Here is a 72,089-nt window from a genome sequence, read left to right as displayed (position 1 = left end):
ACCATCTGTAATGGGATCCGATGCCCTCTTCTGGTGTGTCTGAAGACAGCTACATGTATATAACAAATAAATAAATCTTAAAAAAACACACACACACACACACACACACACATTTAAAAAAAAAGAAAAAAGAAAAAAGAAATAATGCTGTCTTTGCACAAGGACAGACTCTTGTGAGATGATCAACCTCAAACTTCTTTTATAACTTTGAACAATCTTATACACTCGGGGTAGTATTTAGGAAAATCTCTCCCCCACACAGTGCACCAATTAGACCAGCAAAGGTCTTCACTTTTCTCATTTTCATTTAAATTCTTAACATTTGCATCAACTGAGGCTCCAGTTAAAACCCAGCTCTTCTGGAAAATATCACAGGACTTTTTAAAAAAAAATATATATATATATATGGCTACAAAGAACAAGAGAAGATTTGTGTCTCAAGAGAAAGATCTGCAGACTGAACATTGCAGAGAAAACCACTTACTCACTTTGTAAAGATGAAAAGGTAGAAAGGCCCTAATGGGTAATAAAACATCTGTTGACAGGGGACTCTGGGGGCTGTCATGTCAGACCGCATAGTTGGAAAAGTACCTACAATCTAAAACAGAATGCTAAGTATTTTTCAAGGAGCGTGTTTAAATATATCTTAGAATGACATTGGCTTTTTATAATTACTATTTTTTATGTTCAGAGAAAGTACCCATCTATACCATTTTACTAAAGAGAAACCCATTCAAAATTAAATAAATAAATTTATATATATGCATATAGGTGCGTATATATGATATATATATATATATCAGACTTTGTTACTATAATCTTATAACTTATCTTAAAAACTGATTACAGTGTAACTATAATGTACTGAAATAATGAAGGAAGATGGCATTATACCCTGAGGAAAGGAGTGTATCTGGTTAGTCTAAGCACTACAGTTTGCTTCTGGAAGCCTCTCCCACTGAGCGATGCTAAGTATTAAAGGGTCTGGTCATTGCACCCATTTAACATCATGAGATGGAACTAGTCTATGAACATTTAAATGCTAAAGAAAATCACATGCCAGCCATTAGGAGAAGAAGGAGAAAATATAGGTGTTGAAGAAACATCATGGGTAAAAACCATGAGGAACAGAAACAGATTTTTTAACTGAAAAATGTGAAAAATCCATCTCTAATATCATAAAATTCAAGCTATTTTACACTGGATAAAATTGTTCTTATCATGCTTGTTCAAATCCCCGAGAACAAAGTGGGGAGTCCAAGGGAAGGGACTGATGGCCCAGACAGCCATTTGCTTACTTCAAGGTCCACATCAATTGTGAGGGTATGTCGCAGACTGAACGGAAACCCGAATATAAATGGTATTCTGACGAGAAGTCTTTCGGCACTTCAAAACGTTGGCTATGGCAGGAATACTCACCTGTCCATGTATTAGTCGTCATGAAATGATGTGACTTTGGGGAACTTAGCATTAAATACTTGAGGTCTTTATGGCTTAATATCATATCCATTTAGGTATTATGAAAAGCATATATTCACACAGAGCACTGATATGGCAATGCTTTGTTTGTAGGCAGAGTTATAATCAGATTGTTACAACAATCATCAGTTGATATCAGCAATTAGGGGACGTGAATGATCACGGTGCATGAGGGCACTGGAGGCAGAGGGTAAATGGCTGAACACAAGGTACAAAGGCTATTCTGTAGGACACACAACTACGTAGACACTTTCCGTCTGTGGAGAATATGTATTTATGTAAGCAAGTGTAGGCACCAGTGGGAATGATAATGACACAATAGCCTACAACACACAAATACTGTAGAAAAGAAGGGAATTCCCCACAAACCCGTTTGCCAAGTCTTCCTGTCCACTGACTTCATTAACATTATGGAAACATTGCTACTGAAGAATGCAATCTGTGGGAGCCAAGGGAGCCAAACAGAGATATGTTCACACACACACACACACACACACACACACACACACACATCTGCACATGCAATCACACGCACGTACACACATGCACACATACATGTGCATATGCGTATGCAAAATGAAGCATTACATCAAGAATCTACCTTAACAGAACACATCACACTACACACCTCAGCCCCAGAGTTGCCAGTGTGAAATCTAAGGATTTCGGCAGCACGGCCAGTGTTTCCACGGTAAGTGGCCCTCTACTGCCGCTGTGCATAAACATAGCAGCATCAAAAGAAACACAGTTTATTCGCTGGAGCTTGGAACTAAGCATTGACATTTACAGAACTCCACCACCATCAAGTTGAGAATCACAAATGTGAAAATGTTTGTGGGAATGCATTCTGTGACAATGACAATCAGTCCCACAGGCTGCACTTTGGCCTTTTGTAAAAGGTGTTTGTAATTGATGGCAGCCTCGAAATCCATTCATTCAATGCTAGCTCACCATCGGCCTCGCTTTCTTCCCCCTAATCTGTTCTGCTTTGCTTTAATATGTTAGCCCTCCTGTTATGCGCTCTCCTCTGGGTTCCTGCCCCGCCCCACATGCACGCCTGCCATACAGCAAGGAGTACCAGCACTGCCTCCCTCTCCTTGCTGTCAGGAATCACTCACAGATGAGAGCAGCTTCAGTGGTCATGCAGCTGAGGATAATTGGATTTGATGCCACCAACCATCTAAATGCATAGAGGCCAGTAAGAGCTGCTTCCTTCTTGGATACATCACAGGACAGAAATAGCAATTATCACAGCGTGAATTTCATTCTGCTGCACGTAGAGCAAGCAGCCGTCCCCGCTCCACTGTGCCCCCCAACTCCCAAAGCATGCAACTCTCCTGCATGGGTGACTTGCTTCCATTCTGACTAAAAATTAGATAGGTATGTAGATAGTCAATAGATGTTAGAAAATAAATAAAATATGTTAGATAAATAGGTAGGTAGGTAGGTAGGTAAATAGATAGCTATGATAGATGACAGAGATAGGGATGACAGATAATAGATAATGGATAGATAGATAGATAGTGATAGAGAGATAGATAGATACAGGTGATAGATAGTAGACAGATAGATAGAGATACATAGATAGATAATATTGATAGATGATAGACAGATACATAATAGATAGATAGATAGATAGATACATGCATTCATACATACATGCATAATACATACATACATACATACATACATGCGTGGATGGGTGGGTGGGCAGACAGACAGACAGACAGACAGAAGGTGTCCCGCTAAGTCTACGTGTACAAAACACATAAACTATGAAGAAAAGCTAATCTCTTTCATTGCTCAGTGAAAGGGAGCACTGAGAGACATGGGCAAAGTGAGGGCAGGGGGAAGAGCAGAACATGGGGAGGGAGTGTTACAGATAAAGCCCACTTGCATTTACCTGGAATCCTGTTAGTAAATAACTTTACAAGTGCTCTCTTTTTACCTTGTAAGTGCTTCTTCATGTATGAAGCTTAGAGCCAGATAATTTTGCTTAAATCCAAATAAAGTGATTTATTTAAAAATGCTTCTTTCCTGCAAATCCACAAAATGGAGACAAGTGGTCCTCTCTGCACTCCCTCCATCAATTTCCGTTATCTATATCAACAAGTGGGTGATGTTTATGCTGCTCCCCTTCTATTTCTGCTATGGAAGGAAGGAGTCTGGTTTTTGTCAAGTTCACTGATTTAATACAATAGGAAAAATATCTAAATAAACTGATACAGAATCTTTACATAAAACCATCTCTCTATATGATAATTACCTTGACATAATTAAACAAGCCCCTAGATCTTAGGAGTTCCAAGAATACAATTGCCTGTTCTAGAACCTCTGAAAGAATACTTAGATTAGCTGATGTATTTCAGAACTGACTCTGTGTCACTTACGTAACTTAGAACCAGCCTCTGAGCCAACAGACAGAGCTCATAATGGTTTTTGCTATGATTTGAGTGTGATAAGTCATATCCAAAGGTTATATGTGGTAAACACTGACTCTCTAGTTGGTGGAGCAAAAAAAAAAAAAAAAGATGAAAGGCTCATTCCTGAGGGTGCTAACCTTGTCAAAGGATTCTTTTGGATGGTAGTGTATCTTAATGGGCTATGAAGATGTCTTGAATAAAAGAAAGACATTAATTACTGAGGTTGTGCATTTGAAGTGCTCTCTCTCTCTTTCTCTCTCTCTCCCTTCCTCCTCTCTCCCTTCCTCCCTCCCTCCATCTATCCTTCTTCCTTCCATTTTTCGATGGCTGCTATGGGATGTGTAGGTTTATCCCATGTTGTGATTCCCACTCTGATTCTCAACTTCACAACAGGCCAAAAGCCATGAGACCAAATAAACATGGACTTAAAGGCCCTGAAACCACAAGATCAAATAAACTCTTCCCCACATGCACTGAATTTCCTCAGATATTTTCTCAGTATCAGGAAGGTGATACAATTGTATACACTTCTTTCACTACCAAATGTCCCCTTTCATATATTCATAACATGGCATAACTGTGCTCTAGATCATTCCCCTACCCTTACCTCTAATTTCAATTATCAAGTAAACCCATTCCATCTGTCTGAGTAAGAAAGTAAAGCTCCAAGAGCATGGTATTATTACCAACAAAATAAGAAGTTGTTCTGAAATGAGTCTGGATTTCTAAGAAACGTAGAAAAGAAGCCGTTCTAGTGAAAGAGATCGAAGTTAGTGCTCAGCAGCCCTGGAAAGAACAACTGTCTTAAATACACAGATTAGATCCTTTTCTCTCTCTCTCAGCCATCGATAATGGAAAGGAATGCCTTAGAGCAATAGTGACATTTGAGAGTCAGGAACAGGTTATATCCAACAGACTTAGAAAAACCTGATCCAGCCAGATGCAGGAGGGCAAAGGCATCTGGCACCTGGAGACTGAAGAAAGAGGCATCCAGATGCAGGGATACACAAGGAGCTATTTATTGAAGGCTGGTGGAACAAAACTGTACCTTGGGAGGTAACATGGAGAATAGATTGAAGGAGTTGAAGGGGCTTGCAACCTCATAAATACAACAATACCAACCAACCAGAACTCCCAGGGACTAAACCACCATCCAAACAGTACACAGGGACAGACCCATGGCTCCAGCTATGTATGTAGCAGAGGATGGGCTTATTGGGCATCAAAGAGAAGAGAAGCCCTGGGTCCTGCCAAGAGTAGACGTCCCCGTGTAGGGGAATGTCAGGGCAGGGAGGCGGGAAGGGGTAGGTGGTTGGGTGGGGGAAAGGGGATAACATCTGAGATGTAAATAAAAAATCCAATTAAAAGAGAAGAAATATGAGCATGCAGGAAACAGTACTTACATGCTGACTTAGACAAAAGAAATGGAGCACAAACAGAGTGGCCCTGCACTACTTCTGAAACTTAAGGCGCTTCCAACATCAGTAAAAATAGTTTGCGATAGATTTCTGTGTAAAGATGGAGTTGAATGTATCCTTCCCAGCCCCTGACTGTTGGAGACTCACTGAAGCAGACGGTGAGTACGGAAGCCACTGAAGCAGACGGTGAGCCGGAAGCCACAGAAGTAGCTACTGGTGCTCTGGGTGAAGAGTGGAAGGGCTACGTTGTTGAAATCAGTGGTGGGAGGAAGAAACGTAAGACGGCCCAGGGCAGAGGGCACCTGCTGTTGAAGAAGGGGGCACTTTTGTTGTAGAGCAGGAAGAACTAAAGAGAGAGTGCAAGTTCTCTCAGGGATGCCACGTGAATGCTCAGGGTTGCCACGTGAATGCTCAGGGATGCCACGTGAATGCTCAGGGATGCCACGTGAATGCTCAGGGATGCCACGTGAATGCTCAGGGATGCCACGTGAATGCAGGGATGCCACGTGAATGCTCAGGGTTGCCACGTGAATGCTCAGGGATGCCACGTGAATGCCCAGGGTTGCCACGTGAATGCTCAGGGATGCCACGTGAATGCTCAGGGATGCCACGTGAATGCTCAGGGTTGCCACGTGAATGCTCAGGGTTGCCACGTGAATGCCCAGGGATGCCACGTGAATGCCCAGGGATGCCACGTGAATGCTCAGGGATGCCACGTGAATGCTCAGGGATGCCACGTGAATGCTCAGGGTGGCCACGTGAATGCTCAGGGTGGCCACGTGAATGCTCAGGGTGGCCACGTGAATGCTCAGGGATGCCACGTGAATGCTCAGGGATGCCACGTGAATGCCCAGGGATGCCACGTGAATGCCCAGGGTTGCCACGTGAATGCCCAGGGTTGCCACATGAATGCCAAGTTGAGTGTTCTCAACGTGGTTATTATAAAAACAGGGAGGAGAGGTTATTTATTCATGGACTGACAGATTCTATTTTCTACCTTAGATGATCAGGCCCCAAAGAACTAGCAAGATCTGAAATCTTTTAAATTTCTCTATAAAGGTGTTGTCCACCCAAATGTTGATAGAAAACCCTTAATCAAAGGTTAAGAAGCCCAGGACCAAATCACCCCATGTATCCTGCCATACGAACACCAGTGGATCATTCTGCTGAGACCATGCTGTATGGAAAACAACGAGATGGCTGCAGAATATGCTAGACTTTGACCAAGGAAATGAAGGAAGCCAAAGAAACAGATAAGTACAAGACACAAGGCTGTCCTTGTTGACAGCTTCTATTTCTTAGTCTAAGTCCAGTCAAAATTGTCTTCAAGAGCTTGAAATAAACTATCAGATCTTAAAAGAAAGAAAAGAAGATAGGAAAGCAATGACCTGTGAAGCACGCTCTCTAAATAGTCTGATGACTATTGGCCAAATACTAGCATCATCTGGCAGGCAAAATGGTAGCTGCGGCCAAGATAGTTGTGGTCCCATTAAGCTGGTTCATCAGAGAAACCTCGGCACGATTTTGATTCTGGTCATACCTTGACTTAGACCTCCCCTGTCTTTTATTGAATATATTTCCCTTGTGATTTCTCATAACAAATACAGAACACAGTAGAAGTCCCCATTCTTTCCCCCTCCCATCTCATTTCCCTTCACTGTGTGGTAAGGAATTCTGTAACTGCAGGGTTTCATCCACCACTGCTGTTACACTGGGAGAGCTAGCTATGAAAGGAATAGCATAACCATTTGTCTGCTAAATTCCAATTTTTCATAGCTTAGAGCCTGTGGTTGCATATGTCAAATGAAGTCCTACCATGTCTTATTTTTCTAGCCTCTGCTTTAGGTCTCCATGTCCAAATATTGTGGTCTAGCCTTCACTATACCTACCTTGTTTAGATTTCATGCACTACAACCAAAGAAGGTAACTGCTGCTCACAGTAAGGCAAGTCTTAAAATGTGGAGCATATGATCACCTTACTGTCTAGAGGGTGTGTGGCTGGAATATAAACACACAGACACCAAAATACAAAAAAAAATGCTCTTGAACAAGAAATTTTAAAAGGTGGTGTTTTGGGGTAAATAACTTAGGAATCAGGTTTAAATTATAATGAAATGTGAAGAGAATGGTACGAGAGACAGAAAAGGTAGAATTTTGCTATTATATGTATAGATGAAATTCCAAAATGGAGATGAGAAGACAGAAGTGACTAGACAAATTGGGATGATCTTTAAGAGAGAAATTACTGTGAAAAATTAAGCTGACTATATTTGAAAAATATAGTCAGGCATTCCAAAAATTCGCAGCAAGAAAAATGTCTCTGAGATGCAGAGAATTTTGTTACTAGAATTAAAGATGTTTGAAAGGACAGTCAGCTTTCTGGGAACATTATTTTGATTGCGGACACAATGCATTTTAAGAAAAGGCAAGATGTTAAAATAGAGGAATTTTAATGGGAGTCCAGTGATTCCGAGTGCCCTGACATGGGTAAGAAGTCAGGACTAGAGCAGGAGAGGACAGAGGCAACATGTAAAGGTGGTTTATGAAGCCATGGGCTGGTGAACATTCCCAGAGGTGATTGCTGAGGGACTCATAAAGTAGAAATGCCAGTGAAGAAACGAATCTACGTTGCAGTGGAAGATGAGGATAGAGATTTAACTAAGTCAGAGACCCACAGGCAGAAGCAGCATGAGCATGGGGAAGCACCAGGAAGATGGGGGCAGAATCTGTATTTTGATTCTGGGTCTAATAATTCTAGTAAATCTTCTTAAATGCAATGTTTTATATGTTAAATAGTGTTTAGAAGGAGATCTGCGTTTACCACAAGTTGTTCCATATAGGACTAAAATTGTACTCAATGCAAACAATATGGTCTGTGTTCAAATATACTTAGGAAATGTTTGCTTAGACACAGTTAAGCAGATTTCTGTTTATTTCAGAACTTACCATTTTTATAACATTGTTGTGTATCATGAATCTCCAACTAGGGAGAAATAGTTCCCAGTGTTTTCTAAGTTATTTGCCAAAGGGATACTGTGTATTTGTCCCTCTGAGTTTGTTTATATGTGTATCTGCATGTGTTCCTGTGATGTGTTTTTCTGTGTATGTGTGTCTATTTGTGTCTGTATGTTTATGTAAATGTATGTATATATTCCTGTTTTCTGTTTGTGTCTATTGGTATATGTATGTCACATATATGCGTTTACATAGTTATGCCTGATATATGTGCTTATGTGTCTCTGTGTGTTCTTGTATATGTGTGTGAACATGTAATTTCATGTGTCTATGAGTGTATACCATAGGCCAGTGGACCAGACCCATGTTTATCACTAATATATATTGTCAAAATGGCATATTAATATAGTCCCTAAATGAGTTGTGTTCTTATGCAACTTCGTTACATTATTTCCACCAAATGTAAGATTGTTGCACATTTTTGCAAAAATTGTACGTGTTTTTACTTTCTGAAATTTACAGAAGTCCAGAACTATATGTTACTACTACTTACAACAAAGGGGAAATGTGCCTTTACTTCTAGCTCTAAATATGAAGGTGGTCACTCTTGCTTGGCCCACATTTGGGGAAAGTTTGTTTCCTCTGTCTGCTACAGTAAATGACCAGTGTCTCTTCTTTTTCCAACGCATCCCTATTTCTTTCTTTTTTTCCCCTTTTTTCTTTATTAAATTGAGTATTTCTTATTTACATTTCAAATGATATCCCCTTTCCCGGTTTCCGGGCCAACATCCCCCTAACCCCTCCCCGTCCCCTTGTATATGGGTGTTCCCCTCCCCATCCTCCCCCCATTACCGCCCTCCCCCCAAAAATCACGTTCACTGAAGGTTCAGTCTTAGCAGGACCAAGGGCTTCCCCTTCCACTGGTGCCCCAACAAGGCTATTCTCTGCTACATATGCAGTTGGAGCCCAGGGTCAGTCCATGTATAGTCTTTGGGTAGTGGCTTAGTCCCTGGAAGCTCTGGTTGGTTGGCATTGATGTTCATATGGGGTCACGAGCCCCTTCAAGCTCTTCCAGTCCTTTCTCTGATTCCTTCAACGGAGGTCCTGTTCTCAGTTCAGTGGTTTGCTGCTGGCATTCGCCTATGTATTTGCTATATTCTGGCTGTGTCTCTCAGGAGCAATCTACATCCGATTCCTGTGGGCCGGCACTTCTTTGCTTCATCCATCTTGTCTAATTAGGTGGCTGTATATGTATGGGCCACATGTGGGGCAGGCTCTGAATGGGTGTTCCTTCTGCCTCTGTTTTAATCTTTGCCTCCCTATTCCCTGCCAAAGGTATTCTTGTTCCCCCTTTTAAAGAAGGAGTGAAGCATTCACATTTCGATCATCCGTCTTGAGTTTCATTTGCTCTAGGCATCTAGGGTAATTAAAGCATTTGGGCTAATAGCCACTTATCAATGAGTACATACCATGTATGTCTTTCTGTGATTGGGTTAGCTCACTCAGGATGATATTTTCCAGTTCCAACCATTTGTCTATGAATTTCATAAAGGCATGGTTTTGATAGCTGAGTAATATTCCATTGTGTAGATGTACCACATTTTCTGTATCCATTCCTCTGTTGAAGGGCATCTGGGTTCTTTCCAGCTTCTGGCTATTATAAATAAGGCTGCGATGAACATAGTGGAGCACGTGTCTCTTTTATATGTTGGGGCATCTTTTGGGTATATGCCCAAGAGAGGTATAGCTGGGTCCTCAGGTAGTTCAATGTCCAATTTTCTGAGGAACCTCCAGACTGATTTCCAGAATGGTTGTACCAGTCTGCAATCCCACCAACAATGGAGGAGTGTTCCTCTTTCTCCTCATCCTCACCAGCATTTGCTGTCACCTGAGTTTTTGATCTTAGCATTCTCACTGGTGTGAGGTGAAATCTCAGGGTTGTTTTGATTTGCATTTCCCTTATGACTAAAGATGTTGAACATTTCTTTAGGTGTTTCTCAGCCATTTGGTATTCCTCAGCTGTGAATTCTTTGTTTAGCTCTGAACCCCATTTTTAATAGGATTATTTGTTTCCCTTGAGTTTAACTTCTTGAGTTCTTTGTATATTTTGGATATAAGCCCTCTATCTGTTTTAGGATTGGTAAAGATCTTTTCCCAATCTGTTGGTTACCGTTTTGTCCTAACCACACTGTCCTTTGCCTTACAGAAGCTTTGCAGTTTTATGAGATCCCATTTGTCGATTCTTGGTCTTAGAGCATGAGCCATTGGTGTTTTGTTCAGGAAATTTTCTCCAGTGCCCATATGTTCGAGTTGCTTCCCCACTTTTTCTTCTATTAGTTTGAGTGTATCTGGTTTGATGTGGAGGTCCTTGATCCACTTGGACTTAAGCTTTGTACAGGGTGATAAGCATGGATCGATCTGCATTCTTCTACATGTTGCCCTCCAGTTGAACCAGCACCATTTGTTAAAAATGCTATCTTTTTTCCACTGGATGGTTTTGGCTCCTTTGTCAAAAATCAAGTGACCATAGGTGTGTGGGTTCATTTCTGGGTCTTCAATTCTATTCCATTGGTCTATCTGTCTGTCTCTGTACCAATACCATGCAGTTTTTATGACTATTGCTCTGTAATACTGCTTGAGTACAGGGATAGTGATTTCCCCTGAAGTCCTTTTATTGTTGAGGATAGTTTTAGCTATCCTGTGTTTTTGTTATTCCAGATGAATTTGCAAATTGTTCTGTCTAACTCTTTGAAGAATTGGATTGGTATTTGGGGATTGCATTGAATCTGTAGATTGCTTTTGGTAAAATGGCCATTTTTACTATATTAATCCTGCCAATCCATGAGCATGGGAGATCTTTCCATCTTCTGAGGTCTTCTTCAATTTCTTTCTTCAGGGCTTGAAGTTCTTATTGTACAGATCTTTTACTTGCTTGGTTAAAATCTCACCGAGGTACTTTATATTATTTGGGTTTATTATGAAGCGTGTCGCTTCCCTAATTTCTTTCTCAGCTTGTTTCTCTTTTGTGTAGAGGGAGGCTACTGATTTATTTGAGTTCATTTTATACCCAGACACTTTGCTGAAGTTGTTTATCAGCTTTAGTAGTTCTCTGGTGGAACTTTTGGGATCATTTAAATATACTATCATGTCATCTGCAAATAGTGATATTTTGACTTCTTTTCCAATCTATATCCCCTTGATCTCCTTTTGTTGTCTGATTGCTCTGGCTAGAACTTCAAGAACTATATTGAATAAGTAGGGAGAGAGTGGGCAACCTTGTCTAGTACCTGATGTTAGTGGGATTGCTTCAAGTTTCTCTCCATTTAGTTTAATGTTAGTGACTGGTTTGCTGTATATGGCTTTTACTATGTTTAGGTATGGGCCTTGAATTCCTGATCTTTCCAGGACTTTTATCATGAAGGGGTGTTGAATTTTGTCAAGTGTTTTCTCAGCATCTAATGAAATGATCATGCGGTTTTGTTCTTTCAGTTTGTTTATATAATGGATCATGTTGATGGTTTTCCGTATATTAAACCATCCCTGCATGCCTGGGATGAAGCCTACTTGATCATGGTGGATGATTGTTTTGATGTGCTCTTGGATTCGGTTAGCCAGAATTTTATTGAGTATTTTTGTGTCGATATTCATAAGGGAAATTGGTCTGAAGTTCTCTTTCTTTGTTGTGTCTTTGTGTGGTTTAGGTATAAGAGTAATTGTGGCTTCGTAGAAGGTATTCGGTAGTGATCCATCTGTTTCAATTTTGTGGAATAGTTTGGATAATATTGGTACGAGGTCTTCTATGAAGGTTTGATAGAATTCTGCACTAAACCCGTCTGGACCTGGGCTCTTTTTGGTTGGGAGACCTTTAATGACTGCTTCTATTTCCTTAGGAGTTATGGGGTTGTTTAACTGGTTTATCTGTTCCTGATTTAACTTCGGTACCTGGTATCTGTCTAGGAAATTGTCCATTTCCTGCAACTTTTCAAGTTTTGTTGAATACAGGTTTTTGTAGTAGGATCTGATGATTTTTTGAATTTCCTCTAATTCTGTAGTTATGTCTCCCTTTCTAAGCGAGATTAAAGGGGCCCTATTAGGGGCCCTGCTCAGGTTACATACCAGTTCCAAATCTCTGACAACTTCCCCCAGCAACCAAGTAGCAGGTTTCCAGAAACAATTCTTTCAAACTTCAAATATTTTTTAAATCAGGTTAGTTAATTAGGTATTAGTGATTTAGTCGGTTAAATTTTTTAGATAGGATTAGACTTTGTAGTCCAGGAATTTAGGATCCTTTTGTTCTCCCAGTATGGAGGTAAGAGGCTTGTGCTATCACCCATGTATACTTGGGCTATTTTTTAAAACAAATTATATATGTTCTGTCAGAAAAAAAAGGCCATCAAAGACTGGAGGTTTAGCTTAGTGGAAGAATGCCTGACTATTATATATGCGATCCTACTTTGATTCCACATTTATGGGAAGCAGAAACGTTCAATGTTTTCTATATCTCTATCATTTCTATTGTGAAAATTAATTATTCTATAATTGTAAGAAAAATTAATGCTTTGGGAGAGGGCTTATCACCATTTAAACTATAATATAAGCTAGACTACATATCTGGATGGAGGAATTGACATTTAGAAGCAGTTAGTTAACCAGCAAGGCAGTGACATAGGCAAGCTGGCATCTTCCTTGATGAGAAGGGAGTGCGTTAAGTGCTAACTTTCTTGTTGATGTGCATGTATGTACACGCATGGGTTTATGTGAACCAGGCGGGTAAATGTGCCTGTTGAAGCCAGACAATGAGACACCCTGGAACTGGAATTATGGCAGTTGTGAGCCACCCACTGTGGTTTCTAGGTACTGGGTCATCATGAAGACAGTAAGAACTCCTGAGGGTTGAGCCCTCTCTCCAGACCAGAAAGGCACATATAGACCCTAAAAGGACACACTGAGGCCTCTGAATACCTTTACTCCAAGCAAGGAATATGAGTCCTCAAGAAAAAGACCAACTAAAGAGATGTAGCCAGAATGTTGGATGACACAGATATGCATAGCATATTTTAGGAAAGTTTGATCTATGATGATAAAAATAAACACATGAAATGGTTTGGTACACAAGAGGGTGAGCTGCGGGTATTTGGAAATTGTCAGAGCCCACTATTAGAGTTCTGTTAACGTGTACTAAGCTGTATAGCATATGACCAAGTACTTTCTATTGTTTAGTTTTCACAACACACACACACACACACACACACACACACACACACGTTGTCAAAAATTGATCAATTTTGGCTGCCTAAGAAGAAAATGGTAAGAACGTATTTTTCTAAATGTTTGACTGGTGTTTTCTAATCAGCGAAAATGATGACCTTTTCCGCCACGGTCCAGAACCTGTGACCACAGGGCAAGCCACCTGGCTGTCTTCTGAGAGGCCTCATCTCTAGTGGCCTGTCCTTGCTGTAGGGTTCCTTCCATCTTTCCTACAAAGAAGTAGAGGATAATTCAAATAGGAAACCTGTAATCGAGGTTTTTTTTTTTAATTCAAAACAATCTTTTAAGCAGAGGCATTAAATCGGAGAGACACCTGAACTTTCCTTGTGGTCAGAACACACAGTGTTTTGAAGTCTAGGAGTGACAGCTGCCGTGAGCACACAATCACAGATCCCCAGGAATCCTTACCGTGTGTACTGCACAGGTCTCAGCTTACCAAGCAAAATCCTAGCCACATTCTCTCAAGCTTAGAAAAGAATGAAAACAAAGACCCTTTCAATTGTCTCATAAATATATGCTTTATGCTTTTTGATGGAGACAAAGATGTGTACCAAGTGCCACTTAGAGGCAATTCGTGGACAGCGGTCATTCTTCACCTTAATCTACCCCATGCTACCTGGTGACCATCCTTAAACTGTGAGATGATTGGATGATGCTACTCCGGTTTGGATAGTAGCTGTCACTCTAAGCAAGGAACACCTTCCTGTCTATACTGGGCTGCCCCTGAAAGGAAAGCCCTCTTGTTATGCCTTTTAGAACACAGAACAACCAGCCAGACATCTTTAATAGTAGAGAAAAGATGTATTTATGGTGAGAAGTTACCCCTGTCATCTCAAAGAGCAGTTAGGAAATGGTATTTAAGAAAAGTGCACTACGGTTTCTGAGGCTCCGCTAATGCTTAAATCCAAATAAAACTTTTGCATCTAATCCAAGAGATGGAAATACCCTATGTTTAAAAGCTTTTAATGTAGTGGTGCCTTCCCAGTTGGTTTTCTGAAATTTTGAGCTGAGCTTTGTCCTCTATTTTCTTCCTACAAACATGTTAAAGCCTCCCTAATCTCTCCCAAGGCCCACCATTCTCCATGAGGTGCACTTTTTGTGCTTAAACAAGCATTCCTCTTTGCTATCTGGAGATGGGCTTTGAGCACGAGTGACCTACTCTATTGGCAGACTAAGCTCTCCACTTCATTCAGGGGAAAGTTACACAGCAATCAAGAACTAACTGAGTGGAAACTGCTTGTACACTCTGTTCTTCACAATAAACACATAAAATCTTCATTGTGAATAGAGAAGAAAAACAATCTTATTTCTGAAACCTCATTTTCCTACAAGGTGATAAAGAAATATTATGCTCAACTGACTTCTTCTAAGGAATTTGGATATTTGGAAAATTGTAAGTATGTACATTTTGTGACAGCCAGAAAAAATATTCCAACATTTAAGTGAAGAATTACGCTGTATTAATTTAACCATGCCTTACACAAATAAAGTAAAGGAAACCATTCTAGCAAATATTATGCAGAGAATAGACTTGTAAATTAGGCCCCTTAAGTATGGCTTTCTCTGCAACAGAATCTAATCCTACTGGTATACCACGGTGGTGGGTCACACCAATGAGCCTTTACTTTCTAATAAGATGGAGGAGAAAATTGCCCATTGGATTGATTGAGTGGGGCTTCTATGTGTTGTTAAAACAGCTTCCCTTTGTGCCACACTGTTCCATTTTTCCCATTACAGTGATCTGTCCCATTATCCCTTCAAGTCCTACCACCAGCCATATAGTCCGATATGTGAATTGCTTTTTCCTGTTTCTGTATTTCTATTGCTACTCAATTGCACAAGCCTGATATCCCTAAATACTTTTTACAATTAATTTGTCAATATAAGTTAATTGAGTGAACTGAGGCCAGAATAGTAAAGTAGATAAAGGAATTAATAGTGATTAAGGACTTAAACCAAGTCACATGCCTGGTTTTGTATTCCAGTTTCAGAGCTCATTTTACAGGGTCAAGAATGTGATGCCCTTGTCCATGGGGGTAATTTGGAGATGAAGTACATGAAATTTACATGGAGTACTTGACACTTTGCTTGGCAGTGTTCAATACATCCTATGAATACAGCGAACATACAAGGTTGTAGAGAAGAGTGAAGCCAGTGTGAGCTGCTGTCAGGCAAGTGTTGCAACTCCTTACATCTTGCAACTCTGCCTAACATTACGAGTCAGCATTTCTATAGAGTTTCTTTTCAATTGAACAACACAAAAGCTCTGAGACTTTACTATTCACTCTGTGCTGGATACTAGAAAATAAGCAATGCAAAGAAGAAAAGAAGAAGAATCTTCACTGAATATCACAAAGGGGTCAAGCTCAGTGGTTTAAACCTTGTGAAGACAAGGCACTAAGAAGACTTGAACTTGAGTCCTTCTGACTCGGACTTCTGTACTTCGAGAAGAAAAACTAGACACGAGGCTATAGAGAGAGAATTAAATATGGTGGGAGAGAAGAAAGATGAATTCTAATTTGATAAAATTAGATCGTGCAGAATAGAAAGGTAGTAAGAAGCTCTGAGTTGCTCAGCTCTAAATGGGACATCTAATCACACACATCCTCGTGCTCAGGGCTCTCTTCAGAAGAGAGAGCAGAAAGTGTTTAAGACTCAGAGGTAGTAGATGACATCAAAGAAAATGTATTTTCCGGTCACAGCAAGCCAGATGAGCATATGCGCTCACAGTGATTGTGATAGCATGGACAAGACCTGTACATGATCAGGCCAGGCAAAATTATGAGTATAGAGGAAGGAAGATCAGCAAGAAGTGCAACCCATAACTGAGGCCCTACTACAGTGTGGTTGGTGTCAGGAGAGAGAGAATCAGCTTTCTTAAAAAAACAGACTCTTTATTTATCAACCACACTTCAGGCAAGTTCAATGTACAAAGTTAGTCAGTCAACAAACCAACACAACTTGGCTGGGGGTGAGGAACATGAAATTGGGTAAGGAGGAAGGTAGAATAGGATTTGGGAGGAGTTGGGAGAGTGAGGTAAAAATAATGAAAAGACATTCTTAAATTCTTAAAGAATTAAAAATCCATTATTCAAAAGTTGACATTGGATTTGAATACCTAATTATAATAAGGATAGTAGTTAACAACAAATTAATAATGCAGCATACACAGAAAGGGAATAAAAACGCATTGTGGCAGCAAAGTCAGGCTAAATCCAGAACTAGGATATCGGAAGGAGGGAGCTCTTCCCTGTCCTGCATCCCCAGTATGTTCGTAAGTACCCAAAAGATAGCGTCAAGGCCGTGAGTACAGGCTAAGACCATCCTTTGAGAACTTTCGAGACAGTAAGAAATGTGGATGTTATCATTGAGTTAGAAACAGATTCCCTTGTGATCATTCAGCAACATGATGTGATCATGTTAGAGCCTCTGGGAGAAGCCAAACACAGGATGAAGTGTGTGTTTCTGAAGCAAGTTTCAAAACTCGTGAATGACTCAAACTCTTCAATTTAGAAACAAAAGGAAACCCCAAAGGGCATTTCTCATGCCTGGCACTTGGGAGGGGGAGCATGATCACCCCAAGTAGCACAATTTCATTTGAACAACATACATACATACTTACATTATTAGATAAAATTTTAGGTAAATAAAATCAATGATTCTTTGTAGATATTTCAAGCATCCTTAGTGCTTTCATCCCTCCTTCCTTTCTCTCAGTTTGACATCTCCCTTTCCCAACCTACTCACCAATGTTTCCCATTTCCTCTTTCTTATCACCTCACTAGCACTCCTTTTCCTATCCCCTACGCTGCTGCCTTTTTACTTTCCTGGTCTCTATGGTTACTCCAGGGCACCTACTCAACGCTAAAGATTTGGAGCTAGGAACCACGAAAGACAGTGAGCATGTAGTTTTCCTTTCTGGGACTGGGTTACCTCGGTCAATACACTATTCTCTAGTCCCACCCCTTTACCTGCAAATTTCATGATTTGATTTGCCTTTAAAGTTAAATAATATTTCATTACGTCCATACCCACTTGCATTATCCAGTCATGAGTTTAAGAACATTTAGGTGTTTGGTTTGTTTGTTTTTTGTTTGTTTGTTTGTTTAACTATTGGGAACAAAGTGCCAATTAACATTGTTAAACAGGTGTCTGTCAGGCAAGTGCAGAAGACTTCGTTGTCTCTCAAGGGCTGATGGTAAGTGTGTATTGCTGAAGAAAACAGGTAGACAAGAATTTACCTGGATCCTTACTAATGACTAGCTTTCATAACACCAGAAGGTGCTATGCAAGCTGCCAAGAGAGGAAAGTATTCAGCAGCACTGCCCAGTTGTGACACTTCAAACTATAACAATAAGCACAGCAAGGCATCCCTAAGGTGCAGTAGTGACACGTTCTGGTAGTAACCAACAGCTCCGGGATTGGTCATAAGGTCTGCTACACAAGAGGGAAATCATGCCCGATACTGAAGACCTAGACAACAGCCTGGAACTTGGGAGGTCATAAATCTCAGATGAAGACCTACCACCCTAGACAGCAGATGCCCAACTGTGTTCTAAATACTTATCCTTAGACACCTACATAAGTGTAGCTCTCAACCATCATCACATAAGCTTCTTAACCCAGAAGATGGAGACCACTATAGAAATACTCAACTAGGCTACATGCAGAGAATAGCCGACTGTGGAGTTGGGGGCAAGCGCCCTCAAGTGATGGATCTACAACTAACCCCCATATCTCAGGCCTAGAAAATACCTCCGAAAAGAGGGGGAAAGATTGTAAGAACCACAGAAGCAGTCTGCTGCAAGATCGGATCTTCTAAACCTGATAGGGGATCTACACTCGTAAATCCTCAAGAGCATGACCATTTTTTAAGTCTGAAATAACGGCAGTACCAGTTGACAGGCCAATGTGGACAGGGGCAACTGCACAGGGTTCCACCCCTAAAGGAAGAGCTACAGGCAATTGGAAAGTGCTGAAAGAGGGAGAATTCTTCTTCTCCAGGAATGAGCAACTTAAATTGTTCCCCAGTCCTAAGTGGTTAGCCTTAACAACATGCGTACAAACTCTAAGACACATATACAAGGCTTAAGGCATATATACAAGCAACACAAAGGGGATTCAACAGGTTGCAGTTACTCATTTATTTGCATACATATGTTGCAACCATTAAATAGTAAGAAGCCATGAATTTGAAAGGAAAAATGGGAAGGGGAAAGGGAGGAGTTTGAGGGAAGTAGGGAAATCGTGCAATTATATTTTAATTAATTATTTTAGAAGAAATGAGAAAAATGGAAGAAACTGAAATAGTTGAAAATGGGAGTATGAAAAACAAAGGGAGTATGAATGTAGCTATCCAAACAGATGTAGAAGTCCATGCGCATAACATTTTGGAAGGAGTTGGCAGGCAAGTGGGTAGTGATTGTAAGGTCAGGAGACAGGCGTTCAAGATACTCCAGTCTTGCTGCCTTTCCATTTTTAGAAATGTATGCTGTCACTCCAAAGAGGAGAAAGAACCAGGGTCAGCAATAGACAATGAGTAGCAGGCAGACCACCAACACGTGGAGTTCAAAGTATTACTACCTTCATTGTGTGTTCATAATTTGTCTTCTACAAATGCATATTCTATAAAGTAATATAGGGTGAATATATTTCTTGTATATGAAAATATATAAAAGGCCAAACCAAATGAATAAAGAAAGGGACAAGATGTTTGATGGGAATAAAAAACAGAGCAATAGAAAGGCAAACCTTTGGAAATTCGTCTTCTCATAAGGGGCAGACGAGGACAGGAACCACTGGAGGACACTAGAGCCTTCAGATAGAGAAATCAAGAGGCAAGACCCAGCAAAGAAACATCTCCCAGACACCTAGAGAGAGGACTACGAAGAACAAACCTTTGGAAATTCGTCTTCTCATAAGGGGCAGACGAGGACAGGAACCACTGGAGGACACTAGAGCCTTCAGATAGAGAAATCAAGAGGCAAGACCCAGCAAAGAAACATCTCCCAGACACCTAGAGAGAGGACTACGAAGACACACATTCAGTCCCCAGTGTGGATCACAAAGAGTTAATCAAGAGGATGACAACCAGGAAGAGACCCCTGAACAGACTGAGAAAGCAGAGGTTGAAGAACAATCTCAGTAGCAGGTAAATGGCACGTGCCACAGTGCTCAGTCTAAACTGAGCAGAGAAGAGAATCATTGCTTTGCATGAAGAATGGGGTTCTAAGTCTTTAAGGTGAGGGTAGACATTTTTATATGTAGGAGGAAGACAGCCAAAGGAAGAAGGATCTATTTTTATATGTCCTAATATGAAACTATAAAGCAATATCTGAAGGAAATGAAATGGATCTTAATACCACAGGACCGAGAGGCAGGGGAGCGTGAGAAGCCTTCATCTGACATCAGCAAGGGGGAGCTGAGTGAAGAGGGCAGTTACTGTGAGCTATGCAGAAGAGAGACTTTTAACTGTGTTAAGACTGGGGTAAGAGAGAAGCCGATTAAATAACTTAGATAATTTTAAAGCAAAGAATGAGATAAGGCCATATTAAAAGCAGGAAGGTAAGTTAGGGTCCAGGTTAAAAGGGGCAATAAAATTGACAAAGAGTTATCACTTGGGAGGCAGAGAACTCAGTTGCCTAGAGATAAGCCAGCCATCTGGACAATCCTGAAGGTCCATTTCAAATACGGGCAGTTCAAATCACAGAGATTAACTTCTGGAACAAACTGGGATTCAAGGCTTGGCATTGTTTTAGACGAAAAAAAAAAAACAAACAGACCAAAGAACCCAAAATGTTGTTAGCACAGTTCTTAGAGTAGCTGAGCTAAGAATCTGTGTTACTGTACAGGTGAGGGAGTCCTGAAGAAGGAAAAGCTTACACATGTTAACCCTTCAGATCCTTGGAAGGCAGAGTCATTACCTACATCTGAACTATGGCGTACCTCACATTTATGCCCCCCCCAACCCTTTTCAATGTATTTCCTCTGTAAACGCATTTGTATTTAACACATGGGCTTCAGCACACAGGGGCAATTTGTTCTCACTTTGGTAATTCATATTCTGGCTGGTTCTGGTTCAGCCCCAGAACATTCCGCTCATCATTTCATTCATGATTTACGAAGTCAGCAGGAGTTGAAAATCAAAATCCTGGTGGATGTCCTGTTGTTTTAAAAACCCAATCCGAAGGGCTCAGTAATCCTTTAAATCTGCAATCACTAAAAGAAAGCCATTGTCGCTAAGACACAGGGAGTTTCAAAACCACAGAAGGCAGAACTCCCCAAGCATGACTATCATTAAATGTAACAATGAAACAGTACGGGTATATAATGGCAAGGCAACTTACAGAGGAGCGCCATTTGATTTGACGTTACTGAAGCTTTTATTCTCCTGTTTGCAACTGATGTGCTGGGCAAAACTAGTCATGTGCATGAAGTTATGAGACATGGAGAAGCAGCCTTCTAGTGCGACAAAATGTGAATGTTCATCAACACTCATAAACAAGGAGGAGGCATGGGAGCGAAAGCTTGCCTGCTCACCTCTTAGTTGGCTCGTTTAGATATTTGCTTTGCTGCAAACACAAAATACACAATTGGTCTCCATGTTTGATATTAGCATTAGAGTTGTATTATGTTGCTTTTATAATTCTTATAATTTACTTTGGCCCCCAGAGAAATTTGACTTAGAACAACTACTGATGATAGTTTAAGCTAAGCACTGTTGGGATGTGTGATGGTTCTAATTATGCCTGTTCATATTTTTCAATGGCTCTTCTTCCCACACTCTAATAACCTTTCTTGCTCTGTTTTCCCATTATGAGACTGTTTTATAATGTGGATTCTATTAGTAGAGTTTCTGGATTTTTTTGGTTGGCTGATTGATTTAATTTTTTATTTGATTGTTATATTTTTTTCTTTCCCAGTTTCCATGCCAACATCCCCCTAACCCCTCCCCTTCCCTTTCTATATGGGTGTTCCTCTCCCCATCCTCCCCCCATTGCCTCCCTCCCCCCAAGAATCCCGTTCACTGGGGGTCCAGCCTTGGCAGGACCAAGGGCTTCCTTTTCCATTGGTGATCGTTATATTTTGATTAAAAAAAAAAAAAAACTAAGCTCTCCAGGGATATCTTATAACACAGTTTGGCCTTTAGTAACAAGTCGTAGTTGTGGAGGATTTCATATTCTTGCTACCAACAAGAATCATGGGATCAGGAGAAAAGTAAGGAAGAAGAGAAGGCACGAACAAGTCAAATAACTTTCCCAGCGCTGCAGAGCCCTGCCTCAGAATCAACCCTTAGATTTCCATCCCCATCTCCTTAAACTCTCTGTCCCCTTAAAGGCTTTTCTTTCTTTCTGGAAATGAACTTGTGACAGTGGGGAATTTGAATGATCTTGGCCTACAAGGTCTTTGGGTACAGACATCGATGGGACAGACACGGTCTGTAGCACATGGGCATGGTTCATCTTCAGGCTTCTGCTATGTGCTTACATAAATTTCTAGGGGTGACCCCCTGCTGTGCAGTTGAGGACAGCAACAGACAAGAATGTGAGACAGGAAGATTCCTCCAGACAGGCAGTCCCAAGCAGACTGATAGCACTTAAGGGTTTAAGTGACATCTCTTCTCTAAAATCCCCAGAACAAAAACCTGAGAAAAGCCTTCGGATCTCCACTGCATCAGGTGTGAACTGCCGGGCATTCATCCTCGGAATTACATCACATCTTTCTGTAAGCCCCTGTTAACAAATCACACAGAACAGGACTCCAATTCTCTTCCTCTGGAAAGTGATTAGGGAAAACAATATAGCTTGCTGCCAAAACCTTCTCATGAGATATCCAGCAGAAAAATGTGCCTTTCTTTTTATTTCAATTACGATATAATATTTCACATTAACTTTTGGCCTATATATTTAATGGAAATACTAAGAAGACATGTGCTACTAGAAAAATTAATATTTATGTATGCTCTGAATAACACCAGAATACCTTTGGAATTTGTCACTATACTGACTCTGTGTGTGTGTGTGTGTGTGTGTGTGTGTGTGTGTGTGAGAGAGAGAGAGAGAGAGAGAGAGACAGAGAGAGAGAAGACAGATGGACGTACAGATGGACAAAGAGACAAGAGACAGAGAGGTGGGACAAGGGAAGAGGGAGGAGGGAGAAGGGAGGAGGGGTGGCATATGAATGTACATGTGTGGAGGTCAGAGCACCTAGTGCCCTACTCTATGTATTGCCTTGAAACAGTGTCAGTCATTGAACCTGGCTTGATACTGGCAGTGAGCTAGCTCCAAGGATCCCCAGATCTCCACTTCTTACAGTCTTAGGGTTACAGGCATACTCATGGTCACTCCTGACTTTGTAAGTCAATGCTGGAGATTTGAACTCAACACTTCATGATTTAGCAGCAAGTTCTCTTTTTTACATACAGCTCTGTACTGACTTCCAAAGAATGAAGATGAAACAATAGAGCTGGTTGAAAAGTGTCTGTGGCCAATGACTGGGGGGCCTGAGCTCAAAGTCCAGCTCTCCTCTTGAAGACTCCCCAGACTTTAGCATTACTTTTAGTTCTTGTGTGCTTAATAATGACCATGAAGAGCTAGATGACTTTAGTCCCTGTGCTGTATATGCAGAGATAACATTCCTGAATATTAATACATACCCAGCTGTGCACTCAACTGAATTGTTAAGTGGCCAGAATTTTGGCTAAATCATTTCTGGCCATATGGGGATTTTGTGAAGAACTGATCTTTCCTTTTCCCTTACTCAAGTGACTCATGGGATTTCTGGACTTCCAAGCAGCCATCTCTGAACACACTACAGAGAGGTACACACACAGAATAGAAACGTGTGGGTTTAATTTTTTTAGGATATAAAAAACAAATAAAGAGTGCCTTATAAAATAATTTTTTAATTGTGCCAAAGCAAAACTTTTAATTATGCAAGTGTCTCTGTGGACTAAAGAAGCCATTGGGCTTTTGTCATTTTAATGGTGTGTGTGTGTGTGTGTGTGTGTGTGTGTGTGTGTGTCCTATATTTTCTCTCTTTTTCTCACACTGCAAATAGTGATTGAACATTCTCTTTGATGGTTAGCTGTATGTATTTTTCTACATTGGCTGACATTTATACAAATTTCCATATCTAGAGAAGCCAGTTACTAATACTCCTTCAGGCCAGTTGACCTGCCTGACACTTGCCTTGAAAATGTGTACCTTCACTGAAGGACAATATTAAAGCAAATAGAAGACCAAACTCTGCTCGCACTGGAAGATGCAGAGTACGTCTCAGTGGTAGATCCCAGCCCCGCAAATAAAGACAAATAAGTCAGGACATGGAGAACAGTAGACTGTGGTCTTATACTACTCTATTCAATATGGTAGACGCTCAATTACCATGTACGGATAGTTCCATTAGAAAACATCAAATATGTAGTCCATTTGGTTGCAATAACCCCATTCCAAGTATTCAATGGTGACATGCAGTGAGTTACTGCCACCCTGCAGAATATAGATGCCAAAGGTTCCCTTTGCTTTCTCTGCCTCTATTCTGTACTTTTCCCAGAGAAAACTTCTTTATCCAGTGCTGAGCAAGTCATAATACATGCTGGGTAGTGGGATCTAGTGGAAACTGAAGAGAAGGAAAAAATAGTCTAATAAAGACATTTGGATTAGTTTAGAGACAACAAAGTTTGTTTTCAAAGGAAGCAAATATGCCTTTCTGATTTCCACATATGCAACTTGGGGGATGTTTCTTAATATACACATGTGCCAGAAAGATTATTCAGCTGATGCGCTGCTGGATTAAAGTAGTTTCTATAACTATAAGAGTATGGGCTCAAAGAGCTGACAAGATCGCTTAGCAAATAAGGCAGCATTTAGTGCAAGCCTGGAGACCTGAGCTTGACCTCTGGGATCCATGTAAAGGTGAAAGGAGAGAACTAACTTTACAAAGTTCTCCTCTGAATTCCACACTTTGACACAGTGCATACTCATGTGTGCATGCACGTGCGGGCACATACACATACACACACACACACACACACACACACACACACACACACACACACAGACACCTTTTTAGTAGAACAATTTTAAAAATACTGGACTCAGTTATACTCTTCTTAATTACAATGGTACCATATTAAGAGTATTAGTTAAATTATTTGAGGCCAGCTCTGTTTACAAAATTTTGCATATTCATTTCAAATCTCAGAGCTCATACAGCCAAAATCCATTGACCCTGCTTTAAAGATGGGACACACAGGGGCAGCACGAGGAGGCTTGTGCGCATTAAATGGCCACCCTCACACTTAGAGGACTTAAGGGATAGTTTAGAGTAGCTAAACTAACAACACAACCAGGGCTTGAGCCCTACTTTTCCTACTCGCAACCCGGAAGTTTTGGCCCTAAGTCTTTTCTGTATAGAAAACAGGACATCAGAGTCCCTTTCAGACACACTCCATCTTGACTTTGGTATTGGACTCTTTCCACAATAAGTGCAATTGAATCTACTGAGCTGTGTCGGGTATTTCAAATAGAATGAGAGGGATTTCCTGGTAAGATGGCAGTCTAGAGTCTTCCTTCAAATGACTGCTCAAGGAGAAGAGTCAGGATAATAAAGACAGGCTCTACTCCAAAGGGAGGCAGAGGCAGAGACCCAGCAATTCACAAACACGGTGAGAGAACAGCGGAGAATAAGACGAGCAAAACACTAGAAAGAAAGGAGCAAGCTGAACACTTCCCCAGGGACAGAACAGAGGCGGAGAAAGCAGAAACCTCATCCAGAAGGTAACCTGGGCCAACCTGGTGAAACGACACTGGCAATCCTCTCTCTGGGCAAGCCTGCAACCCTCATGTGCTTTGACTCTAAGAGTGAGGACTGGAAACAGGGTTTACTTTAGCATTTGGCAAATGGAGAGGAATCTCACTTTATCACTGTGCACACCTCAGAGGGCAGTGGGTGGCTGCCATTTTGAGAGGTAGTTGTTTAAAACCACCGAGAGACCCTGGAGATTCGAAGACAGGCACCAATTACAAGCCAGGAGCCCAAATGTCACCTGCCATAGCTCCGAGGTCAGAGACAGCCCAGGGAAGTGGTAGTGGAGAACTGGAGGGACAGAGACTGACAAGTCAAAAGACGAGGCAGGGGGCGGCTCTGCATAAGCAGCAAGGCAACAGAAGCAGCAGTCCCACCTGCCATCGTCTCCTGAGAGTCATGATGAAGCTCCGGATCAAAGGTCAGAGGGTCCATTAACCTTGGAAGCCACAGGTTCACCCTTCACAGCATGAGTCTAAAAATCTATGAAGTTCCCATGGTGCAGCTAACAACCAACTCCTGCCTTCCAGCCGGATGAAGTACTTAGATGGGATGAAGAAGTATAAAGACTTCATCTCTAGCCGTGCGGATCTCAATGCTGTGGTTGTGTTCTATGGTCCCGGTGCAGGGGGAGACGCTCTTATCCTAGACCATTAGCCTCTCAGGAGATACAACTCAAAGAGTAGCAGGAAGGTGAGAGAGAGCCTGCCTAGCTCGGGTAGTTCAAAGGTAAGTGCAATCAGTAGAGTCAGCACTAATCAAAAGGAAGCCACCAAAGTAAGTGTACATCTCTTAATAATAGCACCAAGTGCAACCTGAGTGCCAGTGAACTCAGTTCACTGATAAAGAGACCAGCATGCTGACCAGTTGGATAAGACCCACTAAACTGATGAAACACACCTCTCCGAGACAAGCACCCAGAGATCGAGAGTCAAACACAGAAGTCAGCTTAGAATGGAAACGAGCAATGAGACTGAAGTTGTAATTAAGGCTCCAAACAAAGGAAAATTCAAGATTGGATGGATTCCCTACTAAAACCAAATAGAAGGGAGCAGAGCAAGACCAAACTCATTCTACTACCTGATACCAAAACCAGATAAGAATGGTAAAAAGAATTACTAAAAGAACACATCAAGAAAACCATATACTGCCTTTCCTCCCTCCAAACCTTCCCATAGACCCCTCTGTACTCTTTCAAATTCAAAGCCTCTTTTTCTTAATTTTTGTTATTCATATATACACACACATTCCTATATGTAACCTACTTTGTCCATACAATATAACTTGAATGTATGTTTTTGGGGCTGGCTGTTTGATTTGAATAACTAATTGGTGTGCTCTTCCCTAGGGACCGTTATCTCTCCTGCTCCTGGCTTTTCTCCATTGCCTGTGGCTTCTTAAGAAATAAAAGAAATAAACATAACCAAAGAAGTAAAAAAACCTTTCACACTGGATGCTATGATGTCCTTGTGAGTTAACCAGAAGAATCAAAACAGCTAAGTGTTACATCACTGAAATTTGGGGTCTACCGTCTTAAAAAGGCTGGCCACTTGTCTTGCACTTCTGGGAACTCATTAGCCATCATATCACAAGTGAAACTTGCCAAGAAAGGAAGAACAGGGAGCGCTTATGTGGAAAGTCCACCAAGAAGAACTACAGCCTTGGAGTCTAAACAAAGAGATCATGAGACCAAGCCTGCATAGCTTTTCAGCTCTACCCAGCCAATATCAATTCTTTCCCCAACCCGAGAAGCTGTCAGGATGGTCTAGTGTTGCAGCCATTTACAATTGCCGTAAGAATGACTCCAAGTGAGACTAGCAGAAGATGGCCACCTGCGTCCTGGTCAACCCACAGACACACAAGAAACAATTAGAAACGTTCTTTGGAATTGTTGAAAAGTGAGGGGATTTTTTTTGTGCAACAATTAGTAAACAGAATTCCTCCTACTAAATTCAAGCCCATGTCCTACAGCTTTCAAGGACGTGTAGTCAAAGATAAATTTAATACCTAGCCAACATCACGTGCAGCTCATCCTTCTATTTTCCCATTGTAGGTTCTTTTCTGTATTTCAGCAAGTCAATTTGACTTGCCATTCTTGTAACCTTTGATAATCTTGCTTGGCAGAGCTGTTATCTTTGTTTTTATCAAGGAAGCTTTCTTCAGCTCTACTTCTGCTCTTTCTCAGCTCTGATGATATGCAGGGCATTCAGGATTTAGTATCATTTTTGCCTCCATCCACTTCCCCCCCTCTCTCTTTTTTTCTTTCTTCCTCTCTTCCCTCAACCCTCTACAGGGTTTCTCTGTGTAGCCCTGTCTTTTCTGAAACTCCCTGTGCAGGCCAGCGTAGCCTTGACCTCAGCTATCGTCTTCTGGCTCCCAAGTGCTGGGATTAAAGGTACGTGCAGCCACCACTGCCCAATTCCTCTTCCACGAGTGGAAATGAATTTGCCTTCTACTCCCACACAGCACTTAGTACACAGCATTAGTCCATTTGGCTGCTTCCCACGGGCACACGGATATTGCCAAGCTCCAGAAGCAGCTTGATAAAACATGCGTCTCAGCTCACTCATCTGCACTGCCACTTGCAAGGATATCGAAACCTACACAATAGTCTGTACACACGCCATTTTAATCTCTAGGCAGTTGACATAAAAAGGCAAATTATATTCAAAGTTTGAGAAGGTAGAAACAGGAGGATCTACTTAAGGGTAGACTGGATTATGTAGAGACCCTAAGTCAACACTGGGCTACTTCAGACTCTGTCTCCACAACAGAAACAAAAGCTTGATCTGAAAAGGATGTCACATAGATGATTTGAATGCCTACAGGGATCTAAGAGACTCTTCTGATCCCACGCACATAACAAAGATCATAGTTATACCCACTGCCAAGCCTGGAATGTCCTAGGTCGTCAGACACACTCTTTCTCAGACTGCGCTAGATAATCCACGCCTCCATCAAAATTTCACTCACTCAGAAACACTCACCAAGTATGTACCATGTGAGAGCTATTAGGAAGAGAGTCTAGAGGAAGTTGCGTTCTAGGAAAAGCTAATAGCTTGCAGTTAAACTCCCTGTAATAATTGTTTAATATATATATATATATTCATAAAGATGTGGATATGAAAAATTCATAAATATTTCAAATTGTGAACCTGCCATTCCATTAGTAATCAGCAAATCAGCTGAGATTAAGAACTGTAAACGGCCAGACATATAAAATGTCCAGCCATGCCTGCCAGTGTGTGAGTTCTAGAATATTACATCCTTTTCAGGGGTGCAGAGTCATTAAATTTTTATTGTAAAAGTGTCTCAATTTTCAAGCAAGTCTAGTGTATATTGTGTTCTTTGGTTCATTTTATATGAACATTTATTTCTCTACAAGTTACGCAAATATATAAGAAATGAAGGAGAGGTTTTTTGGTATAATGCGATGGAGAGCCCCTATTCCCCCATCCCTCAAACTTCTCAAAAATCCCTCATGCTTCTCAAAAACTTCATCACCACCCCTACAGGAAACGTGCAACATTTGCATTTGCATCCATAATAGCCAGAGGAGTGCTCGCTATGTATTTCTAAAATATATAAATTTCCCTGTTTGGAGATGCATTACCCTCCCCTACTCCAACCTTACTCCTGAAGTATTTAACCTTCAGACATACAGTTCCAGTGACCTGAAAATGTCCATAAACACTTTTTCTTCTGCTTATCTAGGACTCCACTCAGTTCATTGGGATCAATGTTTAGATTATTTCCAGAGAGGGGACGAACCCTCATCAAGGCCTGCAGAATGTCAAGGGGTCATCTGAGCTTCTCTCCAGCCCTGGAGCCTGGGAGGAATGCATTTACTTTTAACAGACTGCAGCTTCAGCCTGGGAAAAATTAGTTATGTCAAGAGATAGCCACTTAAGGGGGGGAGGGCAGAGTCGTTGTAAAGTTCCTCTACCATTTGGCCCACTGGGAAGGACGAGCCACGACTTTAAAGAAGCTGGGGAGTATTAATGGAAAGGAAATTATGGCATCATCGAGGAAAACAGTAAACAAGCCATCAGTGACAGTAGAGGCGCTAACTGGACACAGGAGCCAGGGACTGCAAGGCCATGAGGCCAGTTACTACTGTGTGAGCTTCCTGGAGCTTCCACACTGTAATGCCTGCTTTCCTTAGTTTGCTCCCCCAGAATACATCAAGGCTATGTTAACATGGTTTTATTAGCACCCAAAATTTTCTATTTTAAGATTGCAATGTATTTTGGTTGTCTTTATTTGTGTCTCAATTAGATTCCCTCCCTGGCTTTTCAGCACAGTTGTAGAACACAGGGTTCTTTGCTGAAAGTTTTAGCAGGTGTTTTATTTAAAAGAAAGACAGAGACAGACAGAGAGAGAGAGAGAGAGAGAGAGAGAGAGAGAGAGAGAGAGAGAGAGAGAGAGGGAAGAGGAAGGAAGAAAGAAAGAAAGAAAGAAAGAAAGAAAGAAAGAAAGAAAGAAAGAAAGAAAGAAATCACCTCACCTAAAGTCATTGTTTGCTGACCCTGTTGAAGAGAAATTAATGTGGGACTCAATCAGGCAGTAGTGAGGTCGAAAAATCAGGCCTTTGTTAGCTATTTCTCATTAGATAGATACTTCTATTTCCTTGTCTATTAAGAAGTTGATAGCAGGCTAGTGTGGAGTTAGTGTGGAAGTTAACAAATCCACAAAGGTATGCCCACATTTATTAAAAAACTGTATCAAAAGACAAAATATTCTAGCACCCAAAATATTTTCCCATAATGATCACCGACAGCACATAGGCTATTCAAATAAGTTTTCTCCCTAGACTAAAAGTACCACCAGTCTCTGCCATGTGTTTTGTGTGTGTGTGTGTGTGTGTGTGTGTGTGTGTGTGTGTGTGTGTGTGTGTGTGTATGAAGTACATTAGGTCCAGAGGCTAAATACCACTTTGATTAAACAATTCAAAGAAAATGAGACCAGAATATTCACAGAACAGGATGTTAATAAAGACTTTTATACCCGAAGCTCTCCAGTTCTCTCACACAGCTCCTGCAGCCTCAGATGGGCCAAGCCCCACCTTACAGGAATGTTTGTCCCTGAATTACAGCATTACGTTATAGAATGTGCTTTCTGTGAATATCCCTGGATTTGCGCAGCCAAACAGGGCTCAAAAAGGAACTTGAAAGCCAGGAGAAATCTACAGACAAGAGCCAATACCATTTCTGACTTGGTTTGAGAGCAGGTTTTTGCAAAATTATGATTGTAGTTTAGCAGGCTTTTGAAGGGTGAAATGTAATGCGAATTCCTACTGTTAAAGTCCATTCTCTGCTACTTCTATGAACAGAGAGCAACTCTGCCTGAACAGGTGAATTATTCTTAGGAAAGACTGAGCAAAGCGAGATATAGCAAGAGGATTAGCGGAGACTCCTGCTCAGTCCTGTTCTCCTTTATTCAGGGCTCATGAAGGTCATCTGCATCTCTCTACTCTAATCCCAGGATATTTCTCCTACAGCATCCTTCCTCCAAAATGCTCAGTCCCTTTCAAGGTCATTCAGTTTACCAAAGACCTGTTGTTTTGTTTTTTGAAGCAGGTTCTCTCTGTGGAACTGGCTGTCTAAGAGCTTGCTATGTAGACCAGGCTACCCTCAAACTCACAAAAGGCATGTACCACCACACCACATCTGGCTCATCTAAGGCCTTTTTAAGTACAACCCTTCTCTCTAGAATCACTTTTGGGGTGTAGTCGAAACCCCTCCTAAGATCTCCTTAACTGGAAATTAAAATTGTCATCAAACTTCACTAAAAGATAATTATATCTTATATAAAAACATTGTGGTGTTATACATATCACAGCAGACAGTAAAAGGATGTCGAGGTATTGTTGTTCCAAGAGATTCAAACCTGTTAATGTCTGGGGAAGCCAGACACATAGAGACAACCACAATTATAAAGTAGGGTATCCAGAAGAGAGATTGAGAACAGAGTTCTAAGGACAGCTTTGAAGGAAGATTCAGCAGGATGTCCCTGAGGTTGAAAGGAGAGTTTGAATGGACAGAACAAATCTAGGAATAGCATAACCTTCCGTATACCTTAGGGTTCACATAAGAGGGCCAGATGCCCCCCAAACCAAGTCTCATCCAGGACCTAGCGAGACATCATAGAGGGAAATGGGCTTGAATCAATCCATGAAGCACATTTAATACAAGGTCAGGTAGGAAAAGAAAAAAAAAGCCCACCAACATTTTGCCAAGGTGCCTAATTTATAGTCTGAAGAGCCAGGTTCGAGTTCAGAGGACGCTATTAATGTTTCCTGGGAAGGCTTCTCACACTCACCTCTTTGGCTGCGAAGCAAGAATTTCAGCATGCTTCCCAGGAACGCATGTTCAAATGTGTTCGAACAGCGGTGGGAGGTCCTTGCTAACTCTGACAGGGCCAGGCACTTTGGTGGCATGGAAGATTTTACTGCATAAAACTCATTAGGTCCCTGTCATCCAGGCTTGAGGGGAAGGAGTTCCGGGTTTATTTGGTGGCGGGAAAGTCATCTTTAAAGCAGGGAAATACTGGATGGAAATGACTGGAGGGTGGGTGGTGTTTGATAATGTACTAATCATGTGGAACCTATCCATAGGAGGGAACTAACAGAAACAGCAGCTAAGGGTTTGCCTGAAACAGTTAAATGGCACTTAGCTAGAGGCAATAAAAGATATAATATGTAAATCAGATGCATATCGTTCATTTTCTTAAACTGAGTGCTAAAGGGCTCAAGTGAATTCTGATCACACCCACGGCTTTGAATATTCCCAATCTTGTCCTAAGTCCAGGAGCACCAGACTTACAAGAACATGTACTCCTTTTTAAAGATGTATTTACGTGTAGAAGTTTACATGTGCACATGTATGTGGGACCCTGCTGAGGACTGAAGAGGGTTTCAGGTCTCCTGGAGTTGGAGTTTCAGGTGTTGGGAAGTCTCCGAATGTGGCTATGAAGAACGGATCTTCTGAAAGAGTCACAAGAGCTCTTTCCCACTGAGCCATTGCTCTAGTCCCACAGGAGTATATGCTCCTTCTGTGGAATTTATATTTTACTTTTGTTTTGTCTTTAGATTTCAAAGGCATTATCTTGATTCCCTGAGTAAATGAAAAATCGCTTCTTCATTCATGCCTTAATTCTCCTGGGCTTTGACGATTGATTCTAGCAGCTGTAGGGTGGCAAACTTCTCCTGTCAAATAATCTATGATTCAATGAAGGATCCAAAAGAAGTCGACAGAAAGGACACTGGGCGGGGATCTTGGCAATTTCGTGTAAGTTTTATTGTTGCCATTGTAATTTTGAAAACAATATCCCTTTGTTCTGCATCTCGGTTTCTTTAAGGTGAAGGTTTTAAACCAGACTTTCTTCCCACCTCTCCATTCTGAATCCAATGACATAACGTAGAGCCGTTGTGTTCAGACAGTCTGCTCCTGCAGCCAACCCAGTCATTCTAAAGTCTGACATCAGCTTTGTTTTTCAATTAGTAGAAGATTTGGCTTGATATTTTAAAATTTTTACTTAACACCACAATAAAAATAACATCAAATATTATTGGTTGGCATGGCAGTAAGCACCTTAGCCCCGGCATTTGAGAGACGGAGGCAGGCAGATCTCTGTAAGTTCAAGGCCAGCCTTATCCACATAATGATTCCCAGGATAGTCAGAGTTACATAGTAAGAACTGTCTCAGAAACAAACAACAAAACCACAAAAAATACACCAGAGTCAGTCGGTGGAAGCTAGAGTCTATTATTAATAGGAATATTTAAAAAAATTGACAACAAGCCGTTAGGTTGAAACTAATCACAATAAGATCATTGACACACAGTAAACTTGCAAATGGAGTAACTTTTTGTTTTAAGAGCCAGTTGTTAGAACTTAATGTCACACCACTGGTCTTTAAGCTGGATAATCAACTGCAGGGTATTAAGCAACAAGGGACTGGGATACTGGCCCAGTCAGTAATGTGCTGGCCACACAAGTATGCGGACCTGGGTTCAGATGTCCAGCACCCACTTAAAAGCCAAACACAGCACATCTGCAGCCCTAGCACTGAAGAGAGAGGGAAGGGTGATCCTGGGTCATGCTGGACAGCCAATTCATAAAAATCAGTGAACTGTTAGATCAATGAAAGAGTCTGACTTAGAACGAAGATGGAGAGAGACTGGGGAAGATGCCCAATATCAACCTATGGACTCCATACACCTCATAAAACACACACACACACACACACACACACACACAAAGAGAGAGAGAACATTAAGCAACACAAAATTCTTTTATAATGTTTGAATTGTGATTGGCTATATGATATACATGTCATTATACTGTGTATGTATGTCACTATACATGTATGTCATTATATATGTATGTATATATGTAGGTCTGTCAGTGTGTATGTGTTTGTATATGTATGTAGTGAGACTGGTTTTGAGAGCAATTCACAACCAATTAAAGCAATGCACGGGAAGATATCACAGATAACGAAACTTCTAATCTTCCATTTCATATTTTCCACATTGTTGCAAGATACTTTCAATTTGTGTAAAAGAAAGTGAACAGAGATATAGGTCTTCATTCTGCAGCCTAGTTGGATTCAAAGTCCAGCCTCCCAGACCTTGAAAGAATGACTTGTCCTCCATACAATGTCCCAGGAAGTACATTAGCTTTGCATTAAATATCACAAGAATAAGCAGAAAAATCCACCCAAGGAGCGCCGCCAGGGCCCTACCATCAACCCACAGAAAGAGCTCCAGGCGAGCTTAACTCCTAATAAATGTCCTGATATTGAATCTGAGGGACTCTAAATTTAGTTTGCAAGATTGCCAACACATGTTACAATGCTTCCTGGGGCCCAGCATCACTCCAGAGCCATTCTGAAGAGAGCCAACGGTAGTGGGTGAAACAAGAATTTTAAATCTGGATTTAATTTCTCATAAATGAAAGAAACGTGTCTTTTTAAGGCTTTCCGTGTGCTATTGACCAAAAAAGAAACGCCGCGGAGTTACAAAGCAAGAAATCTAAAAGTCTTTGTCACCAAGGAGTGAAGAAATGTTTGAAGCTAATTCATTGCAAAGTCTTGCCAGAGCATTCCAGATGATAATTGGAATTTACACTGAAAAGCATAGTTACCAAATCCAGCAATTGATTTCTCTCAGCGCTTTTCTTTTTTATCAAAACGTGTTCTACTTAACAATAAAAATTATAGCAAAGGTAATTAACATTTTGTCTTTTCACAACCTGTCTGATGAAAACTGTGAAAGCAATTTTAATTAATTAATTTTGTTCATCTATTTAGGCTTTCTTTCTTTGCTTTTTGTTTTGTTGTTCTTGTGGCGTGGAAACAATGTTTTTACCTCTAGCTCAGGCTGGCCTGGCTCTTGTGTGTACTCAAGGCAGCCTTACACTTTTTGCAATCTTCCTGTCTCATCCTCAGGAGTGCTAAGATGATAGCCATGCCTGGCTTTGGAAATGTAACTGTTGGGGACAGGCATGTGCTGCAGACAGATGTACACAGCTTCATGTGTGTTCTGGGGCAGGCAGTGGACAGGGGTTGACCAGAAGGCTCTTCCAGTCTCCACCTTGCTTTTCTGATAAGGCCTCTCCTTGAACCTGGAGCTCACACAATTCAGCTAGACTGGCTAGCCAGCAAACTGCCAGAATCTGCCATCGCTTCCTCCCATGCTGCACCGCAGTTACAGTGCCTGCTCTTGCCCCCCACTCTTCCATGTATCCTGTGAATCTGAACTCAAGTCTCCATGTTTACAGCACAAACACTTTACCAACTGAGCCCTCTCTGTAGCCACTAGGAGTAAAGAAAAGAAAGGGACCAAAATCAAAATCATAACTAATGTCACAAAACTCAAAGTTTATGTCTACTCACAAGCGTGGAGTAGACATAAACTGATTTGTCCACTCGTGTTTAAAGTAAGACAAAAACTCCATTTCCACCCAAACAGCAAACATATAAAATGAGCCAGTCATGTCTGTAGGGACTTGTCTATCTAATAACGAGTAGAAATATGAAAACTCCCCACACTGCACACTGTGACCACTTAGACAGCAGGACATTTGTGGACTAGTCCTGTGAGCATCCTCAGGAAATGGAAGAGTAGAATATTTTCCCAGTGGAAACAAATTAGCAAAATCTTAATCTCAGCAATTAAATTCTATGTCCCAGTATGTTCTTCCAGCAACCATTTCAGTTGACTCCAGAACTAAACACTTCCTGAGATAAAATGAAGACATCAGCAGAAGATTCACACAAGTCCTGAGAAGACAGCCTTCCCGGTATGACTCCACTGTCCTGTGGTGTTCGAGCTCTCAAAACCAACATTTGTTATTACAGTTATTAGAATGATGTAGTGATATACTACCGAGAAATAAATAAATGAGGGTTTTCATTTGCTGGTATTAAATCTGTATAGAGTAAAAGGTTTCTCGAGTCTCTCATGAGACAGGATTACTGTGTGCAATTATTCTCCTATCTTTCCAAGGAGTTGTGCCAATCAACGAGTTGGATCATGCATGTGTATATGCGTGTGTGAAAAAAAAAGTTTTTTGAAATGTTCATGAAAATTTGGCAACCAAAGGGGTGGGGGAAGCCCTATAAACAGTTTACGTCTAATGTGGCAGTGCCCAGCTGCTGCTACAAAACAAAAGTGCCACACCAAATGCATCATGGGTATCACACTAACCAAGCCTGACAGGGCAAGGATCACAAATCAGACATAATCTTATTATTTGGCTGTAGTTTGGACAGTTTCTCGGCATGACTTTAAAAACAGAATTTAAAAGATTACTTTCTCAAAAAAGCATTCTCCCCTTCGCACTTCTGTTTCTCATTTTCAGTCCCTCTGACTTATTCTCTCCTGCAACCCTTTTCCGCTCACCTCTCCTCTGCCTGCCTGGCTTCTTGGCCAGCTGTTTGCAGAGCTGAGCAGGAGGTAACACACTTCCCTGAGATTTCCTGTTTGCTTATTCCTGAACTAAATGCAAATCGTCTCAACATTATGCTAACTCTGTAAAGCTGGGCTGGAAATCGGCTCTCACATATGTAGAGTCATTGTTGGATGGGCAAACGTGGGTGTGGAGCCAAATGTTGCTCAAATGAATTTACCAAAGGCCATTATCAAGGAGCTAGATCTTTGGAAACATTTATACAAAACATGGTGATAGTAAGAACCAGATGCCTCTTTTCTCGGCCGCAGCACATTGGGGAGGGGGCGTCCTGTGTCTGCCCATGGTAGAGAGAGCAAGTTTTCAGGCTTTATCACAGATATATTGCAGTCGACAGTATCGTGCTTGCCTCCGATAATCTGTGCCTTTTATTACTATCAATGGAGAAGAGCTATAAATTCCACCCCGACACGGTTTCAGTGGTGTGAACCCCAGATCTTCTCTAATCCCCTGATTAGATACTGAAGTGTGCATTCAACCGAGCGCTGTTATCCCATCCTATGGCGTGGACCAGCTCTCACTGCACCATTTGCTGGCCATGCCTGCCACACTGTTGCTAAGTTGTGAGTGCTCAACCTTATCTACTGCTCCTTGCTTCTGACTAGCCCTGTTGTCAGAAGCCCCTCTGTTGCTAACTACACCCCCAGAGGCAACTGACTTATTTTGACCCCTGCCTTTAGGATCAAGCCTTCTCTTCCAGCAATAACTGTCTTCCTATTTACTCTCTTTAAAGCCAATAGCCCTTGATTTTGGTGCGGGGTTGGGGGTGGGGGTGGGGTGGTGTGAGATTCTTTGTTAATTTCAAATTCTCTTCTCTGTGTTAACGGACTTTCTCAAAGTCACAAGGAGAGGTACGGAAAAAAAAATACTTGTGTTGGTATTCATGCTCTGCCCCCTTGAAAGGTTGCGTATGCCCAACCTTCCCTATAAAAGATAAACTAAGCAGTTTAGCTAATCATCTAGACACCAGACCTCAAGTTACAGGAACGGAGGAAATTAACAAAATTATGTAGAGATGCCCTAATAGACAAGCACATCTTGAGAAATGAAAACAGACCTCCCCGGGTTTTCTAAATCATTGCCACTTCACCATGTTTCATGCACACAGAGTACGGTGAGAGGTTGGCCCTAATCCACATTGCCACTTAGGTATACACGATTCTATCGCTGCTGCTCTCTCTTCCAAGCCACTAGGTTTTCTCAGGACAATTTTTACATTTTACATTCAAGCTTCCTTTATTTCAGACTTCCTTTCTTTTTTTCTTAACAGGCAGTCATTCTCTCTGCAGCTGTAAGTATAATTTTTAAAGAATTTTTTAAAAGAATAGAAAAAGCCCACTTTTTTTAAAGTACACACACACACATATGCACAAAAAAACATATTTTTTTTCATGATCTGCATTGTGTTTTACCTTATACCCACCCACCAGCCATCCCTGCCAAGTGCCACATAGATCATGGTGGTAGAGCCTGGCCCCTGTTGTTGTACAAAAGGAAACAAGTGCCCAGGACGATTTCAGTAGAGCACAGGAGAAGATAATTGTTCAGGAAGGCAGCCTTTTGCATTTTCTTAGTTTTCCTTTCTTTCTCCGCCTATTCTCTCCTCTCCTTCCTCTTCTCCTTCCTCCTGGTCCTAGAAGTAAGACAGTTCTTCTCTGTGATCCAAACTGATGGAGATTCTTCATGGTTTTAAGTTTACATATGAACAAAAGGAAAAAATGTGATAAAGACAATGAAAGAGAAGCCAGAAATAAGATCAGTGGATATAATACCTACTGGGAGATAGCTAACGAAGTTGGTTCTTAACTATTTCAGAGTGGAGATTTAATCACTTCCAGTTTTCTTTTTTGTCATTAGGTCAACAAAAACATGCTTCTCAGAAACTAAACTGTCCATGGTACTAAGATCAGAAAAACGCCTTTTACCCCATTAAAAGTGATCTGAATTTTTTTAAAAGACCTCTAAACTAAATAAAACAATATATATATATATATATATATATATATATATATATATATATATATATATATATCCATGAGTGTAAGAACTACAGGCAGTTAAATAAACCAACCGTCTGGGAAAGAGTCAAATCCTTGATTTTGCAGCCACATCAGTAACATGTAGAGGAGTAAAATTCAACTTTAATTGAAGATGTTTCCAAAAATCAAACGAGTCACTACTGTTTCTTTGGTTTTGTGGTTAGTGCAATCACAGCGTGGTCTTCCCTAAATATGCCAACACAGTACCAACATGTCTTTAAAAACAAGAGTGAGCTAGCTTCATCAATTTCGAACCCAATTCATTAAAACTGTGACATATAAAGAATAATAATATACAATCAAAGATAGTTATTATCTTGATCATTGTTCTACTGCTGCGAAGATACACCATGACCATGATAACTCATAAAATAAAGCATTGAGTTAGGGGCCTGCTTACAGTCTCAGAGGCATAGTCCACTATCATTATCACGGCACACCTGAAGTTGGAACAGTAGCTGAGAGCTACATTCCGATCTGCAAACAGCAGGCAGAAAGAATCTGGTATTGATATTGGCTTTTGAAACCCCAAACCCATCCCTAGTGGCACACTCCCTTTAGCAAGGAAAGCCTCACTTCCTAATCCTTCTAATCCTTTCAAATAGTGCTACTCTTTGGCAACTACCCGTTCAAATATATGAGTGCATGGGAGTCATTCTTATACAAACCATCACTCTCTGGCCTCCATAGTCTGGTACCCATATTATATTGCAAAAATGTACATTCCATCCAACATCAAAAGTCCACATAATCTATCACAGTCTCAACACTTTTTAAAAGTTCAATTGTCTTTTCTGAGACTCCTGGCAATCTTTTCACCATTAACTCCCCACCTCCACCAAAATCAGAAAGCAGATCACATACTTCTAACATACAGTGGCACAGAATATGCATTGCCTGTCCAAAAGAGACAAAAGAGAACATAGCAAGGAAATACTGGACAGAAGCATCACCTAAAACCAGCATCACTAAACTCTGTATCTCCTTGTCTCATGTCGAAGCGCTCTTCAGATCTCCAACTCCTTTCACCTTTGTTGACCTTAACATAAATTTTCTTTCTTTTGTTTTATTTTTTTCATTTGTTTTTGTTAAAGATGTATTTATTTTATTATATGTACATGAGTACACTGTCCTCAGACACACCAGAAGAGGGCATCAGATCCCAATACAGATGGTTGCAAGCCCCTTGTGGTTGCTGGGAATTGAACTTAGGACCTCTGGAAGAGCAGTCAGTGCTCTTAACCACTGAGCCGTCTCTCCAGCACAACATATTTTGGGGGACTGGTTCAACGTCTGATCTGCAGCTCTTCTTGGCAGGTATCTCACATCTCTGGTACCTCCAATACATAAGGATCACCAACAAAATCTATGCAGTGACATCTCTGGACCTACATGTATGGACACCTCTGATACATGTGTGGACAGCAGCTATCCTTAGCCACACAGAGAGATTCCATAATCCCTTTCTTGCATTCTTAACTCTAAAGTCAGAACCACATGGCTGAAACTGACAAGTTATACTGCTTGATGGAGCTGAAACTTGGCCCCTTGCATCAGTTTTCTATTGTTGATGGTTTCTGTCAGCCTTTAAGATTTTCTTTAATTCGTTTTCACAAGTTGGAAGCTTTGCTGGCTGGGATCACGCCCCGAGGTCACCATTTCTTTATTCCACTTAGCATTAGATTTTTCTTTAAACCTTTCATTTCCTTGAAGACAGTTTTTGGCTCCTACATTTTATTTCCTGGTGTTCTTTTTCTGCTCAAACTACATTTTGGATTTCTTTTTGTCTAGCTTGCTCCTTTTCACTATAGACCTACGTAAACCTAGTTCTTGGTACTTCTGTCTTAGTTATTGTTCTATTGCTCTGAAGAGATTCTGTAACCATGACAACTCTTTAAAGAAAAAAGAAAACATTCAATTGGGGCTTCTTACAGTTTCAGAGGTTAGACCGTTATCATCATGGTGGGGAACTTGGCAGCACAGAAGCAGACATGGTGCTGGAGAAGCAGCTAAGAGTTCTACATCCTCATCCACAGGCATGAGAGATGAGAGAGAGGAAGGGGGGAGGGAGGGAGGGAGGGAGGGAGGAGGAGGGAGGGGGAGAGAAGAGAGAGAGAGAGAGAGAGAGAGAGAGAGAGAGAGAGAGAGAGAGAGAGAGAGGAAACTGGGAGACTGGGCTTGGCATAGTCTTTTGAAACCTCAAAGTCCACCAACAGTGACACACTTCCTCTAAAAAGGCCACACCTCCTAATCCTTCTAACCCTTTCAAAGTAGTCCATGTCCTAGTGAGTTAAGCATTCAAATATATGAGCCAATGTGGGTCGTTCTTATTCAAACAACCATAGTTACAATGATTAAAAAAATGGAAAGTTTGCTTTTATTTTTATAAGATTATAACACAGACATTAAAATATGTTATATTATTTGGACTTGTATTTCAATTACATGTGCATGTTAAGATTCGTTCTCTTGATGTCAATCATTTATATGGAGATAATTATAGGGAGATGAAAGCTGGATTAAAATTAGAAGTATAAATATGCGTTAAAACCACTGACTCTGGATAGGGTGCCATGATGAACAAAAGATATTATTCTACCCAAGTCTGTTTTTGTGAACCAACAACTTGTCTTACTTATAGAAAAGAAAATGGATTCAAAGTTTTTTTGTTTTTTGTTTTTCTTTAACTGGATAGTTGGTGTTTCAAATGTTATCCCCTTTCCCAGTTCCTTCCATCCCCTCTTCCCCCTGCTTCTATGACAATGCTCCCACTCCCACCCACACACTCCCACCTCAACACCCTGGCAGTCCCCTACACTGGGGAAACGAGCCTTCACAGGACCAAGGGCTTCTCCTCCTATTGATGCCAGACAATGCTATCATCTGCTACATAGGCTGGAGCCATGGGCCCCTCCATGTGTACTCTTTGATTGGTGGTTTAATCCCTGGCAGCTCGGAGTGGGGGGTCTAGTTGGTTGATATTGTTGTTTTTCCTATGAGGTTGAAAACCCCAGCAGTCCTTTCTCTAACTCCTCCATTGGGGTCCCTGTGCTCAGTCTGATGGTTAGCTGCAAGCATCCTCATCTGTATCAGTAAGGCTCTGGCAAAGCCTCTCAGGAGACATCCATATCAGGCTCCTATCATCAAACACTTCCTGGCCTCAGCAATAATGTCTGGGTTTGGTGGCTGCATAGGGGATGGATCCCTAGGTGGGGCAGTCTCTGGATGGCCTTTCCTTCACTCCATGCTCCACTCTTTGTCCCTGTATTTCCTCTCGGGAGTATTTTGTTCCCCCTTCTAAGAAGGACTGAAGCATCCACTCTTTGGTCTTCCTTCTTCTTGAGCTTCATATGGTCTGTAAATATTATCTTGGGTAGTCTGAACTTTTGGGCTAATATCTACTTATCAGTGAATGCATATCATGTGTGTTCTTTTGTGACTGGGTTACTTTATTCAGGCTATTTTTCTAGTTCCACCCATTTGCCTAAGAATTTGATTGTCATTGTTTTTGATAGCTGACTAGTACTCCACTGTGTAAAGGTACCACATGTTCTGTATTCATTCCTATGTTGAGGGACCTCTGGGTTCTTTCCAGTTTCTGGCTATTAAAAATATGGCTACTATGAACACAGTGGAGCATGTGTCTTTATTTTATGTTGGAGCATCTGTTGAGTATATGCCTAGCAGTGGTATAGCTGGGTCCTCAGGTAGGATTATGTCAAATTTTATGAGGGACAAGAAAGCTGATTCCCAGAGTGGTTTTGCCAGCTTGCAATCCCACCAGCAATAGAGGAGTGCTCTTTCTCCACATCCTTGCCAGCATCTGCTGTCACTTGAGTTTTTGATCTTAGCCATTCTGACTGATGTGTGAAACTCATGGTAGTTTTGATTTGCATTTCTCTGATGAATAAGGATGTTGAACATTTTTTTAGGTACTTCTCACCCATTTGATATTCCTCAGTTGAGAATTCTTTGTTTAGAATTTTTAATAGGGTTATTTGGTTCTCTGGAGTCTAACTTCTTAAGTTCTTTGTACATATTAGATATTAGCCCTCTATTGGATCTAGGATTAGTAAAGATCTTTTCCTAACCTGTTGGTTGCCATTTTGTCATATTGACACTGTCCCTTGCCTTACAGAAGCTTTGCAAATTTATGCAGTCCCATTTGTTGATTCTTAATCTTAGCGTAAAAGTCATTATTAGTGTTCTGTTCAGGAAATTTTCCCCTGTGCCTGTGTATTGGAGGCTCTTCTACTAGTTTGAGTGTATCTGGTTTGATGTGGAGGTCCTTGATCCAATTGAACTTGAGCTTTGTACAAAGAGATAAGAATGAATTAATCTGCATTCTTCTACATGCTGACCTCCAGTTGAAGCAGCACCATTTGTTGAAAATGCTATCTTTTTCCATTGGATGGTTTTAGCTTCCTTGTCAAAGACCAAGTGACCAAAAGTGTGTAGGTTTATTTCTGAGTCTTCAGTTCTGTTCCATTGATCTACTTGTCTGTCTCTGTACCGATATCATGCCATTTTTATCACCATTGCTCTACAGCATAGCTTGAGGTCAGGTGATTCCCCCAGAAGTTCTTTTATTGTTGACCAGCACATGGACAACAACATCACTGAAAAAATACTATTGGTTGCTTTTCTATCCTCAGGGCTTGGTAGAGCCTCATGAACCCCTCCATGGACCACAGAAGACTGCTAAATTTATGCAGATATTCTGAGAGTTTAAGAAGGCAAAACCATCTTATGCCCAAAAGAGAACATTCCATAACATTCCATAACATTCCATCACTTCTTTAAGCTCTTCCATTCATTCTGCCCCCTCTTTCTGAAGTGCTCACTGAGTCTTTTACAAGATATATGTGCCCCATTTATTTATGAACATTAAACAGTCATTTACTTTCAGCATGTTGACCAGAGTTAAGACTGCAGTAGATGTTCCCCACAGCAAAAATCAACTCCCCTGACTAAAGCTAAGCGCTGACACACTGAATGTGTTGAAATCAAGTGTTTAGATGGTAATTTGTCAGGGCCATTATATCAATTGAACAAAGAATCATCAATTCCTTCTCTGCTAGGGCTTAGGTCCTCACAGACTTTGACTAGGTTTATGAGAGCAGATATAAATTTCTTCCTGTGGAATGGGCCTCAAATCTGAGCAGAATGTAATTGGTTGCACCCGTACATTTGATCCACTATTACACCTCGGCATTTTGATAGTGCAGTATTAATGTCTTTATCTGAGCAGGAGTTTTGTTTATGATTTTCTTCTCCTCTTGATTTCTTCAGTATTTAATGAATCTAATTTGCATGTCTGTATATATTATTAATATTTAACAGAGCATTTCCTAATTCATAAAGATAATGCCCTTTAGTGGCATTCAGCATAACCACTGAAGTCCCATATAAGTTCTGAGACCCCTGCTGAATTAAATGTTTTGCTTAACTCTCAAGACTTTTGTCTGGCCTGGTGAACTGAGCATTGAAAAACTGTCTCTTGAAACTGCTCTTCATCTAGACTCTACCGGTCCCTGGTATTTATGGGGACCTCAGGTGGTGATAACCAAATGTCTCCGATTGTTCCCAGGAACCATTCAAGGACTGTTTTTCTTAATACTGCCTTAGATTATGCAATCTTTTTTTTTTTTTGCCAAGGAGGAATTGATAGTTAAATTACTGATTTTCTCTGTGTCTATGGTACTCAAACTGATCCCATCACTTCTCGAGCCTCACAAGCCAAGCCGTGAGATTCACTTACGTGTCTTATTTCAAATGCTTGCCCAATTTAAGTGTTGCAAAGGCAGATAGATCCATGGTTGTCGTAGTTTGTTTTCCTTGGCTATAATTAAGAATCCAATTTATATAATGTGTCTTTGATTTGTCTTCTATATTAATGTACCTGGAAAGCATCTTCTATCACTTCTGCCTCACTGTATCCCACTTCTCTCTCTGACTTTTCTCAATGGTTTAATTTTTAAGATCCAAGAGAAGGCTATTTAACTAAAACTAAATCTGCATTCCTCTTCTCTCAGTATATCCTCAGCCATGGGAATTAGAAGCCAACAACTCCATCTCCATGGTCCCTTATTTTCGCATTTCTCGCCAATCAGAAGCTACTGTACAGACAATATCCACAAGTCCCTTTCTCTTTGCATTTCTCCTCTCCCCTAAGCAAGTTCTTTTTTTTTTCTTTATTAATTTGAGTATTTCTTATTTACATTTTGATTGCTATTCCCCTTCCCGGTTTCCAGGCCAACATCCCCCTAACCACTCGACCTCCCCTTCTATATGGCTTCCCCTCCCCATCCTCCCCCCATTACCACCCTCCCCCCAACAATCACATTCACTGGGGGTTCAGTCTTGGCAGGTCCAAGGGCTTCACCTTCCACTGGTGCTCTTACTAGGCTATTTGCTTTATTTACTTTGCTACCTGACCCTGGAGCCCAGGGTCAGTCCATGTATAGTCTTTGGATAGTGGCTTAGTCCCTGGAAGCTCTGGTTGGTTGGCATTGTTGTTCATATGGGGTCTCGAGCCCCTTCAAGCTCTTCCAGTCCTTTCTCTGATTCCTTCAACGCGGGTCCCGTTCTCAGTTCAATGGTTTGCTGCTGGCATTCGCCTCTGTATTTACTGTATTCTGGGTGTGTCTCTCAGGAGAGATCTACATCTGGTTCCTGTCGGCCTGCACTTCTTTGCTTCATCCATCTTATCTAGTTTGGTGGCTGTATATGTATGGGCCACATGTGGGGCAGGCTCTGAATGGGTGTTCCTTCTGCCTCTGTTCTAAACTTTGCCTCCCTATTCCCTGCCAAGGGTATTCTTGTTCCCCTTTTAAAGAAGGAGTGAAGCATTCGCATTTTGATCATCCGTCTTGAGTTTCATTTGTTCTGTGCATCTAGGGTAATTCAAGCATTTGGGCTAATATCCACTTATCAATGAGTGCATACCATGTGTGTTTTTCTGTGATTGGGTTACCTCACTCAGGATGATATTTTCCAGTTCCATTCATGTGCCTATGAATTTCATAAACTCATTGTTTTTGATAGCTGAGTAATATTCCATTGTGTAGATGTACCACATTTTCTGTATCCATTCCTCTGTTGAAGGGCATCTGGGTTCTTTCCAGCTTCTAGCTATTATAAATAAGGCTGCTATGAACATAGTGGAGCACATGCCTTTGTTATATGTTCGGGCATCTTCTGGGTATATACCCAAGAGAGGCATAGCTGGGTCCTCAGGTAGCTCAATGTCCAATTTTCTGAGGAACCTCCAGACTGATTTCCAGAATGGTTGTACCAGTCTGCAACCCCACCAACAATGGAGGAGTGTTCCTCTTTCTCCACATCCTCGCCAGCATTTGCTGTCACCTGAGTTTTTGATCTTAGCCATTCTCACTGGTGTGAGGTGAAATCTCAGGGTTGTTTTGATTTGCATTTCCCTTATGACTAAAGATGCTGAACATTTCTTTAGGTGTTTCTCAGCCATTCATCATTCCTCAGCTGTGAATTCTTTGTTTAGCTCTGAACCCCATTTTTAATGGGTTATTTGTCTCCCTGCAGTCTAACTTCTTGAGTTCTTTGTATATTTTGGATATAAGTCCTCTATCTGTTGTAGGATTGGTAAAGATATTTTCCCAACCTGTTGGTTGCCTCTTTGTCCTAACAACATTGCCCTTGCCTTACAGAAGCTTTGCAGTTTTATGAGATCCCATTTGTCGATTCTTGATATTAGAGCATGAGCCATTGGTGTTTTGTTCAGGAAATTTTCTCCAGTGCCCATGTGTTCGAGTTCCTTCCCCACTTTTTCTTCTATTAGTTTGAGTGTATCTGTTTGATGTGGAGGTCCTTGATCCACTTGGACTTAAGCTTTGTACAGGGAGATAAGCATGAATTGATCTGCATTCTTCTACATGTTGACCTCCAGTTGAACCAGCACCATTTGTTAAAAATGCTATCTTTTTTCCACTGAATGGTTTTGGCTCCTTTGTCAAAAATCAAGTGACCATAGGTGTGTGGGTTCATTTCTGCGTCTTCAATTCTATTCCATTGGTCTATCTGTCTGTCTCTGTACTGATACCACGCAGTTTTTATCACTATTGCTCTGTAATACTGCTTGAGTTCAGGGATAGTGATTCCCTCTGAAGTCCTTTTATTGTTGAGGATAGTTTTAGCTATCCTGGGTTTTTTGTTATTCCAGATGAATTTGCAAATTTTTCTGTCTAACTCTCTGAAGAATTGGATTGGTATTTTGATGGGCATTGCATTGAATCTGTAGATCACTTCTGGTAAAATGGCCATTTTTATTATGTTAATCCTGCCAATCCATGAGCATGGGAGATCTTCTATCTTCTGAGGTCTTCTTCAATTCCTTTCTTCAGAGGCTCGACCTAAGTAAGTTCTTGTACCAACAGCTCAGCCTCAGTTGAACCATGCAGCTGATTCTGGATCATGCTTGTGACACTGAACCGTGCATGCTACTTTCAGGGATTATAACTTATTTTCTAGTTCAGCATCCACTGAGAGTGCATCCCTGTACTTACAAGACAGATCCTGTTTATCAGTGAAGCAAGACAATCCATATTACATAAAAGAAGACCACTCTGAGGTTCTCTTTGTGAACACTGTGCTCCCAGACATTTCAGATTTGGTTAGATGTCTTCTCATCCATCACAGGGAAAGACAAGAAGACATACCTGTTTATGCCACATGAGGAATGATGCCCACATTGAAATTGCCCTTAAGGATCTTCTATCCTCAGATAGCTTAGCTTTGATTGCATATCTCATGAGCCCATCAAAGACAATGTTTAGTACCTCCTCTAGAATCACCTTTGGCTCTGTGTTGGCTGTTTTGGGTGCCAAGTATTGCATTAAATTTTCCTTTGGAGATACAAACAATTATCTAGGCACTTCAGGTCAAGGACCAATCACAGTCCAAAGAAGTTATTTTACCAAATTCTAGCTTGGTGAAGCAATGCATTTAATTGGCATTGAATGACAAGAGTGTAGACAACTTGTGGGTGACTACACCACTGAAGAAAAGTCATCCCCTTGTATCCCAACAATTGTTAACTGCTTCACTATTCTAGGGGAGTGGAGGGGCCTAGTGAGCTCTTCCACCCCACATGAAAGGATGTTAATGGGCCAACGTGGGCACATCTGATGTGGATAATCACAGCTGCTGAGAGTTCAAGAGAGCAATGGTCATTTGATGCCTAGAGAATGCCATTCCACAATAGTTTATTTGCCCTGCTTGAGAAAAACATGAAACAGGTAACTGAGGAGAACATACACCTGATTCTCAAGCTATGTCAGCATCTGCACCCCTTTCTAAGATGTTTTTACATTACTACAGAGCAGCATAGAAATGTCATTACGTTCATTGGCACAGTTTGAGAGCAATAGAAGTTTTGGGGCTCAGTGTCCCTGTAACATAAAGTTTTAAGCATTTTAAATATTAACCAAACATCAAATGGATAGTTTGCAGATATGCTAAGATGTTAGCACATGTCTAACATGGGGAAGCAGATGTAATTATAGTGAAGGATATTAGAAACTAGAGGAGACATCAACCTAAACACTCAGCTGAGAAGCTGGCGATTAAGGAAATTATTATTTCAAGATGTATCAGTGACTCGATCATAGCAGTTTTAGCATGGGGAACACAATGAAGGAAAAACATTTGTAATAACTAGGTACTGGGCTACAGGGCTTTAATGGAGTTCTGTGAGTGAAACAAGTGTTGTGCCCAAGCTCTTTTGTGACTATTCCCACTTATGTAGCTTTAATGACCACCAAAACCTCAAAATATTTTAATTAAAAATTTGGCAATTCTGCCTGGGGAGATCCAATTGTTGGAACCGAAAACCTTTAGCTAGTCTATCTTTTTCAGGAGTCCCTCAGTCTTTTGCCCATCATTCCACAGAACAATATAAGGTTCATCAGCCAATTGTGTCTGTCGGTTGAACCAAACCTTTCAACAGTAGAAGTAGTTACCTCTTCAGACATATCTACCTACAGGCACAATAAGAGAGAACACCCCTCAGGAGTTGTGTGGGATGCTCACCTTACCCATTTTTTTCAAAACTAGACGGAGAACCGAAGACCTCAAGGCATCAAAACAAACCAAACTGGAAAGCCTATCTTTGATAGAATAAACAGATAAGACATGCTACTTTCTCCCTTGGGGATCAGCTGCCGCTCTAGGTGCAGATATAGGCTTTTTTTTTAGCTCTTCCATTCCCTTGACTTGGTCATCCCTCCGAACCCATTTACATTCCTTTGTGACTCCTCATTGCCTGCAGGTCCTCTAAGTGAAAAGCCTTAGCCACTGCCCTTGGCTTGGACCCATGTAGGATACCCGTGTCCTTCCTTCTACTCTTTCTTTATTCTTAGATATGTTGATGTCGCACAGCTCAGCACATTCTCACATCATGTCTCCGTCCTTTTGGTACCCGGCCACCATTCCTAGTGAGGGCAGAGTCCCATATTTCTTCTTTGATGTGTTCTTCAGACATTCCTCTGAGCACATCTCCGTTCTCTTAGGACTTGATGCCATTCATAGCTAGAACCAGGGTGTTCCTAGTTCTGTCTCTCTGCCTTTTTTCTTGGAGCCAGGTCCTGAATCTTGCTTAAGAGACTTCTGGAGTCAGCCCATTTTCTTTTGAATCTGTTAGCCTGTCATCCGTACCACCCACCACCAAGAGGGAAAATTCAAATGACTTAAAGAGAAGAAAATATTGAACTACAAATAGATGGTTGCTCCTCCCACTTTATTACACATAACATATACAACCATGTTATTCACAATATAATACACAGCCAGAACATGAATGCGAATGAGAGTTCAAAGCTTAAATGTCAAACTAACTCCATAATTAAGACTGAGCATTCAATGGTCACGGAGTTTTAAGACCTCGTGTAGTTATAAATCTCTGCTCAGAGAATGTCACAAAAGAGGGGACAGAAGAATGTAAGATTCAGCCAGAAGCCAGCCAGAAGGTCAACAGAATGATATTTCAAGTCAATACACAGCCATTAAAATCGCAAACTCTCCATAATCAATGATAACTGAGCTAGGTCTGCACAGCAGGGGCCCTCGGCAGCCAGGCATGGATGGATGGAGGGGGCCAAGGAGTCCCACATATCAGTGCTAAACCATTTGTTACTGAGAGATTCAGAGGCAGCAGAAATGATTTCCTTCAGTGTGTGTCCATTGCTGATCTGATTATCCTCGGTGGTCTGTGCAGATCATCTCTCCTTTGGAAAGCTTGGGTGTATTTCTAAGAGATGCCTTTGTCTGCATGTAGATGTGGAATGAGCTTAAATGTGTTACAGAATATCGAGACAAGGCACCGACCTGGGCCATTTTCCAATGCCCTTGGCTTCCATGCGGAACTCAGAGATGCACTTTCAGACAAGTGTGCAACTATGAAAACGCATGACTTGGATCTCCCATGATGTATGACTGTCATGCAACTGTCACCACTGCATCTGCCTGTGGAAGCAGAACTATATTTCCAGGGGCACGCTTTTTTGGGCTCTTCCTAAGCAGCAAAGCACCTCTGTGTCCCTGACACACCGGATTCTTTAGTGTGCATTTTTGTCTCAGCATCCCCGGAGGGTGCAGCCAGTCTGAGATGCAACTCAATCAAATACCATCTATGTGTTCTCTTCTATCCCAGATGTCAGTCCCACCGTGGCCAGACAGGAGGAAAGATGAGGATCAAAGTATGGGGTCTGCTTACTTATCCACAGAAGACCAGGAACAAAGTTCCCACAGAGTATTTTCAACTGAAAGGTAGTCTTACAATCCTAAGATACTATAGTGAGCCAAGATTAACTATTTCCCTACTATTTTAATCTGTATCTTCTTTGGATACTTTCAAAACTACAGACAAAATACAGAAATACTCTGCCTTTGATTAAATATGAAATAAGTCTATTTTACTATATATATTTAATGAGTTGCAATTTATACATTTTGTGCATATTATCACAATTTTATAAAATCTTTGAGATATTAGAATATGATGTTATTTTATACATGAAGTGAATGAGGTACAGAAAGGTGGAGTAACTTTTTGAAGGCCACACAGCCAGGAAGCAATAGGCTGAGGTTATAAATTCTGGCTTTCTGATCTCTAGAACCTAGAGCTTTGTCATCAGGTCCTGCTGTCATTTCCTGCATTTTATGGACTGAAGAGATCTAACTAGCCCTCTGCTGATGTTCAAATGAAGTGAAAGCTACCCCATGCTGTATTTAAACCCCAACAAGGTGTCTTTACATATTCCTCCGGCTTTGTGTCTTATCCCTGGTCATTGTAGACAAAAGAAGTTGGAGCATTCATTTTCCACCCTTAAACCTCTCATCCATATTGCGGGGGGAGACTTTGTCCTCTGGCTTCCTTCAAGAAATGTGAAAATTACCTCACCAATTACACACATATTCTGTCAAACTGCAGGAACAAGACATACTGTTATTAAAATAAAGACAGGTAAAAATGTTTATACCCAATGCAGTTGATTGTCTAGTGTCACAAACCACATAAGTTGAGTAATATTTAAATTTTAAGTAGTGCCGTAAATAAAAAATGTAATAGGGTGTTATGGTTTGAAGATGAAACACACCCCTTAGGCTGTTATACTGGAGTCTGATAATGGACTTCTGGGAGCGATTAGATCATGAATGCTGATTTCATGAATGGGATAACCTCTGGGTTAAGTGATGGGTTCATAATTTCATGCCATTGGTAGGTAATGCAGGTATTGAGATTGGTCTGCTTGGGAGAAGCAGGACACTGGCATGCTTTTGAAGGAGATGTCACCTCCCCTGCCCTATTATCTCCTCTATCAGACTCTCTGATTTCTGGTAGCCATTAATAAGATGATACATTCCACCATGGGCTCCATGCCTCATCACATCTACAGCTGAACATTGACACCTTGGAAACTGAGCCAAAATAAAAGCTTTTGTCTTTGAATGGTTCCTGCCAGGTATTTGTTACAATGTCACTTAAAGTCTGACTCAAACAAGGAGGAAACAGCAGAATGATGGAGGCAGAGTGTGTTAACACCTCCCAGTAATCTGGCACTCAGAACGTGAGTCAAGTGGATCATGAGTTTCTGGTTACCCTGAGCTACCTAGTGATACCTTGTCTCAAAAGAAACAAATTAGAGCCCAGCAGACTGCACTAGAAACTTTTTCTAGTTAGATAGCTTATTTGGGGTGGCCTGAAATTCACTATGTGGCCCAAGCTAGCCTCAAACTTACAGAATTCTACCTGCCACTACCTCCTGAGTGCTTTGATTACAGTCTTACTCTACCATGATCAGCTTGGTTAGATGGCTTTGGTGGTGAGAAATGAGGAGGAGGTGAAGAGGGTGACTGGAGGTGGGGATGAGGGTGGCTGGAGGTGGTGATGAGGGTGGCTGGAAGTGGGGAGGAAAGTGGCTAAAGGTAGGGATGAGAGTGGCTGGAGGTGGGGATGAGGGTGCCGGAGGTGGGGATGAGGGTGGCTGGAGGTGGGGATGAGGGTGGCTGGAGGTGGGGATGAGGGTGACTGGAGGTGGGGAGGAGGGTGGCTGGAGGTGGGGATGAGGGTGGCTGGAGGTGGGGAGGAGGGTGGCTGGAAGTGGGGAGATGCTACCACAGACAGATGAGGACAGTTTCAGCTTTGCTAAGGCTTACTTGGATGACACTAGCGCATAGGACAGAGGGAAGATGAGAACCTGCCTCTTATTTCAGTGACTTGGAAAATAGGAAAAGTTGGTACTCTTTAAGAAGATAAGAACCCTTAGAACAATCCAAGACATCCACTTTAAATATAAGGAATTTCTAATGAGCATCTCGTTAATGGCACAGAGAAAAAAACACAAGGCTGCAGCTTGGGTTTCAAACAAGGAAAGGGTTGGCCTTTCTTTCCCTGGAAATGTTCTGTATGTTCTTCAGATGCTCCCAGCTCTAACAAATGCTTACATTTTGTTACATATTACATACTGAAAGCTTTTGAAGAGTAAATTCAACACATAGTGATTTCTCCTTCAGATACTATGACACAATGCCAAAAGAAGAAGAAGAAGAAGAAGAAGAAGAAGAAGAAGAAGAAGAAGAAGAAGAAGAAGAAGAAGAAGAAGAAGAAGAAGAAGAAGAAGAAGAAGAAGAAGAAGAAGGAGAAGAAGAAGAAGAAGGAGAAGAAAAATACAAATGAAAGTTTTCAGGTCTAAATCTTTAAAACTATCCCCATCTATAAAAAGGTTTTGTTATATGCATTTGGCAATTAAAATTTAACTCTATGGAAATGTTGTTTAGTAATTCAGTAATTTAGTAATTTTAAGGGGTTTGCAACAGGTTTGCTTATTACTGAAGATTTGGATAACTACCAACCATTAACGATATTCGCTATAAAAGACACGGTGGAGTGTCAAGTCCTAATGATTGCACACTGCACTGTGGAAGGAAAACACAGGAGCATCCCTGCTACAGGAGCAAAGCACAAAGCCCCTCATGAAATAAAGTACTCCTGACGAGCTTCTGGGACCAGTATAAGAGGCAGATGCTCAAGAAGCTGTAAAAGTCACAGTGGTCTAAGTCACTCTGACACAAACTAACAGGACACTTTAAAGCCATGTGGTAAGGGCTGAGGAAATGGCTCCCTGCATTAAGTACTTGCCGTACAAGAATGGGAACCTGGATAGGAACCGGAGAGCACACATGAAGCTAGATGTGGTAACACAGGTCTATAATTTCAGCATTCCTGTGGCAAGGTGGGAAGCAGAAACATGAGGAATACCAGAAGGTCTCAGGCCAGCTGGCCTAGGTAGCATACCCCTCAGGGAATAGGAAAGCCAGCATTAAACAACGTGAATGTTGATTCCTACCACCTAGAGCTGTCCTTGGGCCTCTACATGCATGACACAGCATGAGTGTATGCAAACATGCATATCAAAGATATACTTTAATTTCATTTTCAAACAGTGAGTCTATGTATTTCCCTCCTGATGAACAGCTCCATTCCCTGAAACAGGTCATCAACATCTGCAGAATTATGCAACCAAGTACAGAGTACAGTCTTTCTCTTTCTCTTCGTGTGTGTATGTGTGTGTGTGTGTGTGTGTGTGTGTGTGTTGTACTGTGAAATGTATTTCAAAGGTAGTCAAGAAGAAGCTATACTCTTTTGCAGACTATGTATTGGTTCTGAAATTGCAAGTTGATTTTAAAGACTGCCAGACTGTCTTTCTGTGTTTTGAGTCTTGCACAAGTGCAGCCCAAGCCCGAGATGGGAACATTGATAAAGGTGCGCTTCTTGCCCTGTCGGGTTAGCACATTTCAGTGTTGTTTCCAGTTGATTTCCCATGGCATTACATAACAGGCTGCCCCGGGAAGATTTACCGCTTTGGTATACGAAGGCGTACTGCCTAACCTCGGCTCCTGCCTGCTATTTTCTCTCAGTGCCTATCAAACATATTTATTATCAGTACAGAAAGTGTGCCAAACAGCTGTAGAGTCTTCTTAAGACATTTTGAACAATTTTACGGAGCTACTGGTGCAAATAATAATTACTAACATGAACTAATAAAATAGATTTAGATCTTTTTACTATCATCAAGAATGCAATTCCCAACAGGAATGGACTCCTGCCCCTCCCCCTCCACACGCACCTTCAAAACTCCAACTCTAGCTTTTGCTTCCCCACCAGTGTAAGTGCTAATCCAAAGGTCTCCTTTGACTGGAGTGCTCACACCTCCTCACTGTGCTCCCGGCCATCTTCTTCTTGAATCAAGCTAGGTGGCTTCGTACATAATGACATAGATCTATTCCTTTCGAACAGGGCAGAGAAGCCAAATGTGGACTCAATCTAATTATTGACAATTGACAATTGACCAAGCATAGTGTTTAAAAAATGCTACTGTATAATAAGTCATAGGTAATACATATATGAATAATATACCTATAGTATATGTATTAGTCATTTGTCTGCTGCTGTAACAAAATTCCCAACAAAAGCAAAGGCTCATTTTGCCTCACACTTGGTGAGCCTCATCCATCATGGCTGGGAGTTTAATTGGTGGGAGCTTGAGGCAGTTGGTTGCATTGTGTCCATAGTCGGGAAGCAGGGGATACACATGTTTCCTCAGACACTTTCTGCTTTGTATTCAGTCCAAGATCCTGATGTAGAAATCTCTATGTCCATATTCAAGGTGTATCTTCCCCACCTTCCCGCCAGGATTAACTGTAACAAGACAAACCATCACCGGTGTGTACAGAGACTTGTCTCCTGGATGATCCTACATCTTGGGAAATTGAACCGACGTGGTACATACATAAGATGCACGTGTGTTAGTTTATTCTCTCAGCCATCATACAAACCAAATACTATGGCACGTATCTTCAATGTGTGACAGCCAAGGTTACTCATTCCCCATGATGGAAGCTAAGTAGCGATGGAGCTAGACTGCACCCCAGGCTTTTAGATTACAAGTAGTTTCACTGTGTAGTATTTTAATGTTCTGCTCAAGCTCAAAACTATAGAGTAAGACCTTGGGGATGCATAAGGAAAAGTTACGTTTAAAAGACAATAGAAGAGGTTCATGCTATAAATGATATGGCTATAGGCATGGCACAGTAGGAAGCAATAGTCCTTCAAGTTGCAAAACGATCAGTTAAAATAGAACTAAAGAGAACTAGGTTTAAAAATTACACTTACAAGTATTTGTAAAATGATATCTCAATTGTTTTAAATGCAATATGATTTTGTTGCCTGAACCAAAAAGAAGCAGCAACTATCTTGACATAGAATGCAAAATACAAACATGGCTCATACATGTATGCCTGAACATATATGCATCACAGGTGTAGACTCAGAAGTTGACTTTGGATGTCTTCCTCAATGACTACGCACCTTAATGTTTTAGTAAGTCTCCCATTGACCCTGGAGCTCAGCAATTTGGCTAGACAGAGTGGCCAGCCAGGTTCAGGGTTTCTTCTGTTTTGACTTCTCCAGCATTGAGATTCCAAAATGTGTGCCACTGTGTTCTACCTTTCCACAGGCCCAGGGCACCATACTCAGGGCTTCATGTGTACACAGCAAGCATTTTTATCAACTGAGCCATCATTTCCTCTCCCAGGAAAATCTCAGTGGATAACAAAATGTCAATCCTGTGTGACTACATAAATAGTCTTGATTTTGTAAATACAAAAAAAAAAACACCTCAAAACTTTAAAACTATAAAAGTGTCCTAAAAATATCCATCTCAGCAGTGATTGAAATGACAAAAGAAAGCAGTGTGGGGAGGAATAGATAAGATTCCCGCTGAGGTAGCTCTTCTGCTACAAGCCTGCGCTACAAACCCATAAGGTTCTTCATGGGCATGAGAGTAGCCACTGTAAAGTGGGATTTCATTTATAGTCACATCACAGAATAAGATTACTTTCGTTGACTATGAGATTAGGGCCTTTCCCACAAATGTGTATTTTATAGCTACTGTTGGGCGTAAGCAATCATAGCTTAAAACTGGAAGCAAACACACAGAAACCACCCAGCTGATTCAGACAAGAGGCTCTTAGGCAAGTCACTCTTCATTTGCCCACGTCAAGATAAGCAGTGTTAACATTTTCATTATTCATCAATAAAACAAGAAGGATGAAAAGAACAGGAAGGCACCACATGTGATAAATGCCAAATAAAATGTTTGGGAAAAGTGAACGTAGGCGTCAGGTGAGGATTAAAAGCAGCAGATCCCTGGGTCAGTCAGTTAAAAGGCTGAGCACATTCGTCAGAGGATTCTATAGTGTTCAGTGTGTGTGTTAATTATAGACCTAAGGGAATCCTGACACGGGTAATATAAACACCCAACCTGTATCATGTATCACCACCAACTATTATAAACTAAACCCAGAAAAACAATGTTTTCTTCCCAGCATTAAAAAAATGTATGAAATTTGGGGTCATGGTACCAGGCTTCCAAGGAGAATTCTCAACCTAATAGTAGACTCGTCAAGTAAAACTTTCAGTAAATACTGACCCGAGGACATAAATCAAGAAAATACGTTTTATTCCTACTTTTTACTGTGTAGAAGATACAGTATTCACACCAATTGACTGAGATGGAAAACCTCTTATTGAGAATACGGTGTTGGGTTGTCTTTTTGTTTGTTTGTTTGTTTGTTTGTTTGTTTGTTTGTGGGAATGCAGCTGTCAAACTATATAGTGCTGTTGAAGCTAAAGGAGCACATGACTGCATGTGAGCATCCATAGCTCTGCAACATGCAGCACATTCATCCCCACGCATGCTCATGGGACAGAGCGGCTCTTTACTACATGTTATCAATAGAAATGCATGCTATACACAGAGCACTCGACAACAGTTCTGTTCACTCATTGCAAGATAATCCAAATTCAGTAGAATCAAGAAAAGAAATGAAGAGAAATAGATGGCATTTGGGCTCTGCCTTGCCACACTCGATAGCGTGCATGGAAAGAAATCAGCAGTGTGGGACCCGTTTATAATCATACCATGCCACTGATTCCTGAATGTATTAGCAGCCATCAAACTATCCAAGTGTATAATGAAATGCGGAATACATCCTGTTCCAAAGGAGGCAAGACAGGAGTGAATACATAATTCAGACCATAAATCAAATATCTGAAAGTCATGGGTGAAATCTAGTCCTGGAAATTGTCTCAATAAAAAGTCTGAATTTATATTTTCATTTAATATTGATGTTAAGATATTTCAAGCTCAAAATGAATGCCTGTGTTTTTAAAATGATAGCACCAGAGAGTGAAGCAGCTTTGGGGCAAAGCTGTGGAAACTTCTGCCTCTTTCCTTGGCACCATCCCCTTCCGGGACCTCCAGGTTCATGCAGCTTTGATGGCTGAGCAGTTAGGACCACTGACTAGTCTTCCAGAGGTTCCATGTTCAATTCCCAGAGTCCTCATGGAATCCACAACTGTCAATAACTCCAGTCCCAGGTGATCTGGCACACGCCCCCCACCACTCAGGCATACCACCAATACTACATGAAGTAGAGACAAATATTCTTAAAAAAGAGGAGAAAAATATTATAGAGTAAGATATTTGGGCTGAATTTTATTAAGAAATTGGTCTCTTTCATCTTTTTTAAGTTTAGATTAAAATTTTATATGGTATATAAAAGTTTAAGTTATATATGAGATATCATTTTATGTAATATATACATGTATGTATTTGTATGTATATATCATGATTAAATAAACAAGTATAACTCAGTCATCAAATATTTATCATTTCTTTGCATTGGAAACAATGAAAACACTTCTATTTGAAATAGGTAGACAGACAGAGAGAGACAGAGAGACAGAGACAGAGACAGAGACAGAGACAGAGAGACAGAGAGAGAACTAAGTGTTGCTCTGCTTTTGCTGCATTATATGGTCATTCTATTTGCAATTCTCCTCAGAAAAGCCCGTGTGGTCTTATTTACATCCTCACTAATCGTCACAACTATCTCCTGCTTTCTAAACCCTCACTAGTACTTGTCCACGTAAAGCAACCAAGGCTGGGGCATGACATATGTATGTGGTCTATATGCACGCTGTGTGCAAGTGCGAGGCTGGAGGAAGAAAGTTAAATGCTCTCCCAGTCTATCGCTCTCCTCATGCCTTTGAGAAAAGAGCTAAGCTGAGCCTCAGAGGCTCTTCTGTCTTCCCCTCCCAAAATGTTGCGGTGTCAGGTGCCCATGTCCACTGCTGGATTTTATGTGAGTGCTTGGGATCCAAGCCCAGGTCCTCAAGTCAATATAGCAGGTACCCACTGCACTGCGCCATCTCCCCAGAAACCCAAGGACACTTTTATATGAAGTTAATGGAAAATTACCTGAAGGATCATTTAGTTTAGATTAACTGAAGTATATAGTGTGGATTTCAGCAATGTCTGTGCCCGGTTAAGCTATTATTAGTCATAGGAATGTTTCGTAAGTCCTCCTACTCAAAATTTACAGAGCCAGATGTAGCACCACTCTATAAATAAGTCATTCAAGACTAAACATGTAAATATGTGCACATTACAAAAGACAGAAGAGAGGAGAGGAGGCATGAGATAAAAGAAAGGGGGTGGGGAAAAGGGAGAAAGAAAGAAGAAAGAAAGAAAGAAAGAAAGAAAGAAAGAAAGAAAGAAAGAAAGAAAGAAAGAAAGAAAGAAAGAAGGGAAGAAAGGGAGGAAGGAAGAAGGGAAGAAAGGAAAGAAGGGAGGAAAGAAGGAAGGAGCTTTCAGTTAGATTTTGATCATTTCCCAATCACCACACAAAGTTCTTGCCAATGCCAAACAGGATCTTCATTCTCTCAGTCAGGAAAAGGGTGCGCTCAAAACTACAGCTCAAAACGCTAAGCTCCTCAAACAGTTTCTGTCTAAGAACGATGTTAGATGCTCCCGTGAACCCTGTTTGCAGGACACAGGGCAGTGCTGCTCCAACTGGAATGTTTCTGAGTGAAATCACTCAAGTTCTGCATGCCAGCACATTGGATCATGTCGGAACACATCTGAATCACTGTGACCTGATGGAATCTGCAGGTTTCAGTTGGAAAAATCATGTGAAGTTGATCTGACCTCCGCAAGCCCGTACACAGAAACGATTGGGCAGCAACGCTCCTCGTGTAGCCTTCACCTGGGCAATGCGTGGAGCACCAGGTGTGGTTTCCCGTCTATTAAATCAAGGCTTCTGATTTGGGGCCAAGAATGGCAACATTCTTAGTGTCTTAAATTTATTCATAAAAGTCTTATTAATAACTAGTAGGGTAGGCCTTTGCACCACATTCGACCTTCTCTACTTAGCCAGATCCTGTAGTCCTTTGCCAGTGTCTGAATAGTGAATTACTCCAAATCTCACCCCTTGTACATTCCTCTCTACTTAGCCAGACCCTGTAGTCCTTTGCCAGTGTCTGAATAGTGAGTTACCCCAAATCTCACCCCCTGTACATTCCTCAAGCCCCCATATCTAGTAGAATCCCACATTCAGTGCACTGTCCTAGTCCAACCACACTTACTTGCATTTCTCCTACCCTCCATTCTGTCTAGTACATACTCCGACCCACCGACTTCTGCTGTGCTACACCCAAATTCTTAGTCCAGTGTCTATTCAGGTGAGTCTAACTGATCCTGCTCTTTGCATTCCCTCCCTAACCCCGGATCTACCCTCACACTCCAGTCTTAAACCTGCACGCAATGCAGATCCTGCATGGCAGCCCAGCAGCCTGTGTCCACCTGACTTCATTCCACCTAAGACACATCTAACCTTTATTCAGACCCAGCTGAGGCCACATATCCCATGTTCTGCCCCAACCTGCTTTATACACCAGGCACAGAAGCTCACAAAAATGCCCAGCTCCCCTCTTCAAATTACAAGCAACAGGAAAGACCAAGGCAGTGAGCTGCCCATTAAATGTTTACCAATGAGACTTTGCTTGATGAGTCCCAGAGCACAGAACTCAAAAGAACAATCATAAACTCCATGGAAAAACTCAAAGTGCTTAAGGAAGATACAAAGAAACAGCTCAGTGAACTTAAAGAAAAATAAGTGTCCAGGGGACGTCCAAAAACTATTAGGATACAAACCAAATAAAGGGGAATGAAGAACATTCTTCTGTTAATGAGAAATAAATAACAATAACGAAGAAAACAAAAATAGATCATGATATATTAAGAAGAATATAGCAATTTTGATATGTAATGGATAGATAATTCAATGTTTCGAAGTCACTAAATGAAAAATACGTCTATGCAGGCTTTATAAATGGATCACTGCGCATGTTAAGTTCTAGAATAAACCTTAGAAATACATTGAGAAAGACGTTTTTCTGCCAAATTTAATAAAAAAATACTGATGTGAGCAAAGTAATTCCAAAACAGATAGCAATCCTTACAGCACGGACTTGTGTGAGGAGAACCAGATGGTACAATGGTTGGACAAGGTCACTCACTGAGTCTGTAACCATTAAATGCCATGCAATCTGAAAGTTGATCTCTTTTCCAAACTTGACCATAGGCCTAAACTTTACATGAAATTCCTAAAAGGGCAAGTAGATGTTTTCAGATATGTATTTTTTCACAAACCATTCTGAGAAAAACAAAAGTACCATAGCCAGAGAAAGAGTGCGGAGGCCAGTCATGAAAAAGATCTAAATAGAGGTAGAGTTACTTAATTAAAGTATCCTACGATCACAGGAATTTTGAAATATTATGAAATCATAATCATTTTCCTTGCTTTGGATAATTGCTCCCTTCTAAAGCCAACTTTTAAAATTGTTATATTGGAATGCTTTTGTGAGGAATGCTCAGAAGATTGTAGAATTTAAGTTTCATACATCACAGAAATCATCATTCACACCTAGGCTTTGGAATTAAAAAGAGGCAGACAGTGGTGATACACGTGCTTAATCCCAACACTCATGATGTAGAGGTAGGCAGATCTCTGAGTCTGAGGCCAGCCTGGTCTACAAAGCAAAGGGTGATTACACAGAGAAGCCCTATCTCAAAAAACAAAAAAACAAACAAACAAGAAATTAGAAATCCTAAAATAGTTTCAATTCTCTGTTCATCAAATCCCAGGTGAGATGACGATAAGTTTTAACGAGCCCACTTCTATCCCAGACTCTTGGAAAGATTAAACACACATGCTTGCACACATCATAATATATAACGTTTCATAGTAAAAGAATATTACTTGTCTTAACACCACTGCCTTTCTTTTTAAAACAGTGGTTGCACAGGAAGTAATACTACACCTATATTAAATGTGATTATATAATAGGCTTACAACACACAAGTTAATGTAAACATATAGGAGGCTTTTCCAACAGTAAAATGTCAAGTGTGGCCATGGGTAATTATAGGAAATCATCAGGTAATCACATGATCACATGAAATTAACTCTGGAAATTTGAAGCAAATTGGTCTTTTACAAAATGGACCTGAAGTTTTGCTGAAGAAATTAGATTATTTTTCTCCTGACCCCAGATCTTGAGGAACACTCACTTTGCCTAGAAGCACAACAAGAAAATCCTGAAGAAAATGCAGGCCAACAATGCAAATGCAGTGAGTGCGTGCGCAGAGGCCATTAGGCCCTTGTGAAGCCTCATGCCATCAAGCCCAAGATGCCAAAGGGCCCACAGCCCAAGCTAAGCTGTCTGGCTTTCATCTCTCGCCCTGGCTTAGGAAGAGGATTCAAAGCTACATGGTCAAGGGTCGTAGGCTCTGCCAACCAAAGCAAAAGGTTCAAACCGAGGCGGAGGTCGAAGCTCCAGTAAGGCCCAGGCTTCAGTTCCAGCTCAGGCTCCCAGAGGTGCCCAGGAGTCTGTGAAGACGTCATAGAAAAAGCTTCTGACTCCTGTGACACGCCTACCTACATACAATTTACAGATTACTAGTGTCTTATGATGTTTGTACAAATAAACTTGAGGCAAGATCTGTTGAGAAGAGAGAGAGAGAGAGAGAGAGAGAGAGAGAGAGAGAGAGAGAGAGAGAGAGGAGTTACTCAGTTAATCTTGCCCATAAAAATAATAAAGGGGGATATTTGGAAAAAATATAAAATAATAAAAGATGTGTTACATATGCCAGTGATTTTCACTTACACAGCAAAAAAGGCGTAAGTAACTCGTGGAACATAAGTCAAACGCATGTCGCGATTTCACAGTTCGAACGACCAGCCCCACAGACCTCAGTGCAGTCAGCCAGCGCCCGCTCTGCATCTGCGTTGCCGTTTCCCATGTCCCGCTCGCTTCGTGTTTTATTATAGTCCACTTCTGCTCCTTCACCCCAGTCTCCTCGCCTGCTTCCCACCACCAACATATTTTAGCATCTGCTTGTGTGCCGTGTGCTATGGAATTCTCGCTTTATATGCATTTCCTAAGGGGGAGAAGATTCGATACCTATGATAATAGAATAGTAATTTTTTAATATCATACCTGTTGACATATAGCTCAGCAATTGTTTTTGTTATCATATATATATATATATATATTCATTCATAACTTGAAGTAAAATGTTTTCAGTTACAGTGTGTGTAAGGCTACTACTACAAGTAAGATCCAATTATAGTATAATCTAATTCATACTGGCCCGATCTTACTTCTCACGTATGCAAATTCAGCTGAAAAGTTCATCTACGTGGTAGCTGTGCACTACAAGGGCCTCAGGGAACAATTTGCAATTGCACCCGCATCAACCAACCCCAAGGGGAACTTCATAGGAACTGTTGTCCTCTACCTTAGGTAGCAACATGGGTGCTTTGACTCCTCCGTTTGAGGATGGTCACCTGTTTCTGTCAAAGACAGCAGCAAATTAGAAGGACTAAAATAAAAGGACAGAGACTGCATCCATTTTATCCCTTGGCTCCTGCACTGAGCGCTACGTGCTTACATTCAGAAGCAAAGTTGTACTGTGTGGTCCTCTAAGCTGCGGTTCTGAACCCGTGAGCTGCAACCCATTTGGGTTGAACGATCCTTTCACAGGAGTTATCAAAAACATCAGAAAACACAAATATGTGTATTACAATCCACAACGCTAGCAAAATTACAGTTATGAAATAGCAATAAAAATAATTTTATGGTTGGGGTCACCACTGCATGAAGGACTCTATTAAAGGGTCACAGCACTGGGAAGGTAGAACACCATTGCATTATTCCATAGGTCGATGGCAGGTGACAGCAACAGAAGTTGGAGAAGAGAAGACATGAAAATACCCCCACAGCAACAATTATAAAAGCAAATGAGACTTTTAGGGACAGGAGGGAAACCCGTCTCCCTTGTTCATCGCTCCAAAGGCTAATTAGAAAATTAAACTTCTGAGATAGAGGAATATAGAGTTCATAGGAAAAAGACAATTTTTCCACAACGCAGGTATACTTGCATATGAGTGGTGGTTATTCAGAGGGCTAATGCACTTTCCTTTAATGTTTCCGATATACAAAACATGCCTATGGCCTAACTGCTCTCTCCAACATGAGTCTGTGAATGCTTTCTCGCAGGAGCAAGAGGCAGTGTCTCACACTATTCACCCTCTGAGCTGTAGGACTGAACGCCTGCATCTTCCTCGCTGCTAAAGGAGACAGCTGAGGCAGCAGACCCAAGCCGACATAAAACAGCATGGGGACAGGGAGGTTTGGACTCTGGTACTGATGTAAACTAGTCTGCGTGTTCTCATGCTTCAGGGGATGAGGGGAGGAGAGAGTATAAATAATGTTTTGATGTTGAGAAATAAAGTATTCTTTCCTGTCATCTCTAATTTTTCTCTCCAGGACTGCAAGAAAGGAGTCAAACCGAAAGCCAGAACTGGAGAGGAATCCCCGCGAGTCTTCCGCCAGCAAAGTGGGCCGTGTGCACCTGGGAAGCATCCTTTCTGGAAGGACAAGCACTGCTGGGGGGAAGTTCATCGGGAACAGTCAGAATAATCTGAGAAAAGAGTAAATTCTTATACAAGCTCAATGAATTTAAACCCTCCTCATGTTGGGTAATTTGGAGTAGACTGAGCCAGTTCCAAACCACAGTATTTCGGCTTTAGCATGATCTTGTCTGGTAATGATTTAAATTTGATAGCAAGCCAAAATTCCAACTTTTTTTTTACCTCTCCCCCCAAATTGATGTAGAGAGCTATGAATTTATCATACACTGAAATCATTTTTATATTGCCGTCTAACTATTTTTATAGACGGATCGTATTTTCAAGAAAAAGAAACACTGATTTCATGTCCGTATTTTCCATTGGTAGAACCCATGACGAATACCTAGCTTTCTGATGGCTAGCTTTTGACTTCTTTCTTCCCGGTAGTAGAAAGTAATGTGACTCTATCTGTGGCTCAGAAGGGCCCCATGCATGGCATAGCACAATTTTGAAAAGAGACAGATGGAAAGAGTTTATTCTTAGTGTGAAAAGCTATAATTTATTCCTCAGTAAACAAATAAATTAAAGACCATTCACATTTGGATTTGACCAGAAACAAATGTGAGAGGCCTTCCCTGGGGTGTGATGGTAGCTTTAGGGTCCTTTTAAGTAAACAAAACTTGAGCCTACCATTGACATTGGTATTTGGTGCATAATAAAGAGGGGGAGGTCGTGATCCTCATTCTTAGGCTGTGACCATCTCCCACGACCCAAGGTCCATGTGCCACACTCTAGTAAACTCGTTAATAATGCCTTTGCATCTAAAGAGGAGAACAATTACAGACACTTCATCCTGAATATCATCATATTGAATGAAACAAGGAATGTAGGGATGGGTGAAGGCGAGTCTACCGACCTTTGTTATGAGCAACTCTGTTTCTCCAACCCTTGGTCCATTGTTCACATAATTTGGCTTAAAATATTCCCAGCATCTTGGACATTTTATAATAAATGGCAATGCATGTTTTCATTGAAGTATGAAGTCCCAGAGTTCCAGAGTGGACACAGTGATGCATGATGTAATTCCAGTGAATTGGGAGGTAAGGATAGAAGAACAGCTTGAAACTTGAAATTTAAGGCACCTGGGCAACATGGTGAATAAAAGGATATATATATATATATATATATATATATATATATATATATATATATATATATATATATATACACACATATATATGTATATATATATATGCATGCACGTGAAAATGCCATAGCATAATGTTTCAAATTCAGTATCAAGAATTAGGCATGATTTGACTGTTGCAGAATACTGAATCTAATAACCTTTTTCTGTATTTTCCTTTTTCCTAACTTGCATTGGGTGTCATGGTATTTGTGGTGTACTGACAATCACTGTCATCATAATCCTCATTATCTAAAAGAAATGATGTCATTATATGACCTTATAAAACCAAGGCATGATGTGGGCTCAACTCCTTCCTTGGCATCTATATCCTACACAGGCTATAGCCAGCACACAATAAATATTTGCTTATGACTTCTTCTATGGTATAGTGGAATTGGATCAAATACACTATTAAAACATCCAGAGAGTTAGTGAGAAATCTGTGGAGAGGCAGGTCTTGAAGTGCAGTGGGAAACTGACAAATGAAAATTATTCACAACACCTGTGGCCAGACTCATGTCTTCCAGAGTAAACAAATGGTTATATTCACAATGAACTTGGTACATAGACCAAGAGAAAAAGCAATATTCATAGAAATCCCACCAGAAACAAACACATCTAGAGGATTAGTGCACAATGCTCTACATGTTGAATATGAGAACTGAGTTTCTCAGGAAGATGAGTCACTGTCATTGTTCCCTGCCTCAAGAGAAGTCCAACTGATACTTATAGCATGAATTCTTCTCCTGTGTGAACATATTACTTCTAACAAAGACTGGAGAGCTGACACCTAGGAGATAGCTTAGTGGGTAGACATTGGCTGCCAAGACTAATGACCTGAGCACAATCTCAAGACCGACCAGGTGGGGAGAGAGACCTCTGACTCCTGTAAGTTGTCCTTTACCTCCACACAAGGGCTACGCATGCACACGAACACACACACACACACACACACACACACACGCACGCACACACATGCATACACACATAGGCACACACATACATACAAAGAAACAAATTGCTTAATATTTTTAAAGGAACTGATAATTTTATATAAACTAGTTAGAAATGTATTTCATTCTAGTGTGTGTGTGTGTGTGTGTGTGTGTGTGTGTGTGTCTTTGTGCTGTGTCTGTCTGGATGTATGTCTACACGTACAGAAAATATGCCTTAAATCTCTGCTTCACCTCAGTAATACTGGACAAATTTAAAAAGTAAATTTTGGTTTCTTTTTACAAAGACGAGAGAATCTATTTCTGGATTCTCTCTGCGTATTCTCACCCTAAACACCAGTAACATTAATGTCCACCTATGTTTCCCACAAATAAGCACATAAATTTAAAGAATAATATGTTTTCCTCCAAGTAACATGTAAAGAAGAAAAATATGATAAAAATATGTAACTATAAATATAATGAAAATTAAAATGTCATCAATTGAGACAAAAGGAATTTTAAAATTGTACTAAAAATTAAATGAGAGAAAAAACATCTTATAAGCAAATGAATAAATGTCAAATAATTATCAAGATGGAACATGGATAAATAATTATAGAGATAAAAAAAGACTCCAATATACAATTAAGTGAACAGGGTTAAGTGAACTCGTATATTACCTACCTGTAGAAACTAAGCTCTCATAAACAAGTCAGAACACACACCATTTCAGATGTTACATACACAATACTAAAAGACAAAATGTAGAAGCCAGAGTTAACCCACAAATCTAGAACTCAGAAAGAGAGTCTCTCAGCCTTGAAAAGAAAAAATAAAATTTACTTTTTAAATCTGCCCAATATGACTGAGATAAGACAGAGATTCAAGCTGCATATTCTGGACTACGGGCTCCACCTAACGTGAACAAAGATAATCTACATACAAATTCAGGCTGTTCTTTACGTTTAAAAAAAAATACATCAAGAAGAAAACAAAAGTGGTCAAGAAACAGTTAAATTTCTAAAGTTATTACAGAAACAAACTTTAGGGCTCTTCAGGTTCCATATCCCCTGCTGCTAGGAGTCTCAGCTGGGGTCACCCCTATATCCTTCCAGGAGCCTCCCCAAGCCAGCTCCCAGACTTGTCCCAGAGATGACCCTTACACACACCCATTTTGCTTCTCTCTCCAGCCCTCTTTCCTTCACCACTGCTGTGCACATACCTGATGCCTATCCCTGTTCCCTTCCCAACCACTCTGCCACCCAGTTCCCTCTCTCCATCCATCTCCAATGTCTATTTTATTTCTCTTTCTTCGTGAGATCCAAGCATCCTCCCTTTTACTTAGCTTCTTTGAATCTATGGATTGTCGCCTGGTTATCCTGTACTTTATGGCTAATTCCAGGCAGGACTTCCAGGAGGGAGGGACACACCAACCCACCCGCAAATCTTCCAACCAAAATTTGTCCTGCCCACAAGATGCGCAGGAATAAAGATGGAGTAGAGATTGAGAGAATGGCCAACCAATGACTAGCCCAACTTGAGACCCATCCCATGAGAGAGAACCAACCAAAATACTGCTATGCTTATAGATGGGAGCATAGCACAACTGTCTTCTAGGAGGCTTCATCCAGCAGCTGATGGAAACAGATGCAGAGACCCACAGCCAAACATTAGGCAGAATTCAGGGGGTCTTATAGAAGACTCAGGAGGAAGGGTTGAGGGTACCAAAGGGTTAAAGGACACCACAAAGACCCACAGAGCCAACTGACCTGGACTCATGAAGGCTCACAGAGACTGACCATCAACCAAAGAGCATCCTTGGGGTGGACCAGTGTAGCAGATGTGCAGCTTGGTATTCATATGGGCCCCCCCAACAATTGCAGTGGGAGCTGTCTCTGACTCAGACTCGGGTGCCTTTGGATCCCTTTTCCATAGCTGGGTTGCTTTGTCAGACATCAGTGAGAGAGGATGCATTTAGTCCTGATAAGACTTGATGTGCCTGGGTGGGTTGGTACTGGGTGTGAGGTTGGGTGTGTTCCCCTTCTCTAAAGAGAAGGAGAGAGAAGAATGGGAAAATGGGGTGGGAGGATGGGACTGGGAGATGAGAAGGGAGGGGGCTGTGATCAGGATGTAAGTGAATAAACGTAAAGAAGGAGGAGGAGGAGGAGGAGGAGGAGGAGAAGGAGAAGGAGAAGGAGAAGGAGAAGGAGAAGGAGAAGGAGAAGGAGAAGAAGAAGAAGAAGAAGAAGAAGAAGAAGAAGAAGAAGAAGAAGAAGAAGAAGAAGAAGAAGAAGAAGAAGAAGAAGAAAAGAAGAAGAAGAAGAAAGAGAGAGAGAAAGAAAGGAAGGAAGGAAGGAAGGAAGAAAGACAGAAAGAAAGAAAGAAAGGAAGAAAGAAAGAAAGAAAGAAAGAAAGAAAGAAAGAAAGAAAGAAAGAAGAAAGAAAGAACGAACAAACCTTAGTGAGGAAAGTTCTGCCTTCACATCTTTGGCCATGCCTGGCTTCTGCCCCTTAGGAATAGGTAAGTACTATGGGGCATGGTACCTCTAATCCACAGTCCATTGTAGTCAGAAGACTAAGGTAGAACCTACAGAATTTCAAAGTTGCATTCATAACATAGGAAATATTAACACAGAGAAAGAAAACAGCAAAAAGTGAAAAGGTAAAAGAATAATAATCTAATACATTAGCAATTGCATATAAAAATTAAACTTATTCAAACAGATTCTTAGGTTGGACTGCCTTCAATATTGATACATTATCAAAGGCAGGTGTGCAATGCACTGACTGAAATGTTAGGGTAAAATGATGATAAATAAGTCCAAACAAATATTGACCAAAATAATATTTGATTTAGACAGATAAAGAAACAAGGCCATTGACTGGGTGGTTACATGATTCTGTTAAACGGTAAAAGAGGCGGTACTGCAAGACGTCATCGCAATCATAAGAATAAACGTAGATGAAGTATCTCCTCAGATTCACTAGAGCAAAACGTAACAAAATAACAGGGAAACATTGATAAATCCCCAATGTTTAAATAGATTTTCTCTTATTTATTCCTGAAAATAAATATGCTATTCAAAGGGAGTGTGTATTTAAGCAACACAATTAAAGGCTTTTAATCTAACAGTTCTGTGTAGAACCAGGCTCTCAAGCTGTCGTGTAGTAAGCAGTTGAGGACTCCTAAACCAATCCCAGATGTCAATATCAAAGTCACAGTGGTAAGAGCAGAGACTTGTGCCACCTCGGACTGAAAGGCACTGGGAGTTAGAAACGGAGAAGTGACACTCGATCTTTCCCAAGTTGTATACATCACTGTCACCATAGCACTGAAAACAAACCTGTGAGATAAAGAGGACAGAGAGGACTGAAGAGAAGGAAGGAGATTTTGTGGTAAATGGGAAGATAAAGAAAGCACAAATCGAGTTAGCTTAACAGAGCTGTGGGAAATATTATGAATAAAATAGTCATCTCAGAAGAATTACATAAAAATATAAGGACTCTGACAGCAGGACTACCATTTTCTAAAGGAGTTAGAGTGCGTTATATGCTGTGCTTTCAAACTACTTTCTACTTTGGGAAGAACAAAACAAATTCAAGAGGATTGGATGAAGCCAGGATGAGTCAAAGTGTCCTAAGCTTCCTGACTCAGACCCTTCCTCACCTTTGAAATGGACAGCTGTCAGGCTCCTTGGGACTCATATATCAGAGAGGCTCCAAAAGAAAGCATAGGACTCGGTGGTTAGTTATCAATACTGAGTTCATTTATCAGGAAGGTCAGTCAACATAATTTATCGTCTTTTACCATGCCTCCTCCTCACAATACAACTTCTCCAAAGGAAAAATTTAAAACTTACCACCTTTCAGATTTACAAAAGGTAAAGCAATAACAGACCACGTAAACAAAGGTCAATAAGCAAGATGGCTGCTTCTCTGCGAGCCGAGCATCACGGGAAAAGTTAGGAGATGCTGGCTTGAATCTAGCCACCCACCGTCTTTGAGTGCATTTAACCATGTTCTTCTAACTTGGAAACTTCTTCCTCGTCTCTCCATTTCTCGTAGGAAGCACTTGCAGGTACCAGGGGTTAGCTGTGTTTTAAGATCTCACAGATTTAAGACACAGGGTTTCAGTTCTGAAATGGTTGAGAGATTATTGTTGGAACCTTTGTGCTTGCTTTTCCCTCGTCCTCCATAGAGTATGTAACCATATTTAAATTTAACACTTTAGCACTTTCCATTCCAGTAGTCTTTTTTCCACCACATTCAGAAAGCTTCCCCTTTTAAACAATAAAAGTTAATGTCCTAAATTTCTTCCACACCTGTCCTTTATGGAACCTTAAATAGAAAGTGTACATTTTTTTTTCATCTAGATCAACCTTCCTAAAGCTGTGGTCCATTAATACAGTTCCTCCCATTGTGATGACCCCAACAATAAAATTATCTTGTGGTTACTTTCAAACTGTAATTTTGCCGCTGTTGGAAATTGTAATGTAAACATCTGATATGCACGGGATCTGATATGCAACTCTTGTGAAAGGGTCCTTTCAAACACACACACACACACACACACACACACACACACACACACACACACACACTGCAAAGGCGTCATGACCCACAGGTTGCGACCCACTGGTCTGCATAGGCTCCATATCATTTGGGTTTGCTGATCTCGTCCTCAACTCTTCTACTCCACTGCATAACGCTGATTAAGTACGAGAACTAAACCAAGAATTCTGTTTTCTTCTTAAACCACCCTAGATTACCAACTGAAAACATGTATCACAGAAAATATGTGACCACTAAACTGTTTGTTATATAACATGCCTATAAAAAGAAAACAATTTCGATTTAAGTTGATAGGTTGACGAAGCCAAAGAAATGCCTGTGTGTCCTTTGGGATTATTCTCTTCAACAAAGTCTGTCATGCTCGATAAGTTCCAAATGACAGTGTGGGAACATGTGGAATTGAAATTAGGTTGTGGGGAAACAGGAGAGGAGACAGGGAAATCAGAACATGCCTTGCACACCCTGTCGTTTTCTCTGCTGGCCACCTGATTGAGCTCCTTCTCAAGCTACTTACTCTGCAATTGCCTTCTACTAAATTAATACCCAGCTGAGCAAATCCAACATGTTATTAGAAGGCCTAATACACAGAACGGAATGCTTTTAAGACATTAAATATATCATAAAAACACCTCATGACTCACAATAAAATAACTTAACACATATCCGTTTTTCACAGCATATAAATATGGCACTGGTGCTTCTAAGTATCCATCATAACTTTTTTTAAGGAGTACAGCTTTAGCTAGAAATTACTATTGCTTTCTTTTCTAGAGCCTTATTTTGTTTCACGAATCTATTCTCAAATATGGAGACCGTGTAATTTCTGTTACTTTGGAGATGTCCACTTGAATCTGACTGAAGTATGTGTTTACACCACAATGCCATGTTCATATTCGATTCATTCTTTTTTAAGTCTTTAAAAGTGGACTCTTCCTTCTGCAGCTGGAGCACTGCCAAGCATTCAACTCAATGGTGTCCCTCTCGGCAGAAGCTCTGCCCACATGCTGACACCTCACCTCCCAGGGCCCATGAGAAAGCAGAGAACTGTGGCTGCTATTCCTACATAAATAACTCACATGAAAGGAATGCCGGGAAAACTTCTACTACCTGAAGGAGTTCCACATTCCAGAAAGTTGGATTTACTACAATTTTAGCTCCCTTACTGTGGCCCCTGATCGGCTGCTTCAGTGCCAGATACGGCATCTTCTGCCTATGTGGTGTTTAAGGTTGGGGTCCCTTATTCTTTACAATTAGTGAAAAAGAAATTTAAATATTACAGTGATTCGTATTGGCTGTCTTTCCAGAAGAGTAACCTAAAACTTTGACAGAATTACATAATCATAGACTGAAAGTTCGAAATTAAGTTTTTAATTCTCAGCTCTCTGATTAGATCATTAAGCAGTTGTTCGAATAAACAGTGGCCAAAAGTCCATTTATCAAGATACAAATTAGAAAACTCTTCTACATAACCAAGATGGGAAGATTTGTAGCAAGTGATGCTTGAACAATTAACTTGAATCCTCACATTCACAGTCATAAGGCTTTGCTTTTCACATAAAAGGAGAATCAGGACATATAGAACTTCATGCATGAGAAGTATTTTACAAATAAATTTCTCTATATTCCTCTAAGATTTATTAAGCTTTGATTTCCAGTTTAGCTGGACATGACACT

At 40.9% G+C, this 72,089-nt stretch overlaps 1 protein-coding gene across 2 annotated transcripts; it reads left to right on the top strand.

The window, feature by feature from the left end:
• Positions 1-40,279: 40,279 nt before the first annotated feature.
• Positions 40,280-63,836, top strand: LOC120101100 (histone H3.v1-like). Of its 2 annotated transcripts, none has more exons than XM_039104066.2 (3): positions 40,280-40,402; positions 50,050-50,165; positions 63,637-63,836. In XM_039104066.2, exons 1-3 carry the CDS (start codon positions 40,358-40,360, stop codon positions 63,803-63,805), a joined length of 330 nt encoding a protein of 109 aa, XP_038959994.1. In that variant the 5' UTR covers positions 40,280-40,357; the 3' UTR covers positions 63,806-63,836. The 2 variants fall into 2 exon arrangements, with proteins under 2 accessions (XP_038959994.1, XP_038959995.1); XM_039104067.2 differs by lacking the exon at positions 63,637-63,836 and adding an exon at positions 52,413-52,666.
• The last annotated feature ends 8,253 nt before the right edge of the window (positions 63,837-72,089 follow it).

The sequence above is a fragment of the Rattus norvegicus genome, chromosome 2 (genome assembly GCF_036323735.1).
Source record: "Rattus norvegicus strain BN/NHsdMcwi chromosome 2, GRCr8, whole genome shotgun sequence".
Taxonomy (NCBI): Eukaryota; Metazoa; Chordata; class Mammalia; order Rodentia; family Muridae; genus Rattus; species Rattus norvegicus.
Note: the sequence above shows the minus strand (reverse complement) of the source record. Positions and strands in the feature narration are given on the sequence as shown.

Excerpts from the sequence above, each read along its gene's own strand:
- LOC120101100 (XM_039104066.2), top strand. The coding sequence starts at position 40,358 with ATGGTGCTGGAGAAGCAGCTAAGAGTTCTACATCCTCATCCACAG. Across the intron at positions 40,403-50,049 it reads TTCTACATCCTCATCCACAG|ATGTCAGTCCCACCGTGGCC; the intron begins GCATGAGAGATG and ends CTTCTATCCCAG. Across the intron at positions 50,166-63,636 it reads AGAGTATTTTCAACTGAAAG|GACTGCAAGAAAGGAGTCAA; the intron begins GTAGTCTTACAA and ends TTTTCTCTCCAG.